Genomic DNA, 68,870 nt, shown 5'->3' with positions numbered 1-68,870 from the left:
CTGAAACCCAATTAAAAATGCATCATCTTTTTAAATTTAATTTTTAATTTATTTGATTTCTACATTTATATCCCACTCTTCCTCTGAGGAGCCTAGAGTTGATGTGAATACCTGGCTCGACTTGGGTCCGCTTTTAGCCAATCAAACAGACTCAAGGGAATCATTATATCCCACTCTTCCTCTGAGGAGCCTAGAGTGGTGTACATGGTTATGTTCATGCTCACAATAACCCAGTGAGGTCGGTTAGGCTGAGTGATAAGTGACTAGCTCAGAGTCACCCAGAGAATTTCATGGCTGAATTGGGATTTGAACTCAGGTCTCAAGTGACACACAGCTCACCCAAGTGCAGAAATGCACTTGGCCCCCTCTGTGCTCCCCCCCCCACCGCCCCCAGTGGCTGTTGCTGGTGTCTCCTTGGTGTTTAAATTATGAGCTTACTTTGGACAGAGAACCATCTTCCGGCCCTCTTGTGGTTTGGGAATCACCCCTGCTAACTGGGCAAAGAGGGACCATTTAGAGTGGTGACTCTCTTCTATTTAGCAGGGGTGGGGGCGGGAAGCATCTGTCCCTAGTCAACCCAGCATAGAGACCTCTCCAGTGGCTGCTGCTGGCGTCTCCCTTGTCTTTCTTTTTAGATTGGGAGCCCATTGGGGACAGGGAACAAACTTCTCATTTCTTTGCCATATAAACCACTTTGAGAACTTACGTACAAACCTAGGAAGCTGCCATATACTAAGTCCATCTAGCTCAGTATTGTCTTCACAGACTGGCAGCGGCTTCTCCAAGGTTGCAGGCAGGAATCTCTCTCAGCCCTATCTTGGAGATGCCAGAGAAGTTACTTGGAACCTTCTGATGCTCTTCCCAGAGTGGCCCCATTCCCTAAGGGGAAGATCTTACAGTGCTAACACTTCTAGTCTCCCATTCATATGCAACCAGGGCAGACCCTAGGGATGTGCACAGAACTGGCTGGCCCGGTTGGGTTTGAGTCTGGACCGGACTCGAACCTGACCAGACCAGTTCAGTCCAGCACCCCATCGAACCCCCCCCCCAGGTTTTCTTTTAAAAATGACCACCATGCATGGGCCATGCCAGGCCTCAGAGAGGCCATTTGCGCATGCGCAGCAGCCAACAAAATGGCCACCGCGCCAAAATATGTAGGTCCAAACGGGCTGAAAAAGCAGCCAAATGGGGCGAGGCGGTGATGACCAAGGCCAGTGGGGGGAGGGGAAGCCTTCGTGGACCCCGCCCCATGGCCTAGAGGAAGCCCTCCGAAGGGGCTCAAGGTAAAAAAAATCCGTGAACCCCCCCAAACAGTTGGGGGGGGTGCGTTCGGCTCAAGGCCAGACCAAACAGGGGGTGGTTCGCTCCGACCTTGAGCCTTTGAACTGAACCGGCTTCATGTCGAACCTTCAAAAGTCGAGCCAGTTCTGCACATCCCTAGCGGACCCTTCTTAGCTCAGGGGACAAGTCATGCTTGCTACCACAAGACCAGCTCTCCTCCCAACTTCTTTGCTGAGCAGCAGTATTTACCCGAATAGAAGACGACTCTGAATTTAAGATGATCCCCTTGAAAAATACAGGTTAGATAGGTTATGTTATTTGCCCAGAAGGAAGCAGACCTGAATTTGGGGGAAACCTAGCCTTGGATTCAGGTAAATGCAGGAAATATTCGTAGCACTACTCCTGACAATAATGATAGCCCCGGTTGCCATGATGGACAGGGTTACAGGGGCGATTGCAGGCTTCAAAGGGTGGCCATCAGGGTTGGGGAAGAACAGGCGGTACCCAGTGGGGGTGGGATTTTCAGAAGTGCTGGTTGTGCAGCCACCTGTTCTGTTGTGCAGTGCAGTGTTACAACTCTGTAATACTGTGCATCACATCAGCCACCAACAATAATTAGTTTAACCAATTGATCAACAAAACATTGCAACCCTCCTTATATTCATTGAGCTAGGAGGAACATAGGAAGCTGCTGTCGACCGAGTCAGACCCTTGGTCCATCTAGCTCAATATTGTCTACCCAGACTGGCAGCAGCTCTCCAAGGTTCTAGGCTCAGGGGGTTTTCCCAGCCTTACCTAGAGATGCTGCCAGGGAGTGAACCTGGAACCTTCTGCATGCCAGCGAATGCTCTACCATTGAGCTATGGCCCCGCCCCCTAAGTCAGGGGTGGGCAACCTTGACACGCCAGCTGTTGTTGAACTACAACTCCTATCATCCCCAGCCACAATTCATTGGGCATTGTAGTTCAACAGCAATTGGAGAGCCAAAATTGCCTACTCCCTCCCTAAGGGCAATAGCTTACAGCGCTCACCTGTAGTCACCCATCCAAATGCAAACTAGGATAGACCCTGCTTAGTAAAGGGGACAATTCATGCTCACCACCACAAGACCAGCTCTTCTCCCCTAGAACCCAGGAGCCTCTGGTTCAAACTTCAGCTGAACACAACCTAATTGATACATTATAATTGGACATTTAATAATGTCAAGTAGGGATGTTCACGGAACCGGTAGGGGCCGGTTTGAAGGTGGGCGGGGATAACTTAAGGGTAGTGAAGGGGGCACTTCCCCCCTCCCGCCACATTTTCCCCACCGGCGCTCATTTAAAAACCAGTCCGGTGGGACAGCAGCGTACCTCCCTGCTGCCCCGTCCGCTCCTCAGACCAGAAGTGACAGGAAGTAGCACATGCGCACATGCACGTTAGCACATGTGCACGAGCAAGTGTTATCTGCAGGTGCACACGCCTGATGTGAGCATGTGCACACACTACTTTCAGTCACTTTTGCTCCCAGACCGATTTTTAAGCGAGTGATGGGTGGGGGGATGTTTCTGTGTGTGGGGGGGGGGGTAAGTGTACCCTCTCCCACCCTTAAAGTTATCCCCCCCACCGCCTTCGAACTGCCCAGTGTTCAAACCTGTTGGGAAGCCTGTAAAAGGGCCTCCGAACAGGTTCATGCACATCCCTAAATGTCAAGAAAACACAATTGCTAAAAAAAATCTTGTAAATTTGAACAAGCCAAATAGAGACCCATACGAATATGCCCTACCCAGAGAGGGTATCAGTTATAAAGTACTTCCAGTGAATCTTCAAAGAGGAAATTCTTCATAAAATGCCATGTCAGATCCCCAAAATGTAAAATGCAGTCCTCAGAAAAAATGACATGTTTCGAGATCCTGAAAATAGCAGGATGAAACACTGTGAGTAGATGAAGATACATACAGCAAACAGTGCTGGATGTAGACAGTTGATGTATGCCACTGAGGAAGACGTATTGTCGAAATGCGTCTGGCATTCTAAATATTCACATGGAAGTTTTTCACACGGGGCTTTTAAAGCCCTTTAACTCACATCTTCTCCGGAATTGAGTGGGTGCGTTCACGTATCAGCAAGATTTACCCCAAAGTCCCTGTGAGTTATCGGGGAGAAGTTAAGAACATAAGAACAGCCCTGCTGGAACAGGCCCAAGGAAGCCCATCTAGTCCAGCATCCCGTTTTGCACAGTGGCCCACCAGATGCTGCTGGAAGCCACAGGCAGGAGTTGAGGAATTGCCCTCTCGCCTGCTGTTACTTCCCTGCAACTGGTACTCAGAGGAATCCTTCCTTTGAGGCTGGAGGTGGCCCACAGCCCTCCGACTAGTAGCCATTGATAGACCTCTCCTCCATGAAGTCATCCAAACCCCTCTTAAAGCCATCCAGCTGGTTGGCTGCCACCATATCCTGTGGCAGAGCGTTCCACAAGTGGATCACGCGTTGTGTGAAAAAGTACTTCCATTTGTTGGTCCTAGACCTCCTGGCAATCAATTTCATGGAGTGACCCCTGGTTCTAGTGTTGTGTGAGAAGGAAAAGAATCTCTCTCTCTCCACTTTCTCCACACCATGCATGATTTTATAGACCTCTATCATGTCTCCCTGCAGTCATCTTTTTTCTAAACTAAAAAGCCCCAGGTGTTGTAGTCTTGCCTCGTATGGAAGGTGCTCTAGGCCCCTGATCATCTTGGTTGCCCTCTTCTGCACCTTTTCCACTTCTACAATGTCCTTTTTTAGATGTGGTGACCAGAATTGTACGCAGTACTCCAAGTGTGGTCGCACCATAGTTTTGTATAAGGGCATTATAATATTAGCTGTTTTATTTTCAAACCCTTCCCAATGATCCCTAGCATGGAATTGGCCTTTTTCACAGCTGCCGCACATTGCGTCTACACTTTCAACGAACTGTCCACCACGACCCCAAGATCCCTCTCCTGGTTAGCCACCAACAGCTGAGATCCCATCAGCGTATACTTGAAGTTGGGGTTTTTCGTCCCAATGTGCATCACCTTACACTTGCTAACACTGAACCGCATTTGTCATTTTGTCGCCCACTCCCCCAGTCTGGAGAGATCCTTTTGAAGCTCCTCACAATCCGTTTTGGATTTCACTACCCGGAAGAGTTTGGTATCATCTGCAAATTTGGCCACCTGGCTGCTTACCCCTGCTTCTAGATCATTTATGCATAAATTAAAAAGCACCAGTCCCAGTACAGATCCCTGGGGGACCCCACTTCTTACTTCCCTCCACTGTGAAAACTCTCCATTTATACCTACCCTCTGTTTTCTGTCTTTCAACCAGTTAGCAATCCACACATGGATTAACCAGTTAGCAATCCACACATGTTCACACACACAATTCGGGTTTTTCACTGTGTGTAAGAGTGCAGCCTGATTTATATCCAGAGTAAAAAAAATCCACTATTGGTATCAGTTTTTTGGGACAACAAGTTCTCAGTAAAGCCTCCTAGTAAACTGGGGGTAAAGCCTGCTGTGTGTAAATGTCCATGGAACATAGGAACCTAGGGAGCTGCCATATACTGAGTCAGACTATTGGTCCATCCAGCTCAGTATTGTCTTCACAGACTGGCAGCAGCTCCTCCAAGGTTGCAGGCAGGAATCTCTCTCAGCCCTCTCTTGGAGATGCTGCCAGGGAAGGAACTTGGAACCTTCTGCTCTTCCCAGAGCAGCTCCATCTCCTGAGGGGAAGATCTGTCAGTGCTCACACATCAAGTCTACCATTCATATGCACCCAGGGTGGACCCTGCTTAGCTAAGATTCATCTATGATCCTATTTGGCACTCCACTTGGAAAGGCTACTCATTCCATTTGAAGAATTAGATTTTATAACTAGTGGAGCAGCAACAGGACATTTGTTATTTTATGCATCCCCATGGAGATTTTTTGATTCCATTTCACACTCCATTTGTAAAAGACATTCATTTTATCTGAGGACTGCATTTTACATTTTGGGGATCTGACTTGGCATTTTATGAAGAATTTCCTCTTTGAAGATTCACTCGAAGAACTTTAACTGATACCCTCTCTGGGTAGGACATATTCATAAGGGGCTCTGCTTGACTTATTCAGGTTTACAAGAATTTTAATATCCAGTTTTGTTATCTTGCCATTATTAAATGTTCAGTTTATAACTTATCTATTAAGTTGTGTTAGGCATTTTAATAATGGTTTAGGGTTCTTTGTTTGGTCTGATTGTTCTTGGTAGAACTCTGTAGCAGCTGGTGTTGTGTTCAAGCTTCAGCTCAGCCATAAGCCGATGAAGTGAACTTTGGTCAGCTGTTCACATTCACCATCCATAGCTGCTGCTCCCCACAGTTTGAATAACTCGCTGGCGCAGTGGGGAAATGACTTGCCTAGCGAGCCAGAGGTTGCTGGTTCGAATCCCCGCTGGTATGTTTCCCAGACTATGGGGAACACCTATATCGGGCAACAGCGAGATAGGAAGATGCTGAAAGGCATCATCTCATACTGCTCGGCGGGAGATGACAATGGTCAACCCCTCCTGTATTCTACCAAAGACAACCACAGGGCTCTGTGGGCGCCAGGAGTCGACACCCACTAGACGGTACACTTTACCTTTACCTTAAAAGGGTGTTCTAAAGATGGCTGAGCCAATATCTGAGCAGCCTGTGACCCGCCAAACCAAACACAGATCACCAGCCAGATCCTGTGGTCCCCTGGAAGGTCTGTCCTTCTGCAGGAGCCAATCCACCCATTTCACTAGTGCTGGTGTTCCCAACCTTGGCTCCCCAGCTGTTGTTGGACTACAAACCCCATCATCTCCATATACAATGGTCATTGGCCACTGTAGCTGGGGATGATGGGAGTTTTGATCCAAAACCAGCTGGGGAGTCGAGGTCGGGAACACTTGCATTAGAAGTCAAAGATCTACATGCGCACACACCCCACACATGCGCATGCGTGTGCACGCGCGCACACACACAAGTGTGCAAAGGTAGCTAACAGATTCACCGACTGAAATAAACATGGCGATGTCATAGAGGGCCCAGGAGGGCCTTTTTCAGACGGCCAGACAGGGGGGCAAAGCTGACGCGCGAACCGTTAGCACTGGAGCAGGAAACATCTGTGCTAAGAAAATAACGAAAAGGGAGAGCAAATGTTGTTAGAGACCTTATAAGAGATTTGGACAGGAAGACCAAACACGCTGGTACCAAGCCAGGAGTACGGTCTGGAGTGGGCCACAGCAGAGTTCAGTGAGGAGGAGATGACAGCTCAGGAGCGAAGGAGGGTCAGGCAAGAGGCACCGTCGGGTGAAAAAACAGGGAACTGGGAGCTATCTCCAGAGACCAGTGCTCGAAAACTATTGTTTGCATCCAACCAAAACAAGAGCTGCCATGTCTGGAGCAGTGGGACCCCAGATGCTGTTGGATTGCAACTCCCATCATCCATTCCTTCAGCCAGTATGGCCAGGGTTGGAGGGATTCATTGGACTACAACTCCCATCACCCACTCCTTCAGCACTGTGGTTGGGGTGGATGGTAGTAATTGGACTACAACTCCCATCATTCATGACGGTTGGAGTTAGTGGGATCCATTGGACTACAGCTTCCATCATCCTTTCCTTCAGCACTGTGGCTGGGATTGATGGGAGTTGTAGTCCAACAAGATCTGGGGGCCACCAGGTTAAGAACTCCCTCCCCAGGGCATGGGCAGAGACTGTGGATCTAAACTGGATCAGGGAATCCCACAGCCACTGTTTTCAGTGCCATGATGGAAGAAAAGGAGAATACAAATAACCTTTTGCTGGCCCTGGTCCTCCACTTTTAATAGGAGCCTGCAAGCTTTCCCCATCACATCATCTCCATGCTAGGAGATGCTTCCCCGGCTTAAGGTCACAGTGTCATATGTCTGCTGTTAAAGGCACAAGAGCACGGAGAGCGAAAGAGTTGGCAACTCCAGCAGCGAGCAGGATAGCAACTACAGGTGAAACTCGGAAAATTAGAATATCGTGCAAAAGTCCATTAATTTCAGTAATGCAAATTAAAAGGTGAAACTGATATATGAGACAGACGCATTACATGCAAAGCGAGATAAGTCAAGCCTTAATTTGTTATCATTGTGATGATCATGGCATACAGCTCATGAAAACCCCAAATCCACAATCTCAGAAAATTAGAATATTACATAGAACCAAGAAGACAAGGATTGAAGAATAGAACAATATCAGACCTCTGAAAAGTATACAGTGTACTGTGCTTGATTGGCCAGCAAATTCGCCTGACCTGACCCCATAGAGAATCTATGGGGCACTGCCGAGAGAAGGATGAGAGACATGAGACCAAACAATGCAGAATTTCTGAAGGCCGCTAATGAAGCATCCTGGTCTTCCATAACACCTCATCAGTGCCACAGGCTGATAGCATCCATGCCACGCCGCATTGAGGCAGTAATTGCTGCAAAAGGGGCCCAAACCAAGTACTGAATACATATGCATGCTTATACTTTTCAGAGGTCCGATATTGTTCTATTCTACAATCCTTGTCTTCTTGGTTCCATGTAATATTCTAATTTTCTGGGATTATGGATTTGGGGTTCTCATGAGCTGTACGCCATGATCATCACAATTAGAACAAATTAAGGCTTGACTTATCTCGCTTTGCATGTAATGCGTCTGTCTCATATATCAGTTTCACCTTTTAATTTGCATTACTGAAATTAATGGACTTTTGCACGATATTCTAATTTTCCAAGTTTCACCTGTATTCACACGTGCATGTGTGGTTTATGGGTCAGTAGCAAGGTGCTGGTCTGTTTGCCCCCACCTGACATCTGTAAAACTGCCCTCCGGATCACCAGCTCTCCAATTTCCACCTGTCGCTGGGTCTGTTCTTCATTTCCCCCCTTTCCCCCCCTCCCCACATCATGGCCATATCCCTGACAACATATCTGAAAGCTCTAGTTGTGTGAATGACCCCCACCCCGCCCAACTGTCTCCTGGTCCCAGGCTGGAGAGATTAAACCATTATTTGGGAAGGTGACTCATCAAGCCTTCTGCAAACAATCACAGGGCCTACCTTTCAGGGGCTAATCTTAAGAAAGCCCATGAAAGTCTGGAGGCCGGCATGCCTGGGGGGCATGACATGGAGGAGCAGGACAGGGCTGAGAGGACAGACCTCAATTCCAGCCATCACAAACCAAGGAGTTCCATTTGGTTCCAAATCCAGCCAGAGATCCCATGCTCAGGGCTGAGTGGCTGACATCCAGACTCATGAAGCACATGGGCGATGAGCAAAGGTATTGATCATATTTATATATTGCCTGCTCTCTCGCTCTCTCTCTCTCTCTAGGCGGTGTACACAATTATGTTGATTGCGTACCTGTGTGACATCCTGGGGATATTCATAGCTGCGCCCGTGCGTTCTTTCACAAATGTTCCTTGCAATACAAATGAGGAAAACTAAGGCTCCTCGGAATTATTATTCAAGTAAAGCCCTTGTAATGAATTGTTTGAGGTCTTATGCTGTAGTCCACCTTAACTGGGGCAGCAGGGAAATGCTTGACTAACAAGCAGAAGGTTGGCGGTTCGAATCCCCACTGCTACTGTATCGGGCAGCAGCGATATAGGAAGATGCTGAAAGGCATCATCTCATACTGTGCAGGAGGAGGCCATGGTCAACCCCTCCTGTATTCTACCAAAGACAGCCACAGGGCTCTGTGGGTGCCAGGAGTTGACGCTGAATCGACGGCACAATTTACCTTGACCTAGGTTTGCTGTGCTAGAAACTAGAGCTGTGTAGCCATGTCGTTCCGACAGGTATGTCAGACCTGATACACCCTCTGTCGGACACTCTCAGAATGAGTTCAGCCATGGCAGCAGGGAGTTCTGACTGACTGAGCTCCCTGCGGTCATATATGAATAGGACGGATATCTCTATACCACTTTTCAACAAAAGATTCCAAAGCGGATTCTGTGGATATAAATACATAAAATAGCTCCCTGTCCCCAAAGGGTTCACAATCTAAAAAAGAAACACAAGATAGACCCCAGCAACAGCCACTGGCACGATGGTGTGCTGGGGACGGATAGGGCCAGTTGTTCAATCAAGAGAATCACCACTTTTCAAAGGTGCCTCTTTGCTCAGTTAGGAGGGGACCACTTGGCTGGACTTCTGACATTGCTGCCAGAGCAAAGTTAAACTGATAGCAGGCTGCCTCTCCGCTGAAAAGTGCTAGGTGGGTCATTGAAAAATTAGTTCCCTGCTAACTGAGCAAAGAGGCACCTTTCAAAAGTGGCGATTCTCTTGACTGAGCAGGGGGAGAGCAACTGGCTCTATCCAGCCCCAGCCTAGCATCCTTCCAGTGGCTGTTGCTGGTGTCAACCTTATGTTTCTTTTTTAGATTGTGAGCCCTTTGGGGACAGGGAGCCATTATATTTATTTTTATCTTTGTAAACCGCTTGTGGAACTTTTGTTAAAAAGCGGTATATAAAAATTTGTTGTCTTAAATGGCCAACACACCACTTCTCGTTTGAGAAGTAGCTTACTGGCCATTTAACAATCCATAAGAAACGTTGGGAAACATGGGGCTTCCGATCTGACAAAAGCTGACACAACAATTTTGAGGGGCCACATCTGCCCTCCCAACAACGTCTCTGTCAGGTCAGATTGGATCTGACACTTTAAATGCTGTACAGGCCTACCTGAAACTATAGAAGTGAACTGGGATTTTCACTGAAGCTTTACCTCTCAAGCGCATATATTAATTATTCTTAATGGGATGTCCTTGTGACCATAAACCCACATAGCAATGTGTTCCTAGACTGGACCTTTGCTCACAACTATTTTGTGAATAACTCTTTTGAATTTCCTAGTCTTGTTAGTTGAATGTCCATCCTAAGGGTGAGTTAATACCGGCGTGTTTGGTACAACTGTACATGTGTGTCAAACCTGACTTACTTATTCTAAACGTTCACAAGCACCAACTGGGAAAGGAGTCTGTATGCTCATATACGGCCGGGGAAAACCCCAGTTGAAATGTGTGCCTGCACATCACACCGTGAGCAAAGCATACGCATATATTGTACTTGGATCCCTGCACCTCAAGTTTAAAAATAGCTGATGAGACCCAATGCCCAGCAGCGATGCTGAATTGAAGATGGCACACACAGGCGCTTTGCAGATGGGGCCACGACATTGCAACCCAGTCCCTACACGAACAGCAGGGTGCCATTCATATTTCCAATGCCTTGTTTTGAATCTAATTGCTGAGATATAGTGCTATAATGTCGTATAGCTGGTGTAAAAAAGTTGCTCCCTCTCCCTTCCCCGGGTTGTTAGTTTTCATGAGACTGCTGGAAGCATTTTGCTGCTGTTGAGCAGCTAAGCTGGAAGGCCCCAGAGTGTCAAAAACAGAAGCACTTTCCAATTTCTGGGCTTGAAACGGACCAGAGACAGGTGCCCGCTGATCAGGCTGAATTGAATGAAACATGGATTTCAGCATGTGGAATTCTGATTTGAGGAAATTGACATGGCAGCCCTATACAGACATTCAAAGACCGTATGCATGTATAGCGTGTAATAAAGGGTGTCCCACGCATGCCTGCCCAGAAGTCCCATCCTCCGTGTGTCACTTACTGCCTCTCCCTCCAGTGCTCATGCTTAGAACATTTACTGCCCCTCCATTTTTGGAGGGGTGGTATATCAATCAATCAATCAAACAAACAAACAAACAAACAAACATTTGTCTGAAGAGGTGAATGTCCTGCGCACAATGGTGGCCATTTCCATGGTTCTTTTAGTTTGGCCCTAATAGATTAGCACGTCCACCTTGTGGAACTGATTCCTTCTAAAAACCCAAACGGATCCAAGGTGGTACGTTTCCCTTCTTTCTGTTTTGCATTGGCTTTCTTTCATGTTCCTGCTTCCCATTCCACTTTGGCGGTTTCCTCCCGCTCTAATGAACAACAGGCTGTGGGTCCCTAAGTGCTTAAAGATGAATGCAACTTGACCCAGACGAAAAACGTATAGATCTGTAACAGGGGCAGGACTTGCTATGCTTGAGTAAAAGGATTTGCTTGGGACGCATCTGCAGAAGGGGATTTTAGCATTCTTAGAAGTCACCCCGCACAAGAAGCACCAGGAAATCATAAATAAACATATGAGGAACACACACATTTGAAAACCATTACGGAGACTCATGCTGCTAGCCTGCTTTGGCGGAGCTTGGAGACACTGACTGAAGCCAGGATGAGTGCAGAGGAATTCATTCAAGGCTAATCTATTTGGAGTCTCTTCCCTTCCTCTCTCCACACCCCACCAGTGACTGAACTTTTTCTCTTGGCTATGAGATCCTCAGTCAGTCTGAATGCTGCATATGAGTGAGTTCCCCCCAGGAAACCCTTTCTCAGACGGCGCTGGAAGGAGCTTCTCAGGAGTCACAGAGGGCAGACAGACCTCCTTCACCACAACCATAGGTGGGTACAGGAGAACCTTTATCTTTCTTTGAAAGCGTCTGAGAAGGGCATCTAAGCAGAGGTTTCCCTGATAAGAGAGGTGGCATTGGTGATCTGTGGCTGGTTGCATGTGCTTTTATCATACAAAACAAAAGAAACATTTGCTGCTGCTTCTTTTTTTAGAAAAAAGTTAAGTCAGAAACTCTGAGGACAATTCCGCTAATGAAGACATTTGAAACGAGTGTTTCTCTCTCTCAGTGGGACTTTTAAGCACGTGCTGGTCTTGTGGTGGCAAGCATGACTGGTCCCCCTAGCTAAGCAGGGTCAGCCCTGGTTGGATATGAATGGGAGACTTGATGTGTGAGCACTGGAAGGGATTCCCCTAGGGGATGGAGCCGCTCTGGGAAGAGCAGAAGGTTCCAAGTTCCCTCCCTGCCTGGCATCTCCAGGACAGGACTGAGAGCGAATCCTGCCTGCAACCTTGAAGAAGCCGCTGCCAGTCTGTGTAGACAATACTGAGCTAGATTGACCTATGGTCTGACTCAGTATACAGCAGCTTCCTATGTTCCTATGAAGATTGTAACCTTACAGAAACTTACTGGAGACTAGTGTATTAGGTTAACTTTACCTTTGAGGGGAAAACCAATTAATAGGTTACTAGGGAGTAAGCCCATTAAAATCAGTGGCTGCCATCTCGACTACATTTAATGTACATTTATCTGTACAAGTTCCATTGAAAATAAAATAAAATTATAAGGCATGATGAATTTGTCCTTTTAATTTCAATGGGACTTCCTTGAGTAAATTTAAACAGGATATCAGCTGATGAGGTTTGCTTTTGAGTCAATATGCTTTTTGAGTCACTATGCACTGCCCAGAGCCTTTGGATGGGGCAGTATAGAAATGTAATTAGTTAGTTAGTTTGCATTGCAGGTCTCTCCCATGGAAATTAGCAGAATGCATGGAATAATTCTATGAGAAGACCTCAGTCCTGTGAGATCTTCTCAGTTGTTGACCCTCCTTAGTGTCTCATGCCTGGTGTAGTGTGTGGTGCCAGGCTGGGCCCTTAGGAGGACCTTCTCTGTGGCCGCCCCTCTTCTTTGAAACACCCTCCCCACCCCCGATTCATTCCTGTTGGACCGTATTCACCCATATGAATCTGCCAGGGCGCTCCGCTCATCATCTCAGGCCCTGCTCATGGCCCCGCCACTAACAGAGATCCGGTTGGCGGGGACTAGAGACGGGGCCTTTTCAGTTGTGGCCCCTCAGCTTTGGAACGCCCTCCCTGAAGAGCTTCGCCATGCTCCCTTCCCTCAGTGTTTTTAAAAAGCACCTTAAAACACACCTTTTAAAGGAGGCTTTTAAATGCTCCATTATTGTTTTGTTTTATCTGGTAGCTTCTTTAGCGTTTTATAACTTTTCAGTTTTAATTTGAACCTAATAATTGTGGTTTTTAATCTGACTTTTTTTTAAAGTTAATTTTATTGCTTTTATTGTATCTGTGTCTATCTTATTGTTGTGAGCCACCCCAGGCAGTAGAGCACTGGAGGGGCAGGGTATATATATATTAAATAAATAAATAAATAAATATTATGATGATAATTCAGCCCCCTCTTTAGTGGCTTTTAAGGCCCTTCTTAAGACCTACCTTTTCCACCAGGCTTTTGCCCTTTCCCTCCCCCAATTAGTGCTTTATTTTTTAAAAAATAAATAAATAGTGCTATTGTTATTGTCATTGTTATTCTTCACTGCCTATAGTCTTTGGAGGAGGCGGTAGACAATAATTTTTTAATAAATAAATAAATAAATAAAATATGCATCTTTATTCAGAAGCAAGGCTCACTAGCTGGCACAGAGAGCGAGGGAGCACCAGTACAGCAAGATGAGTAGTCTGGCAACATTTCCCAACCTGTGCACAAGTAACGGGAAATTTTTGACATCTCCCCTTTCCCCGGGAAGCCCTCGGTGCCACCCCAAAATATGTCGCAGCCCTCGGGGACATATTTTCAGGTGGCACAGAGGGCTTCCTGGGAAAGAGGGAGAAGTCAAAAATGGCCACTTCCCAGCTGCAGTTAATTGGGAAGTCCTGGTGCATCCTTGGTCTATATGTCAGCCACTGAGGTCCATAGAAGTTGTCGCCTAAGTGTGCGTAGGATTGCAGCACTAGAGTTTCTTAACAATGGCAAGATTAACCCAGTTCTCTGTAAAACTGATTAGAATGTCGCCTTAAAGAGAAGATTGGAATGTTGCAGTGAAGACTGTTTCACACATTAAGTGCAGGAGAAATCCAGGTTTGCTACTCACTCCTGGTGCCCTGAGAAATGGACCTGTACAAGATGCGTGTTTGCAAATGTGTTTTTATTGAATCCCAGAGTTTTAATGTACACTTAGCTACACATATTAGGGCAGCACTTAAAACAAAATCTAACCTGTAAAAGAAGCCCTGAATGTCATATTGCTATTGTGTTTTCATCATCTGCAGCAGATAAAGTCCGATCGCTCTTTCATTCACTAGCTCAGGGGTTCCCAAACTTAGATTTCACAGATTTCTTTGGACTACAACTCCCATCATCCCAGTGATGGGAGCTGTAGTCCAGCAACATCTGGGAACCCAGCGCTGGGAACCTCTGAACTAGTTCATTTAGTGTCCATCTCCCAAAATAATTCAAAAGGCTCTGGGAATGTCAGCACAAGGGTGGCTGAGGGCTTTCCTCATATGAACTTGGGATCACCCAGTGAAATGGTTTGGCAGTAATGTGGGGAGTGACATAAGAATGTATGTCTTCACGCAATGCGTAATTAAATCATGCCACGAGATGTGAGGATGACCGCTAGCTTAGATGACTTTAAAAAGGAATTGAGATCAGTTCATGGACCAGGATGCCTATTAGCCCATCAATGCCTATTAGCTGTGCAAATGAAATCGAACCTCCATATGCAGTGGCAGTATACCACAGAATATCTTTTGCTGGAATGATTAACCTTTATGTATTTTATTAAAGAAATTTTCCCACCTCTCCCACCTTTTGAACCCAAAAGACCTCACAAAGGAGCTTACAACGTAAAGTGTGTGTGTGTGTGTGTTTGTGTTTAAATCTTAAAACAAGATAAAAGCCTAAATTAGCAGCAAAGGCACTCATCGAAAGAGAGAAAAGCCACAGCAAATAAAATTATTGGAAGAAGGGCATTCCAGGGGAACTAGCTAAAACCACTAACCCAAAAGCCATACATTTTACCAGGGACAATCCCTATTTCCTGGAATCTGTCCCTAGTCAATCACTGTCCTACTGGGTCTCTATTTTGGCCTCTTAGGGATTTCTTCTTCTTCTTCAGACAAGTTCCTAGAATTGTCCTTCTTCAGGATTCAGCTCCCCTCCCGGAGTCTCCAGAAATTGTAAAGTGTTGGGTTGTTTTTTTACAGGCTTGTAAAGTGTTGTGTTTTAAATGTATTTTAATTGGTTTTAAATGGTTTTAATTGTTTTTGAATTGTTTTTATATTGTTTTTAGCACTGTGTTTTGAAGTGTGTGTTTTTATGTCTTCTTAAAGTAGTTGTACACTGCCCAGAGCTTTTGGATGGGGCAGTTTATAAATGTAATGAATGAATGAATGAATAAATAAATAAATAAATAAAATCGCCAGGCAAGTGGGTAGATGTCTCTAATGCACACCTGCCTGTCCATGGGTGCACAACCACCTAGAGATTGTTTTTAATGAAAGGTGGTATATAAATTTATCAATAAAATAAATAAACTGTAAGGGACTATGCACGGTGCAGCATATGGTGGAGGGAATCCAGTGGCCTTTGACCCCTGAAGCTGGGAATTGTGGGAGTTGTAGTCCTGCTGGGGAGATCAAGTTGAGAATCCCTGCAATAGGCAAGACTTGCAGCTGCTTGTGGTGCCAAAAGTGGAAGGGATAACACGTTGCCATCTGCACCCATATAAGCCTTCCCAGGCTCTGAGATCTGCCTCGCAGGCCCTGCTCTCTGGCTCACCACTGCCTCAGGTTTGATTGGCAGTGGCCAGGAGTGGGGACGTCTTGGCAGAAGAGCAGCATCCTAGTCCTACTACAGCTATAGGGACATAGGAAGCTGCCACATACTGAGTCAGACCTTTGGTCCATCTAGTTCAGTATTGTCTACCCAGACTGGCAGCGGCTTCTCCAAGGTTGCAGGCAGGAGTCTCTCTCAGCCCTCTCTTGGAGATGCTGCCTTACAACCTTCTGCTCTTCCCAAAGCAGCTCCATCCCGCTCAGGGGAATATCTTACAGTGCTCATATGTAGTCTCCCTTTCAAATGCAAGCCAGGGTGGACCCTACTTAGCAAAGGGGACAATTCATACCTGATACCACAAGACCAGCTCTCCATGACCTAGGGGGCTTTACACACAAGTCTTCTGCCCAGAATCTCCTAAGGGAAGGAGATATGTGTGTGTTCACACACCACCCAAACTTACCCCAAGTCCATTCAAGATCCTTGGACCTACTCCACACATAAGTCGGGCTTTGTGATGCAAATTCTAGCTTATCTCGAGGTATTTCCGGATTTTTAAAATGCTGCTTTTAAGCTACTTTTTCTGAAAACACTGGAGCAAGAGGGAAAGACATACTCTCTTCAGAAATGCAGATTTATCTCTGCAGGGAACTCCCCCCCCCTTCATTTGGCTGGGAAGGCAAACACTGACACCTGCCATGTAGACTTGCATCAAAACAAAACCCAAGAGCTGGAGGAGCTGCATCCCTCAATGCCACACGTGTACTTGGAAGTGGCTTTGCTCAACATTTAGCCCTAAGCCTGAAGCCAAGTGCGAATAACCTCCAGGAAAACCTAATCAAGATTATAAGTGATCTCATGAAAGCAGCTAGTGAAAACTTCTCTTCCAAAGCAGGCTAAGGGAAGAATGGCTAAGTTTATAATCTGGGGGCAAAGCACCTGAAATGGCATTGCAAGCAAGCCTGGTAGCAAAGCTAATATTGATCACCCACATTAATCCTAGATTTATTTATTTATTTATTTATTTATTATTCGATTTCTATACTGCCCTTCCAATAATGGCTCAGGGTGGTTTACACAGAGAAATAATACATAAATAAGATAAGAAAAGCCCTGTCCCCAAAAGGGCTCACATTCTAAAAAGAAACACAAGATAGACACCAGCAACAGCCACTGGAGGGATGCTGTGCTGGGGGTGGATCGGGCCAGTTACTCTCCCCCTGCTCAATAAAGAGAATCACCACATTAAAAGGTGCCTCTTTGCCAAGTCAGCAGTAGTAGTTCAAATGACTGTGTGAACAGGCCTTTGTCTGTCTCTCTGAAGTCTGTGCGTTCTCCCTATGCAAGTTTTCTTCCAGATGTCATAGAGAAAGACCACCAGACGGATGGGTGCATCCTTCATCCCTTGAACATCTGGATGCTGGACCTTCTTTGCAGCATCTTTGGATCTGCTCTCAGAGCCAAACAATCTGTGATTTGGGAGTTCCATGGCTGGAATGCCCAACTTTGTTTTCTTCTTCAAAAAACAGTCCTGGGGGAGGGGGAATTTGGACATTTCAGCACGAGTAACTCATCGGCACAGGTCATCATGGTCACTGTTTCCAGCCAATTGTTGGCCAGCCAAATGCGGGCTACTGCAGTGATTTCCTTGTTTAGGGTGGACATGGTAACTGTGGTCTTTGCTTGCTTCGTAGCAACATGGTTCTTTGACACATTTACAACTTGGTGTCTGAAGTGATTAAGCTGGCGGCTATATTTACAGTATTATTGCATGACTATCCTGCCTTTCTTCCAAAGACCTCAAGGCGGCATATGTAGGTTACCCTGGTAATCCCTCATCCGTCACTGGCCAGAGTTTAGCTTCAGAAAAATTCACTGCTTAGCTTCAGAAAAATTGCTGCAGCGTTATACAAGGACCATCAGAAAATGAGTTATGTCTTTTTTGGAAACTCAGCTCACTGAAAAAGACTGCAGAGCTATACTGATCATTCACCACTGGTATCCAACTCTTCTGCCTGCAGTGCAATATGCATAAATCCATTTGGGTGTGTTTCTGGGCCGAACTAAATTTCAGGGCCATTTCAAATGTGCCTGGTGCCTTCTGATCAAAAAGGCTCCCGATTCTTGGCTGGAGACAGATGATCCGTTTAAAGGATTAAAGCTGGTATGTTTAAGTCATCATTGCCTTTCATGGACATATTTTTTCTTCCCATGATCACGTTTTGCGGGATTTTGCAGCCCTGCACAAATCTGCAGAACCAGTTTGAGCAGCAGAGGTGATAGCGGGATGGAAAGTACAAGTGTAATTGAGGGACGGTGGCTCTGTCATTCCACTGACCACAACTACCTTCTGAAGAAACAAGCCTCTTCAGCTGAGGAATTTAAGAGCCACCCCCTGCCGCCACTGCCTCACCACCTCAGTCCTTTGAGGTTTCTTGACGTTCTCTCTTTGACTCCTTGAAAACATTCCTCAGGAATGTATGTAGCAGATGCAGCAAACCTAAAGTAAATATACTTGCTGGCAGATCCCTGCTGAGTCAAGCAATGAAATTTATGGTGCTAAGTCAACCATTCCCAAAAAGGGGTCTCAGCTGACCAGAACAAGAGCAGTTGACCATTTCCTTCCTTCCTTCCTTCCTTCTTCCCCTCCCTCTCCTTCCTTCCCTCCCTCCCTCTACTTCCTTCCTTCTTCCCTGCCTCTCCTCCCTCCCTTCCACAGTTGGATCAGCTGCTAGAAAAGAATAACAGAATCATCGTAGATCATTAAGGCAGAGGAGAGCTGGTCTTGTGGAAGCAAGCGTGACTTGTCCCCTTAGCTAAGCAGGGTCTGCCCTGGTTGCATATGAATGGGAGACTTGATGTGTAAGCACTGGAAGAGATTCCCCTCAGGGGATGGAGCTGGTCTGGGAAGAGCATCTAGGTTCCAAGTTCCCTCCCTGGCGGCATCTCTAAGATAGGACTGAGATAGGGTTCCTGCCAGCAACCTTGGAGAAGCCGCTGCCAGTTTGTGTGGACAATACTGAGCTAGAGGGACCTCTGGTCTGACTCAATACATGGCAGCTTCCTATGTTCCTAAGAGTTGGAAAGGACCTTGGAGGTCCAACCCTGAAGAAGCAAAGCCCGACCCACCCAGTTTTCCTTCCTTCTTCACTTCAGGGCAGGGGCTCCCAGCCTTCAGTCCGCCAATGTTGTTGTACTACAGCTCCCATTAGCCACAATGGCCTTTGGAATGATGGAAGTTGTGGTACAACAACATCTGGGTACCCAAGATGGGAAACCCCGCCTTAGATGAAGGAACAGCCTTCGTACTCTGGACTCCAGCTGCTGATTCCCACCTCCCTGTTATAGGACCTAAAGGACTCCATCCCAAGGAGGACCCACTCAAGAACTAGCATTTTTTTTAATTTCAAGATCTGGCAAGGTCAGTCCATTTCTGAGCACATTTCAGTGCTGGTGCTACACTTTAAAGTTCTGATTTCCCCCAAACGAGCCTGCCTGTATATGAAGACCTTCCTCGCTGGCCTTTGTTCAGTCTCACGGGTCTCAGATCTATAGCAGGCAGTGGCCAAAGAAAGGGGGCTGGTTCCCGGGACCGACAGCTGGCTAGAAGGGGCCTCCAGCCAGGCCCCGAGCCCAATGGACTTGTGTCCGCCCCTCTCCCCAGAAGCCCTGTGCATGCACCAGCTGCGCCCCTGTGTGTGATGTCACATGCAGGGGTTGTGGCCAGCATGGCTCATGTCCCAGCTGGCAATGAAGTGCCAGATGTGTTTTTCTTCATTCCCTCCCTCAGTGAAGGAGAGAATGAGGAGAACACACAGCCAACGATGAAGATGGCTGAGAGTGAGGCCAGCCAGAGGGAGGGGTGTGCCAGGCGCCTCCCAGGAGCTGGGAAGTTCGTGTTCTTCGAACATGTCTGCCCAATTATAGCTCTGTCCTTGGCCCAGGGTCTTTCTGGTGGTGGCCCCTCAGCCTTGGAATCCCCCCCCGGGCAGTTTGCTTTCCACCAAATTTTATTTATTTATTATTTAACATATTTATATACCGCCCAAAAGACAAGTCTCTGGGTCGTTTACAATAAAAACGACAAATAAAAAGGTTAAAACATCACAATAATTTAAAATTTAAAACAACGTAAAACTATTAAAAACCATCAAACTACTAAAATAGTATCTAATTAAAACATTATCTAATTTTATTTTTATGTCTTTATTTTTATGTATTCATCACATTTATATATGCCCAAACTTTCGTCTTTGACATCTTTTTGGTGCCTGGCTAAACCATTTGATGCCTGGCGAACCCATCCCCACCCCCAGCTTTTGACATTCTTTTTCTTTTTCTTTATTTCTCTCCTACTCTTGACTTCTGTGAGGCGGACTGCTCAACTGCATGCTATTGTCCACAGTTTTCTGTTCTATTGTTTATATGATTTGAATTATGTTGCAAGCTGCTCTGAGAACCTGATTGGACAGAAGAGTGGGAAACTGAATTATAGGTGCTAACTAATGAGCTGAGTGCCTACTCAGTAGGATCCAGGGACCAGAAATGGCTTATTCTGCACAATGTATTCAGCTGAGGCTAGGGACGTGGTGGGTGGGACAAGGCACTGAGATGCTGGCCCTTGAGCCCTGGAGAGCCAGCGTTCACTTGACCGGCCTCCTTCCTGCCGGCCTTTTTCTCATTTAAGTTCACGGGCCACCCACAGAATGTCAAGGCTATTTTTAGTGCTTTAAGGCCTGCAAACTTTTTTCTGCCGGTGAAAGCAGAAGGTGAAGGCAGCCATCTAAGGGATTCATTGTCAGTTTCACAACCTGAGTCATCGTCAGGCTTGATGTTGCATCAGAGATCCTTTTGATACCAAAGATGTGTGTCTGTCGTTACTGTTGCTCCCATCCTTCTACGTCAGGAAGTTGCACACCTTTTAAAAATCGTTCTTAAGTGGAAGCATATTTTCCGAAGTCCGTTTGGTGGCTACCCTTCCATTGCAGGGGCTTTTCCGTGGCAGCCCCCGGATCTTGAGGCCTGTTTGGCCCCCAACACGGATGGCTTCTCAGCACTTGGTTAAGACATGTTTGTTTTTCCGGATGTTCAAGCTCATTTGGTATTTATTTCCCCCCCTCCTTCCATTGAGTTTTGGTCCCTTGCTTTTTTTGTCTTGCTCCTTTAAATTGTTTAAATATTTGGTTTTTATGGTATTATGTTGGAGAGGAGAGCTGGTCTTGTGGTAGCAAGCATGATTTGTCCCCTTAGCTAAGCAGGGTCTGCCCTGGTTGAATATGAAAGGGAGACTAGAAGTGGGAGCACTTCAAGATCTTCCTCTCAGGGGATGAAGCCACTCTGGGAAGAGCAGAAGGTTTCAAATTCCCTCCCTGGCTTCTCCAAGATAGGACAAGATTTTTTTTTCTTTTTCTTCTTCTTTTTTTATAGGACAAGATTTTTTTATTGAACCAACAAACTACCAAAGCATACAGTACGTTGCCAAAGCACAATTATATACAAAGTGGTTGTTTGTACATGATATATCTACAAAAATTTATACACAAGGATTTGGAAACACACAAGTTATGAAGTATATGCAGGTAGTACTGATAGGGCTGAGAGAGATTCCTGCCTGAAACCTTGGAGAAGCTGCTGCCAGTCTGTGAAGATAATACTGAGCTAGATAGACCAATGGTCTGACTCAGTATATGGCAGTTTCCTATGTTTTTTAGCAGGGAGGAGAGCTGGTCTGCAGGGAGGAGAGCTGGCCTTGTGGTAGCAAGCATGACTTGTCCCCACAGCTAAGCAGGCTCTCCCTGGTTGCATATGAAGGAGAGACTTGATGTGTGAGCACTGCAAGATATTCCCCTCAGGGGATGAAGCCGCTCTGGGAAGAGCAGAAGGTTCCAAGTTCCCTCCCTGGCAGCATGTCCAAGATAGGGCTGAGAGAGATTCCTGCCTGCAACCTTGGAGAAGCCGCTGCCAGTCTGTGAAGACAATACTGAGCTAGATAGACCAATGGTCTGACTCAATATATGGCAGTTTCCTATGTTCCTATGTTGCTTCTGGCCATTGAACGCTTCCTTGGAGACCTATTTGAGGGCTGAAAGGTGGAACAGAAAATAAACATTAAAAATGCTGCTCTTATTATCCAGGGTTTTAAAACTGTTTTAAATGTTTTAATTGTTAATTGGTTTTATATTGTTTTTATCATTTATTCTATCTATCTATCTATCTATCTATCTATCTATCTATCTATTTAGAACATTTCTATACTACTCAAAACTGGCGTCACTGGGCAAGTTTTAACAGTTAATTGATTATAATTTTTTTTTTCATTGTAAACTGCCCTGAGCCATTTTTTGGATGGCTCAAATAAATCAATAATCTGCACACACACTCACACTCACCTTTCCAAAAAATTCACAGACACAAAACCAATTGCTTAACTTCTCTGGGGGTTAGTAAGACTGCAAGTATTCGTCAATAGGGGCCCAATTCAGCTGGTTCCCCACCCCCCGCCCAGTTTATACTGAACCAGGCTGAAAACCTGCAGAACTGAATTCCGAGTCCAGTAGATTTCTGCAGCCTGAATGAAGGTGAAATTTCAAAAATGTTTTTGGAATAACCAGTTCTCTTCTATGGGCCTGTTCCTCTAGCTTCGTATCACTAGCAGAAAACGTTTCCCCATGACTGACTGGTTTGATTTCTAACCGTGATTCCATTTTCCTCTCTACAGAGCCATGAAATTCTACCTCCTCTTCTTCCTGACAGTTCTGAAAGGTGTCATATCGACCTATCGGCCCTTTGACACATCGCCATGTGAAGTGGTAAGAGTTTGGGCAAACGCTAAACTCCTGTGATGAGTGCAATTCTGCAGAGGTGCATGGAAAGGTTGAAATCTGGCATCTGGTCCCCTGTTAACTGGGCAAAGAGGCACCTTTTAACATGGTGATTCTCTTTATTTAGCAGGGGGAGAGTAACTGGCCCTATCCACTAGGGGTGTGCAATTTGGATTTTTGGTGTTTCAATTCAGATCTGAATCAAAACACCCCTGATTTGTTTTTGGGTCTGAATCTGACCCATCCGAATCACCCCATATTCAATTCGGATCCAAATTAATCCGAATCCGAATCTGAATCTATTCGGATAAAAAAAACCGGGTGCCAGGGCCAAAAGAGTGGGGTGGGGTGGTAGTGCCTAATGGGTGGAGTCTATCACCCCAGTTGCAGAGGGATTGGGCAGAGGGCTGATGTTTTGTGTATTTTTGAAGTTTTAGTGTCTTTGGAGCAGATTTGGGGCATAAAGTGGGATCTGGGCAGAAGGGTGGGGTGGGGCGGTAGTTCCTAATGGGTGGAGGCTACCACCCCAATTGCAGAGGGATTGGGCAAAGGGCTGATTTTTGGTGAATTGTTGTTGGTGAATGTTTGGTGAATTGTGTACGCGTCTTTAAGTTTTTTCCTCATAAGGTATAATGGAGGGTGTATCGCTTCACGTTGTGGGGGAAAGGGGTGGCCTAGAGCAGTGTGGGGTTGGTGGTAGTGCAAGTTAGGGGCAAGGAAGTTACCAGAATTTTTTCAAAGCATTTGGGCAGAGGACTGATTTTTGGTGAATTGTTGAAGTTTATGCCTCTTTAAGGTTTTTCCTCATAAGGTATAATGGAGGTTTCAGCAGCCCCATAAGTGCGCTTGTGGGGTGCTGGGGTGGCCCAGAGCGAGTGGTGGTGTAGTGCACATAATCACCCCCATGGGTTTCTAACCCATGGGGTACAGGGTTCTGTTGTTTCTGAGGGTGTTCTGAGTGTGGATTCTATGATAGCAAATGAGATTTTCACTGAGACACCATGAATCCACTCTCATTCTACCAAAAAATTCTGGTAGCTTCCTTGCCCCTACCTTGCACTACCACCAACCCCACACCGCTCTAGGCTGCCCCTTTCCCCCCAACATGAAGCGATACACCCTCCATTATACCTTATGAGGAAAAACCTTAAAGACGCGCACACTTCAACAATTCACCAAAAACCAGCCCTCTGCCCAATCCCTCTGCAATTGGGGTGGTAGCCTGCACCCATTAGGCGCTACCACCCCGCCCCACTCTTTTGGCCCTGGGACCTGAAATTCAAGTAGACGTCAGATCAGACTTTTTGCATTGAAGTCAATGGGAGGCAAAAAGACGGGAAATTCAAATAGACATCATTGCTCAAAATGGAGCGGGGAGAAGAAGGCACTTATCGGCCACAAAATGGACAGCCGAAACAACAGATAATTCGGAGCCGAAACGGGGGTGATTCGTTTTGGCTCGTTTTGGCACAGCATCCCTTCAGTGGCTATTGCTGGTGTCATGTTTCTTTTTAGATTGTGAGCCCTTTGGGGACAGGGAGCCATCTTATTTATTTGTTCTTTCTCTGTGTAAACCGCTTTGGAAACTTTTGTTGAAAAACGCTATATAAATAGTTGTTGTTGTTGTTGTTGTCTTAATAATCTCAGGTTTCATCTGAGTTTCCTTCACGATTGTCCAGGTTGTCTACTTCACAGGGTTGTTGTGAGGAGAAACCTAAGGATGTAGTACACCGCTCTGGGCTCCTTGGAGGAAGAGCGGGATAGAAAATGTAATAAATAAATAAATAAATAAATAAATAAATAAATAAATAAACAAACAAACCTTGGAGAAGCCACTGCCAATCTGTGTAGACAATACTGAGCTAGATGGACCTATGGTCTGACTCAGTATATGGCAGCTTCCTATGTTCCCATAATCCCTGGCTATTGGACACTGTGGCTGGGAATTATGGGAGCTGTAGTCCAAAAACAACTGGGAGGCTGAAGTTGTGCAATCCCGCTAGAGAGCCATAATATACTATGATTATGTTTTCTGACACTTTGCTGAAAGTTCCAGTTTGGGGGAGCAGGGAAATATTTTCAGGGGAGCATATGTTCCTCTTTCTTGACTCTTAGAGTCATCTCTGCAGCCCATGTTTTGTGCGTTGCATTCTGGGATTTTCTTTTTTACCCAATTGTGGAAATTCTTTGGTTATTGAGGGTGGAGTTTTGGCTATAAAATCAAATGGCAGCACCAGCTTCTCCACTTGTGCACTAGCAAAGCACGGTGTGTTGAGGCATTTGAGGGGCAACTGTGCCTTTAAGAAAAGCTTCCTGGTTTCAGGTTTATTTTATTATTCCCTCCAGTACTATTTCACCATATAAGAAAGGAGAGGAAACAAAATGGAAGGAAATTTTTAGGCATGTATTTTATGCATGCATTTTAAAAATCTTTTTAATTAGATCTCTGTTTTTATTTTTTTTAGCTTAATATTTTAATTATGTAATTTTTATAGTCTTGTTTTAATTTTTCTATGTGAACTGCCTTGGGATGGTTTTAAGGAAAGGCGGTATGCAAATTTAACAATAAACAACAACAACAACAAATATTTATATACCAATTTTCAACAAAAGTTTCCAAAGTGGTTTACATAGAGAAATAAGAAATAAATAAGATGGATCCCTGTCCCCAAAGGACTCACAGTCTAAAAAGAAACACAAGACAGACACCAGCAACAGTCACTGGAGGTACTGTGCTGGGGGTGGATAGGGCCAGTTGCTCTCCCCCTGTGAAATAAAGAGAATCAACACGTTTAAAAGGTGCCTCTTTGCCCAGTTAGCAGGGGACCAGATGCCAGATTTCAACCTTTCCATGCATCTCTGCAGAACGGTACAGAATTAAAAATATAAAAATAAATCAGTCATTTCACACACTCAAACACACACACACACAAATGAACAAACATACCCTGGGGGGAGAGAAACTGACTAATGGAAAGGCAGTTAATTATTAATCCCCCAACTGCTCTAAGCAGGCACCTTAAATGGTGCAGTGGGGAAATGCTTGAATAACAAGCAGAAGGTTGCCAGTTTGAATCCTTACTGGTATGTTTCCCAAACTATGGGAAACATCTCTATCAGGCAGCAGCGATGTAGGGAGATGCTGAAAGGCATCCTCTCATACTGTGTGGGAAGAGGCAATGGCAAACCCCTCCTGTATTCTACCAAAGAAAACCACAAGGCTCTGTGGGCACCAGAGTCGAAATCGACTTGATGGCACACTTTGCCTTTTAACTGCTCTAAGCAGGAAACAATAAAAGGCTGGATACTCAGTACAGGAAGTCAGTATTCGTGATATGCGGCTGGCTGCCAATAAGTTTCAGGGCAAAGTACAAAGTACCCTGAATGGCTTAGGTCCGAGTTACCAGAGAGAGCACCTTTCTCTACAAGATCCCCACGGCTCCTTAAGATCATCAGGAGGGTTCCACCTTCGGGTTCCACCTGTTCATCTGGTGGTGACCTGGGATTGGGCCTTCTCTGTTGTCACGCCTACCTTGTGGAACACGCTCTCCCTGGAGAAAAGAGGATTATCTTCCTCGGAGGCCTTTAGGAGAGCCTTAAAGACCCACCTTTTTAGCCTGGCTTTTAATGATATCTAGTTTTAATTTTAACTGTAATCTGGTTTAAAATGTTTTGTTTTGTTTCATTTGAACTGTGTTATTATGTGTGTTCGATTTTAACGTAAACCACCCTGAGCCACTTTAGGAAGGGAGGTATATAAATTATGTCATTAATAAATGAATATAGCACAGCCTTGTAATTAAGCCCCCCACGCCCACACACAGAGCCACCGACAAAACAAATGAACTTTTTTTTTTTTTGGCTGTGCTTTTGTGGGCACATGCGTGGTTACAATGGAGCTTGGGTGGACAGCCACCCTCACTCCACTGCCACCCTGAGACATTCTGGGGCTGTCAGAGAATCAGCCCCCCCCCCCCGCCCCACGCTCCACTGGCATCTCCAGGGGCTGCCGAAGGGGCTCGTCCCCTCCACTCGCTCCCTCCTCAGGCTGCCAGAACATCGGAAGCTGCCTTCTACCCTGTCAGACCATTGATTCTCTATGCTTGTAGGTGGGAGTCTTTCTCAGCCCTATCTGGAGATGCTGCCAGGCAGGGAGCTTGGAACCTTCTGCATGCAAGCATGGAGGTGCTCTCCCCAGAGTGGCCCCATCCACGGCCGCAGCATCCATTGGACAAGGAGAGGAGAGCTGGTCTTGTGGTAGCAAGCATGACTTGTCCCCTTAGCTAAGCAAGGTTTGCCCTGGGTGCATATGAATGGGAGACTTGATGTGTGAGCACTGCATGATCTTCCCCTCAGGGGATGGAGCTGCTCTGGGAAGAGCAGAACATTTTAAGTGCCCTCCCTGGCTTCTCCAAGGTAGAGCTGAGAGAGACTCCTGTCTGCAACCTGAAGAAGCCGCTGCCAGTCTGTGAAGACAATACTGAGCTAGATAGACCAATAGTCTGACTCAGTATATGGCAGCTTCCTATGTTCCTATGTTCCTCTGACATTTGTCCCCAGACCAGAGGGTCACGGGGCCCACAAGGTTTGGGGTGCGCCTTGCCACCTTCGCCCTTTTCGTGCCAGGCACTTGTGCCCTGCAGCTGGGGCGTGGGCACGATTTCCATATGCAATGGGAAGAGAATAAATGTGCTGTGGCTGGGCTTCTTTTCTCTGCCGCCCCCTCATGCTTCCTCCTCCCAGAGGACCACTCCTCGCCGCCCTTGATGCTCCTGGCTGCCACAGCCAGGCTGCCTGGCCCCAATCTTCTGCCGCCACCCCAGAGGAGGGTCGCAGACTCTGGCGGCCTCACACCCGACCTGGCTCCACATCGTTGAGACGGTGCTGCTGCTGGTCATGGTGGTGGCCACCTGCCTGCAAAAACTAGCAGAGGAGAAGGCTTGGGTGGGTTAGGTTGCCCCACCCCCTTACGTCTGATGCCAGACACAGAGGGTGTGGCTTAGGGTGCTGGGGCATTTGCGCACTTTGCTTGCGTCATGGAGGCCCCCTAGCTGCAATTTGCCCCCCCCCCCCCCCGCAGCTGCAGGGAAGCTCGCTACGCCCCTAAGGAGAATATTTTACAGCTCTCATACATGTAGTCTCCCATCCAAATGTAAACCAGGGCAGGTCCTGCTTAGGAAAGGGGACAATTCTTGCTTGCTACCATGAGACTAGCTCTCCTCACCCACCTGCTCTCTCTCCTCTCACCTGTGGCCACTACTGGGTGGAGCAGCCACAGGTTTCCTCTGCTGCTCTCAGCTGATGCTTCATTCAAGCACTGGCTGGGTGCTTTTTTTCTCTGCCTCCCTCCGAGAAGAAAAAGAAAGTACCCAAACAGTGCTTGAACAAAGCACCGACTGGGAGTGGCAGAAAGGCAGTGTGGCCCATCTTGCCAATAGTAGCCACGCCCTCTGCATATTACATCATGCAGAGGGGCGTGGCCAGCACACACTCATGCATGCACACAAGACAATGGTAAGGAGAAGGGGGCCATGGGAAAGAGCTTGTCCCATGGCCACTGGAAAGTTCCCTATGCCCCTTCTTGTAGGCAGTGGCAGATAGCTCCTGCTGCTGCCAGTTGCCTTTTAAAACAACAACAACAACTCTGGAATGAGGAAGGAAATGGCCTTCCAAAGTAGTGGGCAGCTCAAGACTTCTGTGCACCTGTGGCAGTTTGTTAAATGCTGCCTTCCTTGTGTGCACCCTCCTCTTCCTCCCCCTTTAGAAGACAGGGGGCCGGAGGGCATCTTTCCACCTTGCCGGTGCCCCAACAATCCGCTGCCTGAGGCCACTGCCTCACCCTGCCTCATGGAAGAGCCGCCCCCACTGCAGTGGGATGCGAGATCATGTCCTGCCTCACTTTAGAGCAAAAAAGGTGGTGATTTGAAGTGCTGCTGAATCCACCACAGAGATGTGCTGAAGAAAGGTGGGGTTTTTTGGGGGGGGGGGAAGAGGGAAGCGCCATTGCTTAGGGCTGCCCAGAGGGAGGGGCCACTGGGGCAATCGGCTTGGGGCTCCCACAAAGCAATTCCCGCCCGCTTCAGTTCACGGTCCCCCAACTGTGTACACATGTGTGAGCCTTCTTAGAGGGGCCCTCAACATCACATCTGCCCCAGGCCCCATAAATTCTCTGGGCGGCCCTGCACCATCACTCACCTGGGCCCTAAATGACTTAGGCCCTGGGTACTTTAGGGACCGCCTGCTCCCAGCTGAGTCTGCTCACCTGACAAGACTGGCTGGGAGGGCTCGGCTCTGCGTGCCAACGCCTTCTGAGGCCCATTGGTCCAGCACGCAGGACAGGGCCTTCTCAGCTGTTGCCCCCAGCCTGTGGAACTCGCTCTCAGCTGAGACCCATATGGCTCCCTCTCTCCCAGCCTTTTAGGAGGGAAGTGAGGACTGCCCTTTTTATCCAGGCTTTTGGCCGATGACCTGCCCTTTGCTCTTTTTAAACTTTTAGCGGTGCTGGTTCTGTTTATATGTTTGTGTTGAATTGTTTTTATCTTGTCATTAACCACCCTGGGGTCTTAGGATGAAGGGTGGTATAGAAATCTAGAAATCTAGAAATCAATCAATCAATCAATCAATCCAATCCAATCCAATCCAATCCAATCCAATCCAATAAATAAATAAATTAATTAATTAATTAATTAATGCCGAGATCACCAATGGCAACTGGTCATGGCCAGTATAGCTCTGTGGCAATGGAGTCTCCGTTTGAATTCCACTTCCAGCTAAGTGCAGATAAGCAATGCCTCAAGCGTGATAACTGGCTTCAGCGTGGAAGCGACCGGAGTCTAAGGGAACCGCCTTCCCCGCCAGCTGTGCCATTTGGATGCAGACTCTCCTCTGTCTGACATGCTGGCAGCTCAACTCTTCCGCTGGAGATGAGCACACAGCTTGCATGACTCACAGGCACGAGTGAGCGGGGTGACGTCCCGCTTCTCCCAAACAGCCCTGCTCTGCTTGTGTTCACTCCGCTTATTCACAGCTGTTCTGGGGAGGGTTTCGTCATCCAGAAGAAATAGGACTCGGATCACAGAAAAAAAAAAGGATTCATATCCTTGACATTTGTCAAGCCACTCTTGGGGTGTCCAAGAAGGCTGTGGACAGATTCTGAAAGATCAGGTTTCATGCTGCGCATCATGACATTTTGAGGATGGTTTCCTCATGAGGAGAGAGCGTTGTTGGTGCTTTCTCTCCTTGACGTTTTGTGGATACTTTGAGCAGATGGGACACCTGGAAGCTCACAGCCCAGGACACCTCCAAATTATGTGGGCTCCCAGCTCTTGCTGAATGACAACTCTTAGCAGCAGCAACATTGCCAGGGCAGTGAGGCCACAGAGGGCATGGGTGTGGAAAGGAGGGAGGTATTCAGGTGGCACAGTGGGGAAATGCTTGACTAACAAGCAGAAGGCTGCCGGTTCGAATCCCCACTGGTATGTTTCCCAGGCTATGGGAAACACCTATATCGGGCAGCAGCGATCTAAGAAGAGGCTGAAAGGCATCATCTCATACTGTGTGGGAGGAGGCAATGGTCAACCCCTCTTGTATTCTACCAAAGACAACCACAGGGCTCTATAGTCGCCAGGAGTCAACAACAACTCAACGGCACTCTTTACTTTATCGAGGAAGAGATTTGCTCCTCAGAACCCAGCAGATCCAATGATACTATACATTCCAAAAATGCATGAGAAAAGAAAGCCATTAACCTTGACTGCATTGTAAATCATAGAATGATATAGTAAGTGAGATATACTAAATAACTTCCAATCAAAAAAGAACTATATAGCCCGTAATATGTGTACCATTGGATCTGTTGGGTTGGGATTGGCATTCTTCGTTTCAGATCCTTCCACACGAACTGTGTAGAGTTTTGTTGCTGCCATTGTGTGTCAAGGTGAGGCCCACCATGAACTGTTGCTGTCGGCTAATGATCCCAGCTCTCATGCATAAGGTCCAGAGGTTGTGTCCCCAGGATGACCTGCTGCCAGGAGAGAACTGTAATTTAGTGGCATAGCATCTGCTTGCATGCAGAAGATCCCAGGTTCAATCCCTGAATAGCTCCAGGGAGTTATTCGCACATGGCTTCATGCTTCGGGGTAAATGTTGAGTGAAGCCACCTCGAATCACACTCACGGCATTGAGGGAAGCAGCCCCGCTCCTCTGCTCTCGGATTTTGTTTTGAAACAAGTTCACATGGCAGGCTCCGGGTTTTCCTTCTAGCCAGTGGGGGGTGGGGGAGAGAGAGCTACCTAAAGAGCGATATCTGCATTTCTAAAGAGAACATCCCTCTTATCGGGTTAATGATTCTACATCAGTGCCTCTCCCTATTTGTACTGGTGTTTTCAGAAAAAGTAGTTTAAAACCAGCATTTTAAAAATCTGGAAATACATCGAGATAAGCTAGAACAGGGATTCTCAATGTGTGGGTCCCCAGATGTAATTGGACTTCAACTCCCATAATTCCCAACCAAAGGCCATTGGGGCTGGGGATTATGGGAGCTGAAGTCCAATAACATCTGGGGACCCACATGTTGAGAAACCCTGAGCTAGAATTTGCAGCACAAAACCCGATTTGTGTTTGGTGCTAGGTGGCCAGATTTGGCTTTTAAAAAGCCAAATTCTGGCTTATGGCCCATTTGACCCACAAGTATACCCCTTAGGTTCTGGCAACTCTGGTGTGGTGTCGATCCAAGAATCTCGAAGGGACTTCAGGGTAAGTTTGGCTGGTGTGTGAAAACACACACTCTCTTCTGAAGTACATTCGGGGTAGAAGCCCTGTGTGTAAAGCCTCCTGGTAGGACTGGGAGAAACTCCTGCCTAGAACTTTGAAGAACCTGCTGCTAGTCCGTGTCGACAAGACTGAACTAGATGGACCAAGGCTCTGACTCATTATAAAGCAGCTTCCTCAGCAACCCATTATTTCTATGTCATCTTAGTGGGGCCCACACATGTAGAAGGGAGCCTCTAGAACACGTTCTTGAGGGCTCCATCAGAGAAGCAAAAAAGAGGGACTCACTGCTCACTGCTTTCTGTATGAGGCCCAACTTATTTTTGGAAAAACTCGTTTCCGTTTTTCTTCGAGGGTCCCGTCAGACCCAGAGCTGGCCTTGCATGCCGAGTTGCCTGTGGGAAGAACTGGAACAAGATTAGCCATCAAAGGAGCATGAGTGTTGATCAGTAATGTCCCCTTTCGTGACATCCAGTGCATGACGTTACCCCAGAAGCTTCTTGTGGCTCTTCCTGCAGTTCCCGTGAATAGCACACATCCTGTTTTCTTTCTATTCCATAAGGAATACCCTTAATAGGACCTAGTCACTCCGCCAAAACACAAGGAAGAATATTAGCTTTGCAATAGCAAAGACACAGAGGAACAGAGGCCTGGACGCATTGGAAGACGTTCAAAGAGATGTCTGGGCAGGAAGAGAAGAAGAGGGATGAAAGAGAGACCCCCCCTTGATAAGGAAAGCACCAGACATGTTTCACTTGGACATGATGACAGCCCTTATACAGGCCTCCACTAATTGGAGGGATGCAATCAAGGAGAACATATGTGGGAACAACAGATACTGCTCAGGTCCCAGAAAAATTAAAGGAAGCCACACTAGTCTATTGGGGCGGGGGATCCAAATGCCACAATAAGGTAATACTTTTATTAGGACCAGCTATAAGCTATCATCCTAATAGCTTGTAGTACCTTTTAAAGTGGCGGTTCCCTTATATTTAGCAGGAGGAGAGCAACTGGCCCTATCCACCCCCAACACAGCATCCCTCCAGTGGCTGTTGCTGGTGTCTGCCTTATGCTTCTTTTAGATTGTGAGCCCTTTTGGGTCAGGGAACCATTTTATGTATGTATCATTTATTTATCCATGTAAACTGCCTTGTTCACTTTGGTTGAAGCACTGTATATACATTGGGTTACCAAACAAAGAACAGGGGGTTCAGTTCTCCAGACTGGATATTAAGCAGACCAACAAGAAGTGGGAGTATAAAAATGTGTACATCAGACGTTCCCAACCTGTGGTTGCCTCGATGTTGCTGAACTACAACTCCCATCATCCCCAGCTACAATTTACTGTAACTAGGGATTATGGGAGCTGTAGTTCAGCAGCACCTGGAGAACCAGAGGTTGTGGAGAGACCAAAAGGACAATTTTCATGCAATGCTGAAATGGAGGTCTGACGTTTTTCTGAAGAACAAAGCATTCGGGTTTGAAATAGGGTCATTTCGATTCAATTACAAAAAACTTTGTTTTTAATTTTCTCATTTTGATGTGTGTACAAAATGTCCAAAAATGCCATTTCCAACACAAAACGTTTTGTGGCCAAATCGAAAAGCACAAGCCTAGTTGGGAAACCCTGTGTACATGATGCAGAACATGATGCATCCTGGGTCATGAGATGTGGTTGGGCTACAGATCCCATAATCCCCAGCCACAATGGCCTGCTCTTGGGATTCTTGGGGATTTTTGCACCCCACTCCACAGGGAACAGGGACCCCTGTCATATCAGGTAGCTCTTCTCACCCGACATAGTTTAAGCCACTTCTCTGCTTTCTGCCTCTCCCCACTTTGGGGATTATGGACCAGCAGAGCAATCTGCTTTTCATGCAGGGGATTCCAAATTCAGTCCCCTGGCATTTCCAGGTGGGGCTGGGAAAGACTCTTGTCTGGAACCCTGGAGATCTACTGCCAGTCAAAGTAGACAATACTGAGCTTAATGGACCAAGGGTGCAATTCAGGAGAAGGCAGCTTCTTGTATTGGAGGATGAAATATAAAGTCTGGGGAGGGGCTGGAACTCAGTGGTTAAGCATCTGCTTGGAAGGCTCCCGGTTCAGTCCTGGTATATCCAGGTAGGTCTGAGAGAGACTCTCTGGAAATTTGCAGATGACATTAAGGGTAGTGAAATCCAAAAGAGATTGTGAGGAGCTCCAAAAGGATCTCTCCAAACTGGGTGAGTGGGTGACAAAATGGCAAATGAGTTTCAATGTGAGCAAGTGTAAAGCGATGTATGATTGGTTGACTGATTGATTGATTGATTAAGTGGCGTCAAGTCGGTGTTGACTCTTAGCGATAGATAGATACTCTCCAGGAAGATCTGTCTTCAGCTTGGCCTTTGAGGTCTCTCAGTGGTGCATTCATTGCTGTCGTCATCAAGTCCATCTACCCTGCTGCTGGTTGTCCTCTTCGTCTCTTTCCTTCAACTTTTCCCACCACAATGGACTTCTCAGGGGAGCTGGGTTTTCGCATAATGTGTCCGAAGTATGCTAGTTTGAGCCTGGTCATTTGCACCTCGAGTGAAAATTCTGGATTGATTTGTTCTAGGCTCCATTGGTTTGTTTTCCTGGCTGTATGCTCAAAAGTCTTCTCCAGCACCAAAGTTTAAAAGTGATGTATATTGGGGCAAAACCAAAACGCAACTTCACATGTACACTGATGGGGTCTGAGCTGATGGGGTCTGAGCTGACGGTAAATGAACAGGAGAGACTGACCCACCACCTTTGGTCATGTGAACAGCTTGTTGAATGTGTTGACTCCGTGCACGGCTGCTGTGAAAAGGGCAAATTCCATGCTAGGGGTCATTAGGAAGGCAATTGAAAATAAAAAGGCTAATATTATACTGCCCTGTTACAAATATTTGGTGCGGCCACATTTAGAGGACTGCATACAGCTCTGACGTCCATATCTTAAGGAGGATATTGTAGAACTTGGAAAGGTGAGAAGAGGGCAACCAAGATGGTCAGGGCTGGAGCATAAGAACATAAACATAAGAAAAGCCCTGCTGGATCAGGCCCAAGTCCTATCCAGTCCAGTAGCCTATTTCACACAGTGGCCCACCTGATGCCTCTGAGAAGCCCACAGGCAAGAGCTGAGCACCTTCCTTATGAGGCAAGGCTACAGCATCTTGGGGTTGTTGGTTTTTTGTTTGGAAAATATACAACTACGAGGAGATATGATAGAGGTGTACGAAGTACACATGGCATGGAAAAAGTAGACAGAGTGAAATTTTTCTCCTTCTCTCAAAACACTAAAACCAGGGGTCATCCCAAGAAATTGACAGTTGGGAAATTTAGGACAAACAAAAGGAAGTACTTTTCACACAGCACATAATTCATCTATGGAATTTTCTGTCACTAGCTTGGATGGCTTTACAAGGGACTTAGATGAATTAATGGAGGGCAGGTCTATCAATGGCTAGTCTGGTGGCTAATGGCTATAGGCCACCTCCAGCCTCAGAGGCAGGATGCCGCTAATACCTGTTGCAGGGGAGCAACAGCAAGAGAGAGGGCATGCCCTCAACTCCTGCCTGTGGGCTTCTCAGAGGCATCTGGTGGGCCACTTTGTGAAACAGGTTGCTGGACAAGATAGGTCTTGGGCCTGATCCAGTACCGCTGTTCTTAACCCTGGAGAGCTGCTGCCACTCAGAGTACACAGTACTGAGTTAGGCAGACCAATGCCCTGACTCATTATAAGGTAGCTTCCTATTTACCTTTTCCTCGGTCTTTTCCACTCCACTTTGGCTATTAATCCATAATGGTATTATTATTTGCATTGCTGTTAGTACTGATGTTTTTAATCTTGTCAATCACCTTGCTGATCTATTTTTGTGGTGGTGGTGGTGGTGGTGGTGAGAGTAACCCAGGATAAAAATATAAATAAATGAAAATTAAAACACCATAGCTAAATAGAATCTCCATGTTCAAGAGCAGTATAACTCTCAGCACCATATTCTGGAGACACACAACGGCAAAGAGTTGTCACCTTCACCTCTTGTTTGTGAGCTCGGCTCCCTGGAAGAATTTGCTGGTCGTTTGGGGAAACAGGGCCTGACAGTCAGACTGTTACCCATGAGTAGTCCCATTGAAATTAGTGGGACAATTTAATCATGACTTAAAAGTAAAGTGCCGTCAAGTCGGTGTCGACTCTTGGCAACCACAGAGCCCCGTGGTTGTCTTTGGTAGAATACAGGAGGGGTTGACCACTGCCTCCTCCCACGCAGTATGAGCTGATGCCTTTCAGCATCTTCCTATATCGCTGCTGCCTGATATAGGTGTTCCCCATACTCTGGGGAACATACCAGTGGGGATTTGAACCGGCAATCTCTCGCTCCCTGGGCAAGTAACTTCCCCACTGTGCCATTAGGTGGCTTAATCATGACTTACTTCTTATTAATTTCAATAGGACTGCTCATGAATAATTCGTCTGGCTGTCAGCTAGTATGTTGGACCAGATGGACTTTGGGTCCGATCTAGCAAGCCCATTCCTATGTTACTGGAAAGAGTTTTCAAATGTTGCATGGGGTAGATAAATATGATGTCACCCTGCCATGTTCCTTCACTCTTTGCGTCCTGCGTGTAATGAGAAAGTCATAACTAGTATTCTTTTCTGTCTCTCCTTCCTATAGAAAAACATGGAGGCCTTATGTCGTGGGAAGGGCTTCCAACAGATACCTTCAGTGCTTCACCTCAATGTGCATAAAATTGACCTTTCCGAAAACAAGCTTCAAAACATCACCAAGAGGTTCCTGACCACCTACACCTCTGTCCGGCATTTGGACTTCAGCTCCAACAGGATTGGCTTCATTGAGCCTGGCGTCTTTGCAGGGATGTGGCATTTGGCAGAGATCAGCTTCGCCAACAACCAGCTCTACCGCATGGCTCACCACAACCTGTGGCTGGGATCCTTACCCCAGGTGAGAAGGCTGGACTTGTCTCTCAACAGCCTCTACAGTGGGATGGCTGAACATTTCCTCCACCAAGCACCAGCGCTGCAGCACCTTTCCCTGGCAGAGAACAGCATCCTAGAAATATCACGGAGGACATTCCAGGGGTCTCCAAGACTGGTGGAGGTGAACCTGCACAACAACATGATCATGGAGATAGAGGAAGGCGCTTTTGAAACTCTCCTGCACCTCTCCAAACTCAACCTCTCTAGGAACTCACTCACCTGCATCGCTGGTTTCAACCTAAGGCAGCTGCGAAGCCTTGACCTCAGCCGGAACAGCATTGAGACCTTCCATTCCGTCGAATCCGAGGAAGAGTTCGACCTGATTTGGTTGGACTTGAGTGAGAACAAGCTGCTTCGCTTCCCAGTTCTCCCTCGAGAAAACAAACTAGCCTACCTGAACTTATCGAAGAACATAATGCAGTTTGTTATGGTGGAAACTCCTAGCGAAGATGTGGAATATGGCTGGGAAGACGCTCCTCTCCATCTTCAGGTCCAGAGTCCCAAGAGCAATGCAAGCGCTCCATCCTTACCCCGGCTGATTTCTTTGGACCTGAGCTACAACAATATCCAATCTATCCCAAGCCATTTCTTTGCTTCTATGTCCAGCCTTCAGTTTCTGAACCTCAGCAAAAATTGCCTCGAGACTTTTGTGGGGAGCCCTGAGTTGGTCTTCCTGGCTGTTCTGGACCTCAGTTCCAATTTGCTTCAGAATCTGGAATTGGACGCTGGGACTCTGATCTACCTGCAAGAGCTCTACCTTCAGGGCAACCGCCTGCAAACACTACAGTCAGATATCTTTGCAAAGCTTCTGCATCTCAGGCTGCTTAACCTCAGAAGCAACAACCTCAGTCTTTGCAGCTTGTATTCGGGGCTAGCCAAGCAGAGGCTGTTGGGTGAGGAAAATGGTTGTGTCTCTTTTGTTGACCTGCCCAAACTGCAGTATTTGTATCTGTCGGACAACAGCCTGAAGAAGCTCCCGATGTATGGATTCTACAAGACTCAGCTCAAAGAACTGGATCTCTCTATGAACTGGGGACTTCGCATAGAGGCGAAAGCTTTGTTCGGATTGGAGACGTCTCTTGAATATTTGGATTTGCACAGCAACGGCATGACAGCTTTAAACATCGACTTGCCTCTTTTCCCACGGCTCAAATATCTCAATCTGTCAGACAACCGGCTCAGTTGGCTGCCTGCTTGGTCTGTGGACTGTTGCGCCCTGCAAGTGCTGGATCTGAGGAATAACAGCTTCAGCAATCTGAACAGCAGCGAGATTCCGGCCTTGGAGAAAAACCTCCGGAATCTGCACCTGTCTGGGAACCCGCTCAGTTGCTGTGGGAATATCTGGCTGTCTCACATGATCCACCGAGCCACTGTGGAGATCCCCAACCTGGACACCATCAAATGCCAGCATGTTAAGAGTCATGGGTATAAAGAAGAAATGGACGTGACCGACGTCAGGCCTGAGGACTGCAAAAAAGAGGGCCTGGAGAACTTGGGCTTCCTGATTTTGCTTGTAGTCCTGGTGCTGTCGCTGATTGTCATCGGAGTGGGTGTCTTTTGTTGCAGGCACAAGTTTGGGCGTCACTTTAAGGCATAGAGTGGACCGTGAGGACGTTGACGTGTACATCCCACCACTTGGTTTCCCATGATCACTCATTGGTGGATGGCCTGCAATTGAATAGGTGACCTGGCTCCCCTGAAAATCATGGCGAAGGTGATATGAATGTTCCATCCATGGTGGTCGAGCTATGAAGGCCTGTTCACATATCCATGAGAACATAAAAGCCTAGCTGGATCAGCCCTAAGGCCTACCTAGTCCAGCATCCTCCCTCCCACGGTTGCTGCCCTGCAACTGGGATTCGGGGGCATCCTGCCTCTGAATATGGAGGTAACCTATAGCCATCAGGATGAGTAGCCACTGACAGACTTATCCTCCATGAACTTGTTGAAGCCCCACTTAAAGCTATCCAAGCTGGTGGCTATCACCACATCCTGTGGCAGAGAATTCCATAGATTCTAGTCCAAGAGCACATGTATGCGAAAGAGCCAAAGGACTGTCGTTCAGGGTCCTCAGCTACTAAAGGGAACTCTGTAGGATGAGGCTCTCCAGTTGTTGATGGACTACTATCACCCTCACTCAGAGGTGCACCTAGGTCATTTTGGAGCCTGGACCTAAAGGCCTTTGAAGACCCCCCTCTCCTGGAAATTAAGCATCATCATGCACCGCCTGGTGACCACACCACCCAGGACAGACTAAAGAGGATTTGAGGGCCCCCAGGGGCTGTGGAGGCCCTGGACTTTGGCCCCAAAGTCCAGGGGTAAGAGCACCTCTGCACTCTGAAATCTGAAATTTATTGCAGCAGCGGTGATGGGAGTTGTAGTCCATCAGCACCTGGAGAGCCTCAAGGTGGCAAGCCCTGCCATAGGGTCTACCCCATTGTTTCCTCACAAGTGGTTTATCCAGTTTGAGACCTGGGGTGCCATGTGTTTGATCAGCTCCCAGAACAGACAGGGATCTTCCTTGCAACTGCAGGGTCACCTGGTTAATATTAGCCGTTTTCAATCATTATGTTGTACCTGTGTTCAGATGTCTATACACATGTACATATTTTTGAGTGAATGATTACCTGCATTAGTTCTAAAAGTGAGCCTAGGTACAGGCCCCCTAAATACAGGACATGGGAAGTGTATGGCTGTACCTGTGCGCAACATAACATGTGAAAAGCTGTACCTGTGTACATATCTGTAGTTGTGTACCCTGTACACAGATTGTACAAATGGTGAAAATAGTGTGAATAGGACTATTCCCTCCTCGTCTCCCAACCTCCCTTTTGTCCTATCAGTCAAAGCACAGAAATAGGTCCATAGACCCATTCACATGTTACATTCAACACTCGAGCAACGAGTGTACAGTGCACACAGGCCCAGATCTGTACACAGGTACAGTCATCCACACGTTATGCTGAGTGCAGGTACCAGTAGTACACTTCCTGTCTGTTCCATGCGTTTGAAGGGCCTGTATCCAGGTTGACTTTTAAAATGAACCCAAGTACAGTCATTCACACAAACACGTGTACGAGTATACAGACATCTGCCCATATACTGGCAGAGAGGGAGATCGTCACTGTATCGGATATCCTCACACTGAAGGGTAAAGACTCAAGGATACATCCAACATGGTGCTTGATTATTACTAATTTTTAGTGTGTACACCGATCTGTCTCATATTACCCGGGTATACTCCTCCAGCTCCAGTTTGGGAATCACTGACTTACCTTCTCACTACCGAGTGACTTGGCGGCTTCTAGCCTAATCCTGCGGGCAGGAACAGTGCAGTATATAAAGTCAATAAAAGTCAAGTTTCACTCTATTTCTTACTCGTCAGACCTCATCTGTGTTCCTTGCTGGGAGCTGCACTTTAAGAAAGATGTAGGTAGATGGGAATGGCTTTGGAACAGGGTTGCAAAGATAGTCTGGAGAACAAGGCTGGTGAGGAAAGATGGAAGGAACTAGCTGTGTTTCGCCTGCAGAAGAGGAGACTGATTGGGAGACATGGCCACACCCTTCAGAGACCTAAAGGGTATCACGCAGAAGAGCTCAAAGACTTGCTCTCAGCTGCCCCCAAAGGCTGGGCTAGATCCAGTGGGAGGGTATGTTCTGGGAGGGTAGGTTTTGGTTGAACATTAGGAGAAACTTCTTAATGGTAAGAGCTGTTCAACAAATGGAACCAGTTGCGTAGGAACATGGGAAGATCCCTTCTACCAAGTCAGAACATAGGTCCATCTAGCTCAATATTGTCTACACAGACTGGCAGCGGCTTCTCCAAGGTTGCAGGCAGGAATCTCTCTTAGCCCTGTCTTGGAGATGCTGCCAGGGAGGGAACTTGGAACCTCCTTCATGCAAGCAGGCAGGTGCTCTTCCTAGAGTGGCCCCATCCCCTAAGGGGAATATCTTACAGTGCTCACATGTAGTCTCCTGTTCAAATGCAAACCAGGGTGGACCCTGCTTAGCAAAGGGTGCTTGCTACCACAAGACCAGCTCTCCTGCCCTATGGATATGGTGGGTTCTCTCTGGCAGGAGGTCTTCAAGCAGAGGCTGGACAACCATCTCTTGGGGGTACTGTAGCCCTGGATATCCTGTGTCAAGCAGGGGGTTAGACCAGACAGCCTACTGCTCCCTCCGATTGTATGTTCCCTTTGGGATACAGAAGGCCCTCTTCATTCACAAGGGGTTCCGTTCCTGCCTATTTCCAGGGATAACAAAACCGTGAATAAAGATAATTTCTCTAAGGGGATTGCAGGGGGCGGGGGGACAGGTTCCTAGACAGGGGTGTAGCAAGCTTCCCAGGGGCCAGGGGACAAAGTGTGGCCAGGGGGTCTCCATCGCACGCAAAGCGCTCGCACACCCCAAGCCATGCCCCCTGCGCCTGATGTCAGACACAAAGGGGCAGGCAACCTAACCCACCCAAGCCTTCCCCTGCCCATATCCCCACTGAGCAGCAACACCGGCTCAATGGCACAGGGGCCTCCAGGGGCAGTGGCGGCAGATGGGGGCCGGGCAGCCCTCCTCCAGCAGCTCCTGCATGGCCTCTCTCTGCCTTTCTTCCCTGCTTGGCTCGGCCATCCGCCCTGTCCCTCTCGGAGGCAGCTGCTCAGCAGGCAGAAGGAAGCACTGCAGCAAGCTGCTTAGCTCACAGCTAACCTGGGCAAGCAGGAGAAGAAGGCGACTTGTGAGGGCAAGAGGGGGCTGGCCTTGGGGGCCCTCCTGTGGGCCTGGGGACATTTGTCCCCCCTTGTCCAATGGACAGTACGCCTATGTTCCTAAGCACAATGAAGTGTGCTGAAAACCACAAGAAAAAAGAGGCGGAGGAGTCAAAATGAGCAAAGTACCTTGTTCTCCAGCTTTGCAGCTCTCCAGCAATGCCCCCCAAACTCCCATAACCTCCTATTTTTGGTCGCTTTAGTTTTTGCAGAAAAGAGCCGCGACGAAATCGTTCCTCATTACAAAATGGTGGCAGGTAATGAAGCCAGAAGTTATTTCTTGCCACTCAGGAACCACGGATGGGCAAAAATAGCCCTATTTCTGCCCTGCAAATAAAGAAACTGCAGCCCTATGACCCAACTGTGGATACGCAAATCTGCGAATGGAGAGCTAATAAAAAACAAGCATCTTCTCTCTCTCTCTCTCTTCATTTATTTATTTATTCGTTTATTCATTTATTTATTTTTATGCTGGCCTTGGGCCAAAATAAACAACAACAACGTTTATTTATTTTACGGTGCAACTTGCCATATACAACTCAACATAAAGTCATACATTTGCAAAAGAAATATAAATGTAAAATACTGGGATTTTAGATTATTTAATTTATTTGAAATCATGGGGATCCAATCAGCTTCAACTCCAGGTTTTCTGACTTCATTTGTTGTGGATCAGAGACCACTAGAATTAGAATCTTGTTTGCACAGGGGCATATGGTTGGAATTTTACACGCCCACATGATTTTCTGGTTGCTTTGAAACTTTGTTCCCGAAATATTTTGTTAGTCTAGAATGCTACCCCTTTTCTTCTCAGCATTCACTTAAATAATGCAAGTTTATAGGCCTTAAGACTACAAAGACAATTTTGAAAAAAACACAGGCAATGTCCGTAGAGCCCTGCAGAAAGGACCGGATGCCCTGAATGAGGCCAGGTGGGCTATATGTGCTAGGTAGGCCCACGGAGGATTCATGACCGACCTCACAGGGCTGTGGTGAGGGCAAGCACAATAAGGAAGATAGAGCGCTTTGTGAATTAAATATGCAATGTATAGGTGAGGAAGATGTACCATAGCCTGGAATCCAGGCTTGTTGTGTTCAAGGTGCTGCATTCTGAATCCAATATTGCAAATTAAGCTTAAAGGAGTTCACCATGCCTGGAACACCACATCCCTTTCGGAAGACCCACAGAATTTGAGCTTTGCTGTGATGTGCAGGGCGGCCCTTACATGAGGCAAGGTGTTCCAATTGCCTCAGGCAGCAGATTATTGGGGTGCCCCCCTCCCGCTGCTCCCGTCAAAGGAGCTCTTCTTGCCCAAGTTTACAGGGAGCCACATGCCTCGTAAAGTTTGGAAGAAGAATGAGGAGAGAAGAGGAGGCACCCTTCCCTCCTTTCCACCCTTTCAAAGTTTGCAAAGGTCAGTATTGAAAGGGGGCTGGTCCCCACCAGGGTGTGGGGCGAGGCGGCATTTGGTGCCCCCACCCTCAGGTGCCACAACACCCTGAGCTGTCCCTGGGTGCAGCGACTCTAAGAAGCCAGTTTTCAAGTCTTCAGAGCGGTCTTTCCAGTACAGTAGGAAGCCTCGTTGGAGATGCAGATGTATGGAAGCGGCAGCCAGCTATTGTTTCTGAACAAACAGGAAGCAGACAGATGGGGAAATGGCATCTGGTCTGAATTGTCCCTTTGGAAGCAAGAGTAACAACAATGAAAAACATCTCTGCTCCAATTAGAGGAAAGGGAAAAGCTGCCAGCCAGACCACTTCCTCCTCAGAATAACAGCAGTGTTTTAGAGTGTTTCAAAGCATTACTGCAAAGCATTACTACCATCCCCACACAGCAAATGTGAGGGCTAGAGCCGCTTAGTGAACACATTGAGCGGCCTTTTACTGAGTCAGGCGCTTGGTCCATTGAGTGCAGCATGGTCTGCACTGGCTGGCAGCCGCTCTCCAGGGCTTCGGGCAGGAGTCTTTCCCAGCCCTACCTGGAAAGACACCCAGAAACTAAACCTGGGACCTTCAGCATGCAAAGCAGGTACTCCTCCACTGAGCTCCAGGCCCCTGGTGGGGTCCTGGCAGACGCAAAAACTGAACAAAGATTTCAATCGATCAGCCTCTTAACCGCTGCCACACATCATCTCAAACCACGTGTGTTTGGTCTTAATAAGCCACGAGTCAGAGGTGAGGCAAGGTTCTGAAGTGGCAGTATTCAAAAATCCAAGCATCTCTGCTCAAACTAGGGAGCATTCCCAATTCAAGAAAAGTACAACAGTCCTCTTCTGATATTCAGTGCAGTGCTATGCATGTGAGGGAACATAAGATTGTCCTGTTGTGCAAGTGGAAAAAATGGACAAGTTGGGTTGTGCAAATAGTGCTGCCATTGTGTGTGTGTGTGTGTGATTTTTAGAACACTTCACCCTGATGGCTCTAGGCAATATAAAAAGAGATTTAAAACATATAAATAACTTAATAAAACAAAATTAAAACCAGTTTAAAGCAATTTCTTCATCATTCATTATTAATTATTTTTATTTTTATTTTACTACTGATACTAATACTATTACTCTTACATATAATGGACACATGGTTGTGCAGTTCTCTGCCATTTTTGCACTTGTGCACTGCGCAAGCATTATGTTCCACTGTGTGCATAAGGTTGCGCAGCCTGCCACCCAGAGAGAAGGTGGGGTGGACCTCAAATGAAATGAAATGAACAGGGAGGAAAGCTGGGAGTTTGGGCAGCAAGCATGAATTGTCCCCTTTGCTAAGTAGGATCTGCCCTGGTTTACATTTGAATGGGAGTCTCCATGCGTGAGACCATAAGATATTTCCCTTAGGGGGTGGGGTTTGTTCTGGGAAGCGCATCTGCCTGCTTGCATACAGAAGGCTCCAAGTTCCCTCCCTGGCAGCATCTCCAAGACAGGGCTGAGAGAGACTCCTGCCTGCAACCTCAGAGATGTCGCTGCCAGTCTGTGTAGAGACAATACTGAGCTAGATAGACCAATGGTCTGACTCAGTATATGGCAGCTTCCCGTGTTCTTATGTAACATTCTGCTTCCAGCTTCTCAGTCTTAAAAAGGCTCCGGGGAACGTAGCAGGGGCCAGAGGGCTGCCAGGGGGCCACAGCAGTTGTCTCGTGGGGCCTGTTTTGTTTTGAAAGGAAACGTATGTTGCCAGTCGCTGAGCAAAACTGTGTCTTTAAAAGATGGGAGGCATCTCAAGGCTGTAAATGAATTCCTTCTGGAATTCTGTGCGTCAAAAGATGCTTCAATAAAAAACAGTTTACTACAGAGGAGGAAAACTCTTGTGGGAAATGGCTCCTGATCATGAGTCTCGTGGCACGCCGTGTTCCCAGTCCCCCGCAGCTTGTCTAAGGGCCAAATGAGACGTGATCCAAAGTTATCCTGTGACTCTTTTCATTATTTAAATGAAACAGCCTTGCAGAGCGGAGATCTGAAGCAGAAGAGCAGCAAGGGGGAGGGACTGATTGACCCTTTCCCCTCCAGCCGCTTGCTAGAAATGGCTCCTCAGCCTTTTTCCCATCTAAGGGGGCCTCAACTATCAAGGGTTTCCAGGTCCAGATGGTGAAAAAAGTCAATATCCATCACCAAAGAAGTGGAAATAGGGGACGCTTTTCACCAAAACAGTCTCCCAAAATTCCCCACTTTGCATAAAATTTGTATATGTTTATTGGTATCATATATGCATAATTTGATTTTTAAAAATGGATAATTTGCAAATAAATACAACTCACCACAGCAAAGCTGATGGCTGTGTTTATTGTATGCCTGCTGTCTTGGTGCAGAGTTCTCAAGGCCCCTGCTCCTTAACCATAAATTCACCTCCAGGTTAAGTTTACCACCCACACACAGCCCTCTGCCCTCCTCCCCACAAGGGCCACCCAGCTTGCTCTCCCCAGCCAGGCCAGCAACTTCACCTCTTGGCTCGAGGCTGGGCAGCCAGTCAGTTACCGAACCAGCCTCTTGGCATGATGGCACAGCAGTGTGCACACAGCCTCCCATTCGCTGACTGTTCTCGATGCTGACAAACATTGGTAGACTGCTTTCCACCAGAAGGTTTCACAGTGGTTTTCCAAGAAAAAATAAATGATAAGATGCTCCCCTGCTCCCAAAGAGCTCACAATCTAAAAAGAAATGCAAGGTAACACCAGCATCAGCCCTTGAAGGGATGTACATGGAACCGATTATCCCGGTTCGGCTTGAATCTGGATCGGATTCGAGCCACTTTGGTGGCTCAGACTCGATCGAGCCCAGCTGGTTCCGGTCTGGCTCGCGGGCCAGCTCAGGCGGTATACTTGTAAAGGGGAATCCAGCTAGGCAAATCACCACACAAATCAATACTGTCCAGTTCCCAGCCATGAGCGCCCATTAAGGAAATAGCAACCAACCATTCTGGGTCATTAACCATTGATCTGACTGGCAACGGAATGACCAGCCATGCATGTATGATCAGGAGCATCTGAAAATAACCCGCGGCTTTTGTAACGGAATCTTATCAGGTCGTCTTCCAGTCAAATTCAGTTTCCCCAATTAATTCACTTCATGTTTCGTCCTGAAAGTATGACATATAGGTCATCCTATGAACTTAATAATGCAATATACTACTTTGCCTGAGCATCTGGACCTGAGGAAGAACTCTTGTGTGACTCAGTCATCAGCTATCCTCCAAAACTTTAAAGTTAGTCCTAAATAAATATGAAAGGAAGATTTCCTGGTCCGTGGGGTGAGTCAGGTCTCTCTTTGGGAGTTGCACACCAGCTTGAACCCTAACTATGACTGCTATGAATATTTATATACCACTCTTCAACAAAAGTTCTCAAAGATAAATAGAAAAATACATAGAAAAGGATTAAAATGAATAAAGATGGCTCCCTGTCTCAAAACGGCTCACAATCTAAAAAGAATCATAAGGTGGACACCAGCAACAGCCACTGGAGGGATGCTGTGCTGGGGATGGATAGGGCCAGTTGCTCTCCCCCTGCTAAATATAAGCGAGAAGAAAGGAAAGGTTGTGTCGTCGAGTCGGTGTCAACTCCTGGCGCCCAGAGAGTCCTGTGGTTTCCTTTTGGTAGAACACAGGAGGGGTTGACCATTGCCATCTCCCGCGCAGTAGGAGATGATGCCTTTCAGCACCTTCCTGTATCGCGGCTGCCTGATATAGGAGTTTCCCATATTCTGAGAAACACACCAGCGGCGATTCGAACCGACAGCCTCCTGCTCTCTAGGCAGGTTACTTCCCCGCTGTGCCATTAGCTGGTGACCACATTAAAGGGCACCTCTTGGCTTAGTGAGGAGGGGTCCTAAGCCCAGGAGGTCTCAAACTGGAGTCCCCAGATGTCTTTGGACTACAACTCCCATCACCTCCAGAGTGATGATGATGGCAGTTGTAGTCCAGCAACATCTGGGGACCCATGTCTCTCACCCAGAGAGAGAGAGAGAGAGAGAGAGAGAGAGAGAGAGAGAGAGAGAGAGAGATCCCAGCCAGTGAATGAAATGCTCACTGGCTGGAAAGGGCCAACAGCTCCTGTCCATCTCTCTAACCAGCAAGTGCTTCATTCACCGGCTGGGTGCTATCTTTCTCCCCCTTGCTTGGAGTGAAAGAGAGAACAACCACTCAGCAAACAAAGCACTTTTAGACTGTGAGCCCTTTGGGGACAGGGATCCATTTATTTGTCTGTGTATTTATTTCTCTTTGTAAACCACTTTGGAAACTTTTGTTGAAAAGTGGTATATAAATATTTGTTGTCATTGGTAGTGGGTGAGGAACTGGGCTTGGCTGGCTGCCTGTGAAAGGGGTGCCCTGGAGCAGAGGCAGGGGCGGAGCCACCATTGTGTGGACAGGTCCAAAGAACCCTGCTGCCACGCATCCAACCTAGCCATGCCCCCTGCATCTGACATCCGATGCAGGGGGCACGGCCATATGAGGAAACAGGGCCGCATAACCCCGTTTGCAGGGCACTTCAGCCAGTAATGGGTCCCCAGCCTGGCTGGGAGCTCCTTTCCCTGCCTTGAAAGGCAGAGAGACGTGTTTCCAGCTGGGCTGGGAACCCAGTGCTGGCCGAAGCACCTTGCAAACAGGGCCGCGCGGCCCCATTTCCCATTTCCACAGCCCCGCAGGGGGTATGGCCAGGGCACCTAGAGGCCATCGCTCGTGGGTTGCACCCTTGCCTCCGACAGCTTCCTACATGCCTGAAGAGAGGTGAGGGTGTGCCATGGTGGCCCCCAGACCTCAGCAGCCCAAGGACATTTGTCCACCGTCATCCAGTGGTGGCTGCATTCCCTGCCACCATTCCTCTGTTCCAAATCCAGCCATTTCTTCCAGGTTTTACAGGGACTTTCCAGAAACTCCGCTGGACTACATAAGAACATAAGAAGAGCCTTGCTGGATCAGGCCCAAGGCCTATCTAGTCCAGCATCTGGTTTCCCACAGTGGCCCACCAGGTGATTCTTGGAAACCCACAGGCAAGAGGTGAAGGCATGGCCCCCTCTCCTGTTGCTGCTCCCCTGCAACTGGTATTTAGAGGCATCTTGCCTCCGAGGCTGGAGGTGATCCACAGCCACCAGACTAGTAGCCATTGATAGATCTCTCCTCCATGAATTTGTCCAAGCCCCTTTTAAAGCCATCCAAGCTAGTGGCCATCACCACATCCCGTGGCAGAGAATTCGATACATTAATTATGCACTGTGTGAAAAAGTACTTCCTTCTGTGTCGGTCCTAAATTTCCCAGCCTTCACTTTCATGGGATGACCCCTGGTTCTAGTGTTGTGAGAGAGGGAGAAAAATGTCTGTCTGTCCACTCTTTCCACACCCTGCGTGATTTTATAGACCTCTTTCATGTCTCCCCAAAGTTGCCTCCTTTCCAAACTAAGAAGCGCCAGATGCTGTAGCAACTAGATTTGGCCTGATCCAGCAGGGCTTTTCTTATGTTCTGCAGAACGTCTTGGACAGGTCGACATCTCAGCCTCTCTGCCTCCCCTTTGTGTAAACACACTGCAAAACAGCTACAGAGCAGTGTTGGAGAAAGGGAGATATTTACAACCAAGAAACACACCGCCCATCTGTGGTTATTTGCACATGAATGATCAAGTGTGAAGTTGGATGGGACCATCATAGTTTAGATTAGACCTCAAGAGCCTCTGGAGCCAACCAGAGGGTAACTGATTCACCAGCACCCGCTAAGAGAGGAGAGAGTGAGTGTCTTGCAGGCAGGGGGGCCCCTCTTGGATGTGATTAAGAGGTATTCAGGTTTTCTTCATCACAGATTCCCCAGAGCTTTGCAGGACTCTATGAATCATGGTGAGGTATGCTGAAGACAGAATCACCAGCCCCCCTCAGAGATTTACAGCCACCAGATTCCTGGGGATTAAAGGGCCGATGCACAGGGAGGTAAAGAAAACATGTGGAACAGCCCTTCTGGGGCCGCACCACTTTAGAAGGCAGGGTTGGTTGGGGGAGAGTTGAATATTTGGATGTTCTGCTCTGTTTTTATATAGAACATTAGTACAGATTAGCCTTCAATGTAGGTTGAATTCTTTCATTCATGCTAACTATGGGCAGAGTTTTTGACATGGGGATACATTCAGTATGCAATCCCTCATTTGTATACTGAGAATCACAGAGGCTATTCTCATGCGCACCCTAACCTAGGCTAATGCAGCCCAGCCTGGTTTAGTCTGTGCATGAGAACCGCCAGGATCAGGCATGATCCCGCTGGGGCAGCGCCACCTAGCCCCGCTTTGAAACCCAGCTCTTAGCCAGGGTTGCAGGCTCAAGTGAAACCTTAACCCGGGCTCCAGGATTGTGTGTTCGCAGAGGCTATATTTAGCCCCACTGGACACAGAGATGAGCGCCTTGAGCTCCTGTCTCCTGGGGGGATCCCCCTATGCATCGTGCACGTTGTGCACTGCATTGTGGGATGTCCGGGGGCCAGGACAAATCATCCTGGCCTTTGGAGCTCTGCACAGTGGCACGCAGTGTGCATTATCTGGGAGTGTGGACCACACTCCCAGAAACAGAACTGCATTCGTCTGGGGGGAAGGTGAGTTTGACCAGCCTTCCCCCCTGTCCAACCCACCCGCCTGGTTGTGTGAACGGCTACACAAATAATAAAATAATAGCTGAACCTGTGGAGAGTATCTGAGTGCTAGTACTTGAATGCTCCCCTCACACCCCTGCTACAGCCCCCCTCACCTCAGAGATCTCTCCATCCTCACCTGAGCCATACTCCTGCTCCTCCTCCTCCATCCCATTGCTTCCATCCTCCTCACCTCTTTTGGTCACTCCTCCATCCCTTTACTCCATCCCCGTCACCTCTCTTGGTTGTGGCTGCAGCGTTGCTGGCACCTATTGGGCAAGCTGCAGCCCCCTAGCCCCAGCGACACCCTTACCCGAGTCCCACTTCTGCTCCTCCCAACAGGAGCAGCAGCAGTGGTTGACTGGTCTCTTCCTTGCTGCTGCCACCACCATGGCCGCTCACTCCCCTCAGGCCGCTGACAGGCGTGGCCCGTCCCTTGCCTGCCTACCTCCCTCTGACCTTGGTAGCCCCAAACAGCAGCAATGGCTGACTGGGCCCCTCCTTGCTGCCAATAGGCACCACCATAGCTGCTTGTTTCCCTCAGGCTGCTGACAGGCTCAGGCCTGTCCCTCACCCTTCCTTCTCTCTCTCTTCCCCTCTCTTCTTTTTCTTTCTCTCTCCTCCACTCCATCTTCCCTTCTGTCTTTCTTTCCCCCCCCTCCCTTCCTGAGCTAACAGATCTTGCTCATCTTTTTTCCTCATCTAATTCACACAGTGGCAGCCTCCTCCCTCACAAACCCTCTCTTCGCAGACTCTTACTCACTATCCTTTTAGATAGATAGATAGATAGATAGAAAATTCTCCTCTAAAATCAAGAACATCTTCTTAACAGTAGCAGTTACATTCCAACTGTCCTTAAACATCACATGCTTCTCCTCCCTATCTGCATGTAGAATCCCCACTGCCCAATCACCACGGTGCCACAGGTTCCTCCTCCCTATCTGCATATGAAATCCCCATTGCCCAATCACCATAATGCTACTGCTCTCACAGGCTCCTCCTCCCTATCTGCATATGGAATCTCCACTGCCCAATCACCATGGTGCTTCTGTTCGTGAACTCACGGGAGCTGCCACACACAGGATTAGCCACAGGTACACCATATATATATATATATATATATATATATATATATATATATATATATATATGGAGAGAGAGAGAGAGAGAGAGAGAGAGAGAGAGAGAGATTAGATTTGGAAGAGACCTTGGAGGTCCTAATCCAACCATCTGCTCAGTGCAGGAAGCTGATACAACTGGGGTGTCAAACTGCGGCCCTCCAGCTGCTGTTGGCCTACAATTCTCATCATCCCTGTCTACTGGCCATTGTGCCTGGGGATGATGGGAGTTGTAGGCCAAGAACTTCTGAAGGCACACAGTTTGATGTCCTTGTGCTACAGCATCTCTGACAGATCCTGTCCAGCCTCTGTTTGAACACCTCCAACAAAGTGGAGCATATCACTGCATGAGCTGGGATCAGCCCCTCAAATCCAGAGCTAGGAAATAGGAGTTTTGGTCTCCTCTCTAGTATAAGATATAGTAGGCCTATATCACATGCCTTTTCTGAAAAGCTATGATCCCTTGGGATGTTGCAAGCTAAAAACTGAACTTCACAATCAAAAGAAGTATACCTTTGATGTTGGGATCATTAGGAACAGGGGATGACTGTCTCCAGAACATCTTGTTTGTGAGCTTTCCATGGGCATTTGGTAGTCCCTCTTGGACACAGAATGCTGGACTGGCGAGTAGGAATGTGCATAAAACCGGTTCTCCCGGTTCGGTTCGGGTCCGGACCGGGTCCGGACCGGACCGGGGAGGTTCGGTTCTGGTTTTGCCGGACCACCCCCCGGTCCGGTTTCGAACCGGTTCGGATCCGAACCGAACCGGTTCGGATCACAAAAAGTGGCTGGTTTTGAAGGGGACATTGTGTTCTACCTGCCACCCAAATTTCAAGTCGATTGGACCTTCCTCTGATTTTTTACAATTTTTTTTTAAAAAATTAATTCTTGCCCATAACTCGCAATGTGGAGCCCTTAGGGGCAAAAAAGCTGGGGTGGGTGGTAGCCACCCATGGGTGTCCTCCACCCCAAAAATCCCAAGGCAATTGGTTGCTCCTAGTATTATTGGTGAATTTTTGAAGAAAATTTTTTTTCCATTGCCTAGAATGGGGGTTTGGGGCTGCCCCAGACCCGCCTCTGTGGGGTGGCAGCACCCCCAAAGTGGGTCCGGGGCCATGGCAAAAATGCCCTCAGTCCCTCCCTGCAATCCCCGTAGAGATAGGAGTGATGGTTCTGTTGTTTTTCTGAGGTGTTCTGAGTGTAGATTCTATGATAGCTAATGAGATTTCCAATGAGACACCATGAATCCACTCTCATTTGCTATCACAGAATCCACACTCACTCAGAACACCTCAGAAAAACAACAGAACCATCACTCCTATCTCTACGGGGATTGCTGGGAGGGACTGAGGGCATTTTTGCCATGGCCCCGGACCCACTTTGGCGGTGCTGCCACCCCACAGAGGCGGGTCTGGGGCAGCCCCGAACCCCCATTCTAGCCAATGGAAAAAAAAATTTCTTCAGAAATTCACCAATAATACTAGGAGCAACCCAACAATTGCCACCCCATCTTTTTGGCCCCTCTCTCTGGGCGCCCTAACACGTAACACCTAGTCAGTCCATCTTAATGCCTACCTACTACCACCACTCCTATCCAAGCAAGTAAGAGGAGGACACTCAGAGAGACAACACCCACTCTCTGATCTAACAAAAAGGCCACTGCTGTGCTGCCTGCCAGCACAGCAGCAGCAGCGGAGCAGCACACTAAGCACAAGAGCAGCACACACAGAGAAGAAGCAGGAGGCGGAGCAGCAGAGCAGCAGACCTGCCGCTCTGCATGATGGGTGACGTGATGCCCAAAGAAACCACCGCCTCACTCAGTGCCTGCCACTGACTAGGCCCGACAGACAGAAGCCAGCCAACCTGCTCTGCTCTGCTCTGATGCTCCCCATGGATGATGCACACACCCCCTACATCTGCATCCCAATGACCAGACCAGACCAGACCAAGTGCGCAGAGTCAGCACAGGCCAGCAGCCACCAGCCCAGAAACAACAACAGCTACTACTGCTACCACCACAACCAGTGTTGCCGCTACAATAACATTCCCAGTCCAGTCACGCGCGCCACAGCCTGAGCCTAGCACACAGCCAACAGCTGCTGCCAGCCAGTGCCTGGCAAGCCCAGCCAACATGAGGAGGAGAGAGCTAACTAGTAGACGGCGCACGCACATCACCAACCCATCACGACGGCGCAACTGCAAGGGGAGAGGGCACAATTACAGGCAGGAGGAGGAGGAGGAGGCAAGGCAATCCTAGCACAGATTTGAAAGTTTAAAATCCACCAGGACATCTTCTAGAATCTAGACTTCTGTTTTTTCTACCACCAGCTGTAGTGTCTAGTTAGTCAGTGTGCTGTGCAGCTGAGCTGAGCTGAGCTGAGCTGAGCTGCATGTGAGGAAGGGTGATTGTAGCTAGTTCTTCAGTTTCAGCAGACTGAGCATTGAGCATGGGCAGTGGCCTTGGGAAGCAACACAATTACACGACACTCACCTGCTGCTGCTGGTCCTAGAAGTTGCCTCTTCTCGTCTTCACCTCTTCGTGTGTGTGTGTGTGTGTGCAGTGAGTGCATGCCTTTTGCCTTGCTGGAAAGAAATGCTTCTCTGGTCCACCACCACATATCTGCTCAAGGACACAGAGGCCCAAGGCAGAGGTGGTGGTGGCACCAGTGTGAGTGCATGTGTGCTGGTGGTGTTTGCCACCACAGGTGTTTTGTGTGTGTATGTGTGCGCTGCTAGCTAGGAGGGGGGAGGGAGGCAGGGAGGGAGGCAGGGAGGCAGGGGGGAGGAAAGGGGAGGGGGAGAGGGATGTAGAGGGGATTGAAGGGGGGAGGGTCCGGCTCAGAGTTGGTCAGCCACATATTTGTGCACACACGTGCTCACGTGTGTGCTTCGGTGGGAGAGACCAGACTCTCATCATCTGCCAGACCGGGGTTGGGGGCAGGTGAGGCGGTGGTGGGCTGGAAGGGAGGGAGGATGGAAGGTGGTGAAGAGGAAGGGGAGAGGATGAGAGGGGAAGGATGGAGGGAGGCATGGGGGGGAGGAAAAAAAACATGTAGACAGACACACACCAGAAAGCATCCACACACAGAGACAGTGCTAGGCATCCATTCACACAGACAGACAGACAGACAGACAGACAGACAGACACACAACAGGAAGAGACAGACTGAGCCTGCACCACACACACACACACAGACCCGATTCCCCCCCTGCACAGTTATCAATCAATATGTTGTGTTGGCAGCCAGTTCATTGCTATTCTGATGGTTTTGGGTTTTTTGCCATCAGCCAACATCAACAGTGACCACAATCAAGATGAACATAAGATGATAATAATTCATTCGTTTCATTTGAAAAAATCACCCAATCATTTTCTCCATGTAAACCAAGCCCCCCACACATGATTTCTGGTGACATTTTCAATAAAATCAATTCATTTGGCATTCATCATTTTGTTCTCCCTTTGTCACCTTTTTTTCTTTCTTTTGCATAATTTTGAGGCTTGATTTTGACATGGGGTTTTTAAAGAAAAAATTATTTACATGTTTATTTACTAGTATTTACATATCTACACTGCATTTTTGAACGTATACCCGCCGCTGCCGCTAAGTCTAGTACTCCGTGGGCTGTGCTACTTTGGGGGGGTGTGCCGTGCCCACGCCAGGTCCCCAAATGCTGACAGGTGGATAGATAAAGGGCCTGTGCTGGTCAGCATTGGGTTTCTTTTTAGGTGGGCGTGGGCATTGTAAACATCTGGCCAGTCGCAGCACTACAACTACTACTACAACTGCATCTCTGTGTGGGCACACTACACGCTGCGACTGGCTGGCACGGCTCAGCATCTGTCACGTCAGCTCAGCTAGAGGTGGAAGGGGGGAGGGTAAGGATAAGCAGAGGTCGAGCCAGGCAGGTGACCAACCATGGGGCAACCCATGGTAATCACTCGCCCGTCTCAAACTGCAGCTTGGGGTAGCCCAACAGGGGGAGGTTCACCTTAAGGAAGACCAGCTGCTCCACCAGACCAGGGTCCAAGCGGGAGCGAGAGGGTGTCACCACGTCCCCGGCACGTGAAAACACCCGCTCGCTCTGGACACTGGTTGGGGGGCAGGAGAGGAGGCGCACAGCCACCACCGCCAGGTCCGGCCAGACTTGGCGGCGGCTCGCCCAGAACTGTGCGCAGTCCACGCCGTCTCCCTCCACAGGCTCCTCCAAGTACTGCGCAACGCATTGCTCAGCACTGGAGGGGGGCCTGGCAGGTCGAGCCTCCCGCATACCAGGCATGGCGCCATAGCAGAACCGCTGAAACCACTGGGCGGATCTCGAGTCAGTAGCAAATGGCTGCTGCGATGGCGCCGCCTGGGATGCTGCGCTGCTGGACTGGGAAGAGGGAGGGGAAGGGGAAGCTGACGCCGGCTGGCCGCCCATGCTGCTGCTGGGTGCGGGTTGGGCCGCGAGGGCTGCCCCCGCACCACTACCAACACCCTGGTCTCTGCGGGCCCTAGCGGCCTCCTCCTCCCTAACCTTCTCGACCAGGATGCCCTTCCACCTGGGCAAGTCGTCGGCACTCACGGCATTGCCCTTGAGGGCTGGGTGACAGAGACAAGCGAGGACATACTCCTCCCTGTCTCCCAGAACATCAACGAGCCGCTTGTCAACCCCAGACCTCAGCCTCCCAGCCAGAGCACGACCCTCTGGCGTGGTCAGAGAGATATGGAGTCCACCCATCAGCTTCTCGAGACCAACAGCTGTGGGCAGCGCCTGGCTCAAGGGAGTGGTATCGCCACACAAGCCCTTCGTGGCAAGCTGGAAGGGCTCGAGTGCCGACACCGCCTCGGACATCTGCTTCCACTCTGTGTTCGAGAAGTCGCAGACATCCAAGGACTCGTCCCTCGCCAGGGCGACAAGGGCTCTCTCCTGCTCCAACAGGCGCTGGAACAGGAGGAAGGTGGAGTTCCACCGCGTCTCCACATCCGTAGGGATGAGATGGCGAGGAAGGCCAAGGTCATCCTGCTTCTGGCGAAGCAGTCTCCTGGACTTCTCGCTGCGGTGGAAGTGGGCGGCCAGCTTGCGGGACTTATCCACAAGCGTGGCCGTGGCAGCAACAGCAGCTGCGATGGGGCGGGCCCCCTTCTCCTGGGACGCCTTCAGCTCCTTAAGGCCAAGGGCGTCCCTGACGGTCAGATGGAGCGTGTGTGCCATACACCGTATGTTCACACAGTCCATGACTGTCTCGACAGCAGCGGTAACGTTGGCTCCATTGTCGGTGACAATGAAGCCGCGGGAGAGGTGTGGACACCCGCCAATCCACTCCTCTATCTGGCGGTCGAGTACGGCCGCCACCTCCTCCGCGGTGTGCCTCGTGTCCATCGTCTCCACGTGCAGGACGGCCCACCTGTGCCGTAGTGCAGCGGGAGCCGCGCCGGACCCGGAAGCATCGCCCGCGGAGGTCCCCTCACTCTCCGGTCCCCACCAGTGGGCAGTGAGGGCCAGGAAAGAAGCGTGCATCCCACTGACACTGGTCCAGAGGTCAGTCGTGAAATGCACGCTTGTCCCGGCCGGAGCTGCACGCAGCTCGGCTGACACGAGCTCCCTGCACCGGCGGTACAGGGAGGGGACCACGTTCCGGCTGAACGTCGTCCTTGAGGGGATGACGTATTCGGGAGCCAGGTATTGGAGAATACGGCGGAAGCCGTTGTTCTCGACCACCTGAAACGGCTGGTCATCGGTGGAAATCATCTCCCCTATGAGGCGGGTGAGGTGATGATGGTCCACGCGAACAATACGCTGGCTGCCCGAGGACTGCGTCCACCGCTGGACGGGCAGTGTAGCCTGCCTGCTGGCTGGCACACTGCCACTGCCCGCCCTAGTGGCAGATGCACAAGGCGCACTAGCGCTGCCAGCCTGTCCCCTGAGACCTGGGTGGTGACGCTCTAGGTGTCTCCACATAGGCGTCGTACCCAGGTGCGCAGGGTCCCTTCCACGGCTGACAAGCATCCTGCAGTGGACACAGCGGGCGTGGAATGGGTCATCTTGAGGGACCTCAAAATGCACCCATGCACCACTGCCCTTGGCCTCCTGCGCCCTGGGCGCCGTCCTAGGCCGTTTCTCGCAGGGTGGCTGCAGTCCTGGGGGGGGGGGGCGGCCGCCGCTGCCTGCCCACTGCTGCCACCCAACCCGCCCCTTCCGCCCTCCACAGCGGAGGAAGGGCCCGGCTCAACTGGCATCGGAGAGGCAGGCCTCTCCTCCACCACCTCGCCAGACCGCTCCCCACCAGAGTGTCGGGCTTCACGAGGGGGGGCCCCACTGAGCGGCGAAAGGATAGGGGGAAGGGGCCCCAGAGGGAGGGAGAACCTGGCTGCATCGCTGCCAGCCGCACGGTCCTCACCGCCCTCTACCTGCTCTTCCAACTCCACAGTCTCCTCCACCTCAACAACTGGCGGTAGCTCAGCAGCACCTGGTGCCGCCGGCGAGGAGGGACCCGCCACAGCCCTAACGGTGCCTCTGCCTCTGCCGCGATTGGCGGCAGCAGGCGTGGGGAACTGAATCCTGCGCACCAAAGATGGGGCCGGAGCAAAGAATTCTCCAATGGGGAGAACTGGGGTGTCCTCAGGCTCCCCGCGTCCTCTCCCTCCCCGTGCCGCAGGCGCACCCTGCACCTGGCCTCTCCCACCTCTGCCTGCCAGCCTTGAGCGAGCCCTGCCCGCCACACGGCGCTCAGACATGCTGCTAGGTCAGAAGGAGGGAGACTTTAGGAGGAAGGCCAGACAGGGTCAGAAAAATAATTTGGAGGGGCTTAGGGGCCAAAAAAAAGGCAGCTGATTTGGAGGCGGCGGGGGGGAAGTTTGTTTTCAAAAAAGGAAGCCAATTGGGGGGAAAGGAAGACTTTTTGATATGGGGGGGGGAAGCCAATCGAAGTGAGGGGGAGGGTGTCCTTTTTGAATTTGGGAGTCAACCACCAAGCCAATTGGGGAGATGGGTCTGGGAGGGTTTTTTTTTAGAAAAATAGGGGGTTAAAGGGTGGAACCCCGGTGTGGGAGGGTGGCACGGGCAGTTGGGTGGAGTAGTTGTGGTGTGGGTGGCAAGTTTTTAGCTTTTTTGGGGGGGGAGAGTGGATGGGGGGAGGGCACAGCACCTACCGGGGGTGGGGGAGGGATGCAGTCAACGCTTGGGAACCTGCAGATCAAAGGAGGAAACCCTTATTTAGTCAACTGGAACACAAAGTGTGGGTTCTGGGGGGTGGCTCTCAAGTAATGCTCCTGTGGGGGGAGCATCAAACTCAATGCAGCCTATTTAGTGACTCTAAATTGCACACAACCAAAACCAGAACCCAGTCACACCAACACAGAGGTTGAACCCACCCACTCTGTGACTCTGCCTGCCCAATGCCATGGCAAGCAAGCAGCAGCAAACACTTGATGGCAGCCTCATGGATTGAACATCATGATCATCATCATACGTGTGTATTGGCCCAGCATGTAGTGGCAGCATCAGAGCCCAGCCAGGACCCCACTCAGACTGCCCCAGAGGCAAGGAAGCACTCTGGAAGGCACCTGTTCAAAAACCACCTGCAAGACGCATGCAATGCAACGCAACACACAGCAGCAATTTCTTTACTGGGCATGGGCATGAAGACACAAGTTTTACAACAGTACATCTCCTCTCCAAGGTTCCCTCCCTCCTCCCCACACCCAAATGCATTTCAGAATAGGGGTGTCCCTATTTAAAACCGCCAGCTAGGGAGAGAAAGGGGCAACAAAAGGTGCACAATCGCACACGCACTAACCCCTCTTCTTCCGGTCCTTCTCCTGCCGCTCACTGCTGGTCACGGATTCGCCGCCGCCAGCCAGCCACCCTGGGCTGAGACACAGCAGGGCGGCCGCACGAGGCACACAGGCAACCGGGGTAGTTCAACAACGATGGAGGGGCAGAAGTGAGGAGACAACACTATTTGTGTCGCTCAACTCACCCCCAAGCAGAGACAAAATCAACCAAAAACTATAAAAAGAAAAAAAAAACCGATGGCAGCCGCCAGGCTACTGTGTGCGGCTGCAGCTGTGGGAGAGGAGGTGGAAAGTGAAGGGGAGCAGAGAGAGAAAAGACTAAGAGAGAGAGAAAAGAGAGGGGGGGCAGGGACAAAGAGAAAGAGAGGAGAGAGAGAGAAAAGAAAGAGAGAGAGAGGAGAAAGAGAGATGATAGAGAGAAAGAGGAGAGAGGAGAAGCGCAGCGCAGCGCAGCAGGGAGGGGGGATTCAGGTGTGGGGGGAGGACACAGCAGTAGCAGCGGTCCAAAGAGGTGGGGGGAGCAGAGAGGGTGTGTGTGGTTGGGGGCTAGTGTGTGGCAGGGGGCCTGGGGTAAGTGGAGAGAGTCGGGGGCAAGGAGGAAAAGAGGTGGGGTGGGGGGAGCAGAGAGGGTGTGTGTGGTTGGGGCTAGTGTGTGGTAGGGGGCCTGGGGTAAGTGGAGAGAGTCAGGGGCAAGGAGGAAAAGAGGTGGGGTGGGGGGAGCAGAGAGGGTGTGTGTGGTTGGGGCTAGTGTGTGGCAGGGGGCCTGGGGTAAGTGGAGAGAGTCGGGGGCAAGGAGAAAAAGAGGTGGGGTGGGGGGAGCAGAGAGGGTGTGTGTGGTTGGGGCTAGTGTGTGGCAGGGGGCCTGGGGTAAGTGGAGAGAGTCAGGGGCAAGGAGGAAAAGAGGTGGGGTGGGGGGAGCAGAGAGGGTGTGTGTGGTTGGGGGCTAGTGTGTGGCAGGGGGCCTGGGGTAAGTGGAGAGAGTCGGGGCAAGGAGGAAAAGAGGTGGGGTGGGGGGAGCAGAGAGGGTGTGTGTGGTTGGGGGCTAGTGTGTGGCAGGGGGCCTGGGGTAAGTGGAGAGAGTCGGGGGCAAGGAGGAAAAGAGGTGGGGTGGGGGGAGCAGAGAGGGTGTGTGTGGTTGGGGCTAGTGTGTGGCAGGGGGCCTGGGGTAAGTGGAGAGAGTCAGGGGCAAGGAGGAAAAGAGGTGGGGTGGGGGGAGCAGAGAGGGTGTGTGTGGTTGGGGGCTAGTGTGTGGCAGAGGGGTGTTGGGGGGATGGGGAGGGGGCAACAACAAACAGCAAAGGAGAAACTGGAACAACTCGGGCAGCAGCAGCGATTAGGCTGGATGGGGTGGTTGGGGGAGGAGCTGGGCCTGGGCTAGGGTCTGGGAGGAGGGAGGGTGGGGGGGGGCAGGCAGGGGGGGAGGAGGAGGAGGAGGGTAGCAAAATATATAAAGCAATATATATCAAGAGAACACAAGCCAGAAGTTTAAAAAAAAAAATGAAAAGAAAGACTATAACCAGCAGAAAAAACTTGGGGGTGGGGGTGTGGGGAGGGGGAACCAAACACAGACTCTGAGGGGGGCCACTAAGTGAACAGAGACAATGAAACCACAATTGCTGCAAATTAATAATAGCAAATGAATAAGTGGAACCAAGCAAAGAAAACTGGACTCTGTTTGGCAGCAGCAAACTTGGGAGAAGGCTGGATGGGGTGGGGTTGGGGTGGGGTGTGGTTGGACTTGGAGGGGCAAGTTTGGAGCAGGGAACCAAAACTGATTATATGGGACAACAAGAAACAACAACAGAATCCTCTGGGGGTGGGGGGGAGGGATTCAGGGAACCAACTCGCAGGGCAGCAGCAGTCAGCAGAAACAAACAAAATGGTACAATTTAAGCAAAACCAGCAAGCAATATATAAATGAAACCAATGGAATGCAATGTGAAAATCAAAAAGTTGGACAAAAACAAGGCAGGACAAAGAGCAATAATTAATGGAAGAAGATTTAAAGCAATGAGGATGCAGTGGGTGGGAGTGGGGGAGGGGGAGGGTAGGCCCAAAGGATGAGAAGGGAAAGGGGGGGAGGGGGGGAGAAAAGCAGACAGACAAGGAACAGGGAAAATTGGGGGAAATTAAGAAGAAAGTAAAGTGAAGTAACACACAGTATACAGACAAGAGACAGACAGAGAGAGGAGACACACAGAGAGTCACAAAGGGCAGGTGGACAAAGGATTAGACAGAGCACACACAGAGAGACACAGGACACAGTCAGGACTCACAGAGACACCAGAGCAGCCAGCAAAGGGCAAGCAGGTCTCAGAGATGATCCCACAACTGCAGCCAAGAGAAGTTTCCAGAGAAGAGGCTTGGGTTTATATAGGTTTGAAATTCCCTCCTTTGGGAGCCCCCACCTTTGCACTCCCCCCACGGCCAACAGGGTGCCAGCTCTCAACAGTGCAACAGCCAAGCAGCCTACCAGACCAAAGGACTCATTCTGGCCAATCAAGGATCAATAGCGCAGCCAATACAATGCCTGGAAATAGCATCACAAAATGGATGCAAGGAGGAGCAAAAGTTTCGGGAAGGAAACACAAAATGGAGGACACACTTGGAACTTTAAAGAGACACTCCAGAGACTCAATTTCGTTCCCGAACCGGTTCGGGAAACCCAAGCCGGTTCGGTACCGAACCGGCTCGAATTCGGTCCGGCTCGGTCCCCGGAAGGGCCCGATTCGGTCCGGGATCGAGCCGCCGGATCCGGACCGGTTCGGACGAACCGGTCCGGATCCGAACCGAACCGCACATCCCTACTGGCGAGTTGTTGAGTCAGAAGCAACAAGACCATGACCATGGTCAATGCCAGCACCAGATTCATGGGGCCCCTGGGTCAAGTTCCTTTGTGGGCCATCTTAACAGTGGGGAGCTGCATTAGGGGCCACTATCTTTTCACATATCATGGAAAGGTATTGGCCCTGCCACTGTTGTGTGGGCAATAAGGAAGCTGGTGGTCATCAGCACAGCTGCTGGAGAAAGCTTTGAGCTCCCACAAGGCTGGAGAGAGTCCTACCTTGATGACAGTACAAGAACATGGAGGACTTCTTGGGAACCATAGTGGTTTCCACCATATTTTTTCACCAGGATATTAAGGCTTGGCCTTTAATGAGGCAACAGTGCCGTCTGTTCCTTGAAGAGAATGACCTTCTCACAGTGGTGCATCAGCTGGTAACCTCCAGGCTAGACTACTGCAATGAGCTCTATGTAGGGCTGCCTTTGTACATAGTTCAGAAACTTCCATTGGTCCAAAATGCGGCAGCCAGATTGACCTCCAGGGAAACCAGAGACCACATCATGCCTATTCTTAAACAGCTGCGCTGACTGCCAGTATATTTCCAGGCAAAATATAAAGTCCTGGTTATCATCTTTAAAGCCCTGAAGGGCTTAGGCCCAGGTTTACCAGAGAGAAAGCCTTTCCCTGCAAGATCCCCGACACTCATTAAGATCATCAGGAGAGGTCTGTCTCCAATATCTAAAAGATAAGCTAAATGCTTTTTTAAAAAAAGTAGTATTGTCTCACTTGCCACATTTCTTTTTTTTAATTGTTTAAATTTTTATTGATTTTAACAATCATAGAAAGATAACAATATCTTAACATTCACAACATTAAACAAATATTGACTTCCCGCTCACACCTCCTCGTGAATTACCAACTATAGAATTAACCCTTGCTATAATAATAATAATTCAAAAGATATGTCTAAACCCTACAAACTCGATTTTGACCTACCCAATCTGCTAGTATTACTAAATTTCAAACCCTGTTGTAAAGTCAGTATTAGGAAAGTAGTTCTTTAAGAATAATAAAAATGGTTTCCAATTTTCTTTAAAGCATTCCAAATTTTGGTCTCTTATCAGTACTGTAAGTTTTGCCATCTCCGCATATTCCAAAATTTTTATCAGCCAATCTTCTTTTGAGGGCAGTTCATTACTCTTCCATTTCTGTGCATATATTATTCTGGCCGCCGTGGTAGCGTACATGAAGAATGTCAAGTTGGTTGTAGAAAACACTCCTTGTGTTATTCCCAGCAGGAAGGATTCTGGCTTCTTAGGAAATGTCATTTTGAATATTTTCTTTAACTCATTATATATCATGTCCCAATAGGCCTTAGCCTTCCTACAGGTCCACCACATATGAAAAAAGGTTCCTTCAGAGTGCCCACATTTCCAACATTTGTTTGAAACATTTTTATACATTAATGCCAGTTTTTAAGTGTCAAATACCACCTATACATCATTTTGTAATAATTTTATTTTAAAACATAATATGCAGTGAACTTTAAATCAGTTTTTCACTTGCCATATTTCTCAAAGAAGTAAACAACCTGGAAAGTCAGGTCTTTATCTGGTTTCAGACTTTTAAATCCCTTCCTCTGTATCTGCTTTCCATTCTGCTATTGAAACTAAGCTAAGCGGATGACACAGACCAGTTAATAATTAGCCATCCCCGAATAGCTGGAAACGAAACAAAGGACACTTCAAGTGAATGGGAGGAGAGCTGTCCTTGTGGTAGCAAGCATGACTTGTCCTCTTTGCTAAGCAGGGTCCACCCTGATTTGCATTTGAATGGAAGACTAGAAGTGTGAGCCCTGTAAGATATCCCCCTTCGGGGATGGGGACGCTCTGGGAAGATCATCTGGGTTCCAAGTTCCCTTCCTGGCATCTGAGAGAGAGAGAGAGAGAGAGACTCCTGCCTGCAACCTTAGAGAAGCTGCTGCTTGTCTGTGCAAACAATACCAAGCTAGATGGTCCAATAATTTATCTCGGTATAAGGCAGCTTCCTATGTTCCTATGAAATCAGTTTCTTCAAGGAGGATGGATGAGTCTAACAATCAACTTGTTATTAGCCTTCACAGTTAAACTGGACCTCAGATTCAGAGGCAAAAGACCTCTGATGATCAGATACTGAGGACCAAAACCAGAGAAAAGGTGTCACCTTCCTGCTTTGCTCATGAGTGTGCACAGTAGCTGTCCCCTGCTGGAAACAGATCATCTGACCTAGCGTGGCAATTTTTATAAGTTCAAACTTCGAGCAAAGGTTTGGAAAAACACTAGAAAATGTGTTTGCTTCTAATCTGGGTTCTCTCATCCAAGTCCTGAAACATGGGCCTCTAGAACTACAACTCCCATCACACACACACACCCACACACACACTGGTGCACTATCTGTAACCTAGCTTTGAAGCTGGGGGGCTGATGTTGGGTGGAGGAGGAAGCTGCAGCATTTCTGGGTTTGGATGCTATAAACTGCATGGGACAACTTGTTACTCACCGACAACTGGTGCTTGGCAGAAACATACTTGTTTGCCATTACATGAACAAAATCTGGGGACCCCAGTCCACAAATGCCTGTTGTTGTTCTTCTTAGTGGAATTCTCCTGCTCTCGCTTTGCTCCCCAACCCACTGACCTCACTTAATTCATAACAGAGGTATGCCATACAGAGGAACATAGGAAGCTGCCTTCTACTGAGTCAGACCACTGGTCCATCTAGCTCAGGGTTGATTTCACTGACTGGCAGCGGCTTCTCCAAGGTGGCAGGCTGGAGTCTCTCTTTCAGCCCCATCTTGGAGATGCTACCAGGGAGAGAACTTGGAAACCTGCATAGCCACCTAATGGCGCAGCAGGGAAGTAACTTGCCTAGGGAGCAAGAGGTTGCCGGTTCGAATCCCTGCTGGTATGTTTCCTAGATTATGGGAACCACCTATATGGGTAGTATCGATATAGGAAGATGCTGAAAGGCATCATCTCATACTGCATGGGAGGAGGCAATGGTAAAGCCCTCCCGTATTCTACCAAAGATGATCACAGAGCTCTATGGTCAACACTGACTCAATGGCACAACTTTACCTTCTGCATACCAAGCAGATGCTCTACTATCTGAGCTCCCCCATACATAATACTGCCATGTAACATGTGTTTTTTCTCAGTCACATATTGACCATGAAGGTCACATACTTAGTCATGACTAAGTCCCACTGAAATTAATGGGACGTGTTATTCCTGACTTGTCCCATAGATTTCAATTAACTAGCTCCTATGTATGTATTGGCTTATTTATTTTTACATTTATATCCTGCTCTTCCTCCAAAGAGCCCAGGGCAGCGTGCGTGGTTTTGTTTCTCCTCACAACAACCCTGTGAGGCTGAGAGAGAGAAGTGATTGGCCCTGAGTCACCTAGTGAGTTTCATGGCTGGATGGGGATTTGAACTCGGGTCTCCCCAACTCTAGTCCAACACTCTATTTATTAATTATTTATTTATTTAACGCATTTGTATACTGTCCAAAATGCAAGTTTCATTTTTATATTGCTATTCTTCTATATTTAGGTGGATGTTTCTAATGGTGTTTTTTATTTCTTTCTCTAGCAACTTTTATCTTTATTTTTAGAAAAGGAAATCTTGTTGAATCATGTTCATGGGTGGTTGTTTTTTTTTTGGAGTGGGTGGTTTAAAACATGTACTCCTAGATAAGCTGGAAAAGGCCTTGGATCGCAGACGGATTTGCAGGAGACAGAGAGAGAGCAGTGTCTGCCGTGGGTGTGGAGCTCCGAAATCTGCTAAAGTAAACTGTGCTCAGGAAAAATGGAGTCAGTTCCCTTATTCACCTGGTACGTGATATCAGTAAAGGAGTCTGGAAGGACATGAAAGAGAAAGGGGAATCTCATGTGCTGCCTGAGTCACAGGACGGTGCGGGGGTCTCATGGGGAAACAGAATATGGCACTGGTAGAGGGGAACAGGGAGAGAAAGCACAAGGCAGTGCCAGTCTCGCTGATATCAGAAGGAAGTGCAATAAACCAACGGAGCCTTCTGAAACATTTTTGTGGAACAAAAGCTCCCGCCACCCCAGATACAAGGGAGAACCAGGAGATAGTCATGGGAAGTGCAGAGGAGAGCTGGTCTTGTGGTAGCAAGCGCGACTTGTCCCCACAGCTAAGCAGGGTCTGCCCTGGTGGCATATGAATGGGAGACTTGATGTGTGAGCACTGCAAGATATTCCCCTCAGGGGGTGGATGGAGCCGCTTTGGGAAGAGCAACTGTATGCTTGCATGAAGAAGGTTCCAAATTCACTTCCTGGCATCTCAGAGAGAGTGACTGACTGACTCCTACCTAAAACCTGGGAGAAGCCACTGCCAGTCTGTGTAGACAATACTGAGCTAGAGGGACCAATGGTCTGACTCAGTATATGGCCGCTTCCTATGTTCCTATGCAAGTGTGTGCCCTCTGGTCTGAAGAGGTAGAGTTTTCTCCATTTCCCCTTCCCTCTGAAGCCCACTGTGACACCCGAAATGTCTTCCCTGAGAGTTGTACAGTCTGCAATTGCCTTCCAGAGGCACTCTTCCCGCTACTTCTAGGCAGAGGTCCAGGGCCTCCACACCCCCTGGGTCCCCCCAAATCCTCTTAAGTCTGCCCCAGGTGATGTGCCTGGCCACATGACCTCTGCTTTAGATACAGAGAGGGGGAAGTGGGGAAATAAATATTTGGGGTGGGAAGAGTCTTCCCTCTAACAGGGATTCCCAGATGTTGTTGACTACAACTCCCATAATTCTCAGCTGCAGTGGCTTTTGCTTGGGGATTCTGGGAGTTGTAGTCAACAACATCTGGGAATCCTTGTTAGAGGGAACACTGGATGGGAATATGTTGTTTGTTGAAACATTTCTGCTAATGCATATTTGCATAAATAAAGCAGCTTTATGTTCTTACATTCTTGTGAGGGAGAGGTCCAAAGGCCTTTAGGTCCAGGCTCCAAAATTACTGAGGTGCAACTCTGCCCCCTTCCTGCCTGCCTTCTCCTCCTCGGCTGTTGTAGCAGTCCCAGAAATGTTCAGGTCGCTCACACTCCCTCTGGGGTTAGACTCATCGAATCAAAGAATTTTAGAGCTGGAAGGGACCCTGGAGGTAATCTAGTCCAGCCCCCCCCCGGAATATTCTACAGCGTCCCTGACAAATGGCTGACCAGCCTCTGTTTGAAAGCCTCCCGCGAAAAAGAGCTCACCACTGCACAAGGCAGACTGTTCCACTTTCAAACAGCTTTTAAAGGTCAAGCGTGCCGCAGAGTTGGTTTTGACTCCTGGCAACCACAGAGCCCTGTGGTTGTCTTTGGCAGAGATGCCTTTACCCTGGACTTCCAGGCCAAAGTCCAGGGCCTCCACACCCCCTGCCCCCCAAAAAAATCTTTGTTAGTCTGTCCCAGGTAGTGTGGCCACATTAAAAATGTGTTTAAAATACTGTGTGGGTGGGTGGGCGTGTGGAGCCTCCAAAGGCCTTTATTATTATTTTATTATTTATTCGATTTCTATACCACCCTTCCAAAAATGGCTCAGGGTGGTTTTCACAGAGAAATAACAAATAAATAAGATGGCTCCCTGTCCCCAAAGGGCTCACAGTCCAAAAAGAAACACAAGACAGACACCAGCAACAGTCACTGGAGGTCCTGTGCTGGGGGTGGAGAGGGCCAGTTACTCTCCCCCTGCTCAATAAAGAGAATCACCACGTGAAAAAGGTGCCTTTTTGCCAAGTTAGCAGGGGTTTTAGGTCCAGGCTCCAAAATTACCTAGGTGCACCTCTGATCTTTGGTGGACTACAGGAGGGGTTTACTATTGCTTTCTCCTGCGCAGTACGAGTTGATGCCTTTCAGCATCTTCATGTGTTTTTACCCGTGTATAGTTTTTATGCTTGTATTTTATAGATTTTAAATGAGGTTTGTTTTTATATTTTTAGCTTAATATTTTTATTGTCATTTTATTGTATGTTTTTTTAACTTTTGTAAACCGCCTTGAGAGTGTTTTTAATGAAAGGTGGTATATAAATCCAACAATAAATATAAATAAATAGATCTTCCTATATCGCTGCTGCCCGATAGAGGGGTTTCCCATAGTCTGGGAAACATACCCGTGGGGATTCGAACCGGCAACCTCTGGCTTGATAATCAAGTCATTTCCCCGCTGCGCCATTAGGGGGCTAGCCTGAATCTACTTCTTTGTCATTTCAACCCATGGATTCTAGTCCTGTCCAGCCTGTCTGGCTGGGCTGCCAATCCCTGACAATTGTGTTAACCATTTAAAAACAAAAACAAAACAGCATCTGGGCAATATGGTCCACCCAAAGTCTTTCCCAATATGGAAAAACCAGTTTCACAAGCCAGTAGGTTTTATAGCAGCGCATCATCTTCCTGAGCGTTGGAATTACCCATCATCCCAGCAGCAACCTCTTCTCAGTGGTCCAAAAAATGACATCGCATATCCGGGTCTGACTGATCTCCTCATTAAACCACTGGGCTGGGTCTGTGGTTGGCTCTCCTAGATGGGCAATGGGTTTTGTGGCTAGCGAAGTGCAACATCCCTCTCCAGAGGTTCAGTGATCAGTAAGCAACGATGACAAAGCTGCCCTTTATGAGATGCTGACGAGTGAGGGCTGTTCGGTGAATCAGGATATGAACTCGTCAGGGTTGACGAGGGCTTTGGCTTAGCACCGCTCCTTGATTAATGGTTGTGTCTGTGTTGAGCCAACAAGGGATGGTGACTTGGATTCGGAGCCTTTTCTCCTTTATAGGGAGCAACAAAGCCTTTGAGATTACTCTCCCTGCTAACTGGTGATTCTCTTATGCCAATACTCTCTGAGTTTCAAGTCTATGAGGCTGTTCACACAACCAAAAACTGGGTAGGACCCCTGCTAACTGGCCAAAGAGGCACCTTTTTAATGTGGCGATTCTCTTTATTTAGCAGGGGGAGAGCAACTGGCCCTATCCACCCCCAGCACTGTACCTCCAGTGACTGTTGCTGGTATCTTTCTTATGTTTCTTTTTAGATTGTGAGCCCTTTGGGGACAGGACAAATTTATTTATTATTTCTCTGTGTAAACTGCTTTGGAAACTTTTGTTGAAAAAGCGGTATATAAATATTTGTTGTTGTGTTGCTGTTGTTGTTGTTGTTGTTGTTGTAGGACAAGGGACATAGGAAGCTGCCATATACTGAGTCAGACTAGGGGTGTGTGAACTGGCTCATCCTCAAGGCGGTTCAGTGAGAGGTTGAGCTGAACCCTCCAAGGCCAGTTTGGGCCAGGTTTGGGGGTGCCGGGTGCCAATAAATTTGGTTTTAAAAAAGGCCAACTTACTGCCGCTGAGGGCTTCTGCGGCATTAGGAGGTGCTGCTGTGGCCGGGGGGGGGGCATCTCCAGGGCCTCCCCCTTCCTCTGCCAGCCTCCCCCCATCTCCCCATGGGCCAGTTCAGCCCATTTTGGGGGCATTACAGCCATGTTTGCATGCATGGTAGTGATTTTTGGGGCCGCCATCCATCTGGGAAATGCAAATGGTCTGCACGCATGCACGGCGGCCCAAAAATGGTCACCGTGCATGCAAACAAGGGCCAAAACGGCCTGTGGGGAAATGGGGGAGGCCAGCAGGGGAGGTGGAGCCTCTGGAGACCCTTTTTCATGGCTGCAGCAGCACTCCCCAAGCCCAAAGAAGCCCTCAGCAGTGGCAAGTCAACCTTTTTAAAAACCAAATTTATTGGCACCCTGTAATCCCGAACTGGGCCCGAACTGGTTCGAATTCGAACCAAACCAGGCCCCCTGTTTGGGGATGCCAAAACCAAACATGCCCAGTCCAGTTAAAATCTGTTTTGAATTTGAATCGAACTGGGCAAACCAATTTTGTGCACATCCCTAAGTCAGACCCTTGGTCCATCTCACTCAGTATTGTCTACGCAGACTGGCAGTGGCTTCTCCAAGATCGCAGGCAGGAGTCTCTCTCGGCCC

General features: G+C 48.5%; 1 protein-coding gene across 1 annotated transcript; it reads left to right on the top strand.

Annotated features, from left to right (window-relative positions):
- The first annotated feature begins 11,652 nt into the window (after window positions 1-11,652).
- Window positions 11,653-39,652, top strand: LRRC32 (leucine rich repeat containing 32). The gene is made up of 3 exons (XM_053310503.1): window positions 11,653-11,760; window positions 22,450-22,540; window positions 35,995-39,652. The coding sequence occupies exons 2-3, from the start codon at window positions 22,454-22,456 to the stop codon at window positions 37,912-37,914; spliced, it is 2,007 nt and encodes a 668-aa protein (XP_053166478.1). The 5' UTR covers window positions 11,653-11,760; window positions 22,450-22,453; the 3' UTR covers window positions 37,915-39,652.
- Window positions 39,653-68,870: the final 29,218 nt, after the last annotated feature.

This window comes from Hemicordylus capensis, chromosome 3, assembly GCF_027244095.1.
Source record: "Hemicordylus capensis ecotype Gifberg chromosome 3, rHemCap1.1.pri, whole genome shotgun sequence".
Classification (NCBI taxonomy): Eukaryota; Metazoa; Chordata; class Lepidosauria; order Squamata; family Cordylidae; genus Hemicordylus; species Hemicordylus capensis.
Note: the sequence above shows the minus strand (reverse complement) of the source record. Positions and strands in the feature narration are given on the sequence as shown.

Bases quoted from the DNA above. Each gene is read 5' to 3' on its own strand.
- LRRC32 (XM_053310503.1), top strand. From the start codon at position 22,454: ATGAAATTCTACCTCCTCTTCTTCCTGACAGTTCTGAAAGGTGTCATA. The intron at 22,541-35,994 runs GTAAGAGTTTGG...TCCTTCCTATAG, and splicing joins ACACATCGCCATGTGAAGTG to AAAAACATGGAGGCCTTATG.